General features: G+C 38.5%; 2 protein-coding genes across 3 annotated transcripts in view; both read right to left on the bottom strand.

Annotated features, from left to right (window-relative positions):
• The window catches only part of LOC111161616 (zinc finger protein 573), a 20,572-nt gene extending 4,807 nt beyond the window's left edge, over nucleotides 1-15,765 (bottom strand). The window contains exons 1-3 of one of the 2 annotated variants that reach the window (XM_022525373.1): nucleotides 15,709-15,765; nucleotides 14,287-14,419; nucleotides 13,121-13,219 (exon numbers count right to left, since the gene is read on the bottom strand). In XM_022525373.1, the coding sequence (XP_022381081.1) occupies nucleotides 13,121-13,219; nucleotides 14,287-14,419; nucleotides 15,709-15,765 (289 nt within the window). The remainder of the gene's footprint in view (nucleotides 1-13,120; nucleotides 13,220-14,286; nucleotides 14,420-15,708) is intronic. The other variant, XM_022525374.1, reaches the window with a different exon arrangement.
• A 24,198-nt stretch (nucleotides 15,766-39,963) lies between these two features.
• Nucleotides 39,964-59,679, bottom strand: LOC111161615 (zinc finger protein 585A-like). Its single transcript, XM_022525372.1, has 5 exons — nucleotides 59,607-59,679; nucleotides 56,946-57,162; nucleotides 44,667-44,793; nucleotides 44,326-44,415; nucleotides 39,964-42,595 (listed from the first exon to the last, which is right to left on the bottom strand). Exons 2-5 carry the CDS (start codon nucleotides 57,021-57,023, stop codon nucleotides 40,260-40,262), a joined length of 2,631 nt encoding a protein of 876 aa, XP_022381080.1. The 5' UTR covers nucleotides 57,024-57,162; nucleotides 59,607-59,679; the 3' UTR covers nucleotides 39,964-40,259.
• Between the last annotated feature and the right edge of the window lie 1,528 nt (nucleotides 59,680-61,207).

Genomic DNA, 61,207 nt, shown 5'->3' with positions numbered 1-61,207 from the left:
GATCTCCCTGATATGAGGAAGTGGAGATGCAACATGGGGGGTTAAGGGGGTAGGAGAAGAATAAATGAAACAAGATGGGATTGGGAGGGAGACAAACCATAAGTGACTCTTAATCTCACAAAACAAACTGAGGGTTGCTGGGGGGAGGGGGGTTGGGAGAGGGGGGTGGGGTTATGGACATTGGGGAGGTATGTGCTATGGTGAGGGCTGTGAAGTGTGTAAACCTGGCGATTCACAGACCTGTACACCTGGGGATAAAAATACATAATATGTTTATCAAGATAAATTTTTTAAAAAAGTAAAAAAAAAAGTGTTAGTATCATAAAGGGAATATGTTAAATTAAGAGGGATTTTAGTGTATAACAACCAAATGGAATGCACAGTCTTGCATTGGTATACGGATTTGAACAAATCAAATGGGCTAAATGGGGTAATAAGAATAGAACTTGGGGGGCGCCTGGGTGGCTTAGTGGGTTAAAGTCTCTGCCTTCGGCTCGGGTCCTGGTCCCAGGGTCCTGGGATCAAGCCCCGAATCAGACTCTCTGCTCAGCAGGGAGCCTGCTTCCCTTCCTCTCTCTCTGCCTGCCTCTCTACCTACTTGTGATCTCTGTCTGTCAAATAAATAAATAAAATCTTAAAAAAAAAAAGAACAGAACTTGGGTTTTAAAGATGAAGTAAAATAAAAATGTAATAGAAATATAAAACAAGAATCACTGATAAAGAAATCAGGTTATAAAAGAGTAAGAATATGTGTCCCTTTGGTAAAAAGAAAAACATGTATAGGCATGTGTGCATTTTATCCACTAACGTGTTACAGTGGTAGGAATCAGATATTTTAATATATATTTTAAAGATTTTATTTATTTATTTGACAGACAGAGATCACAAGTAGGCAGAGAGGTAGGCACAGAGAGAGGGGGGAGGCAGGCTCCTTGCTGAGCAGAGAGCCCGATGCGGGGCTCAATCCCAGGACCCTGGGATCGTGACCTGAGCCGAAGGCAGAGGCTTTAACCCACTGAGCCACCCAGGTGCCCCTCAGATATTTTAATATTTAAAAAAATGTTTTACCTGTCTCTATTTTCTAATTTTCTGCAATGCACATGGACGATTGCTTAATAAGGGTTATTAATTTTGTGTTCACCTATTAATACAGCATAAAATAAACCAAATATTGACAAAATCCAAAGTCTGAGTGGAACATTTAATAAATAAAGATCTAGAACTTTGTGGCCATAAGCCACATATTGCAGAATTCAGTTCCTTTTCAGTCACAGACAAATTACTTATAAAAACAGAACATAAACTGGGCTATAAAGCAAGTCTCAACACATATTTCAAAGGATCAAAATCATACAGATTTTGTTGCCTGATCACAAGTATGCTAGAAATCAGTATTACAAAACCAACTAGATTATCAACATATATTGGGAAATTAAAAAGTGCTTGTAGTTGATCAACACACTAGACAAACTGTGCCCTATGATATAACAATAATTACAAACTTTAAAAAACAATCTTTTGACTGAAAATTAAAGGCAAAAGGAACTGCACATAAGCACTACCAAGTTAGTAAATTTGTTTCTCATGGGGATGGAAGATGGATGGTGGGAGCCAGTTTTCTCACTGAGAAAAAAGTTACAAATAAACAAGACAAGAAGGCTAGAATGCACCTGGAAATACTGGATGGGAGTTGGAGATATCAGTATGAGCTCATGTTTAGCTTAATGTAGATATAGACAGATAATAAAACAATTACACCTATATGTCAGTATACATGTATACATACATTTATGGCCTGGCTAGGTCCTGTAGAGGGAACAGAGGCGGTGGCATTCCAACAGCAATAAGTACACCTAGCACCTTGATCTTGGTTTCTTATTTATTTATTTACAATTTTAAAAAATTTTTTATTTTTAAAGATTTTGTTTATTTGACAGAGATCACAAGTAGGCAGAGAGGCAGGCAGAGAGAGAGGGGGAAGCAGGCTCCCCGCTGTGCAAAGAGCCCGATGCAGGGCTCGATCCCAGGACTCTGGGATCATGACTCAAGTCGAAGGCAGAGGCTTTAACCCACTGAGCCACCCAGGTGCCCCCGATCTTGGTTTCTAAATATTATTTTTCAATAAAAGGAAACAGGGCTCTTAGGAGAAATGACTGATTCCAGTACCAGGGAAGAGGCAAAAAACCAAAATGAATCTGAAAATCCTATCAGGAAAGAAATCCTCAAAAAACAAAAAGAATGGGGATATTAATGGACACAGGAATCAAACTAAAAGAGCTATCAGTGCCCAAAGCAAAAGAAAGAATGCAACATATAATTAGAACTCCAAGTGTAAAATAAATATGAATGAGTCCACAGTAAAATAAAAGGGAAGAGACAAATCTTTTATACAGAATTCCAGATAAAAATATATATATTTTGGGGGTGCCTGTGTGGCTCAGTGGGTTAAGCCTCTGCTTTGGTTCAGGTCATGATCTCAGAGTCCTGGGATCGAGCCCTGCATCGGGTTCTCTGCTCAGCAGGGAGCCTGCTTCCTCCTCTCTCTGACTGTCTCTTTGCCTACTTGTGATCTCTCTCTGTCAAATAAATTATATATATATATATATATATATATATATATATATATATATATATATATATATTCTACCCTACATAAGCTTAATTTCCAATCCTGCATCCCTCTTCACATGGTGAGCTACACTTAGTGGGCTGCTCTAAAGAGTAAAGTATGGAAAAGGAAAAAGAGTGGAGAAAAGTCAACATCACCAGTGACGTCACACGGATGTCATGTATCCCTCATGATGTGATGAAAAGGACATTTCACTTCTGTTGCAGTCTTTCTAAAAAACCCCTATCTCCAGTCTAATCATGAGAAAAACAACAGACCCAGATTGGGGGGTATTCTGAAAGAAACCTGACAGTGTCTGTTAAGACAGTCAAATTCTGGAAAGACAAAGAAAACTTGAAAAACTGTCACAAACCAGGAGAGACTGGGAGACATGACAAATTAATACAATGTGTTACCTTGAATGGAAGCCTCCTGGAACAGAAAAACGACATTAACAGAAAAACTGGCGAAATATACAAATGGAGCCTAGAGTTTGTTTAATACCAATGTCATTTTCTTAGTTTTGACAAATGCATCTTAATGATATAAGATGTTAACAGTGGCAGAAATCAGGAGAAGTACACACAGGAAATCTCTCTACTATCTTAGTAATTTTCCATAAATCTAGAATCAACCTAAAATAAAGGTTACCAAAAAAATTACACACCACTTCTGGGCAAAATGTTTAACCTAATGCTAATGATAAGAGGAAAACTTCAAACCCAGAAAGCAGACAGACATTCTGTAAGAAAACTAAACTGGACACTACAAAGTAATCAAACTTAAAGTGAAAAAAAAAAAAAAGGTAGGATAACAGTAAGATAAGAAGCCCAACACCCAAATGTAGTATAGTGTATAAATTTGGAATGGATTATGGAAATAAATTTTACGAATGGTATTTTTGGGAAAAAGCTAAAAAATTTAAATATGGACTCTATATTAGATGGCAAGGCTGAATTGCTATGATAGTCATAGTGTGACTATATAGAATAAAGACTTTATTCTTAGGAGAGGCACAAAGAACTGTTTGAGAGGTGAAATGTAATGATTAACTGCTACTTACCATCAAATAAGCCAAGAAGAAAGGCGCATATATAGAGAGAAAAAGGCGAAATGTTAATAACCAAAGTTAAACCTATGTGAAGGGTAATTAGCTACATATATATTTTTAATATTTGCACTTGGCTTGATAATTTTTAAAAACAAAAAGCTGGGAGAAAAAGAAAATAGTTTATCTAAGGTAGTATTTTCTAAATTTCCATATAGAAATTATTTTGAACCAAATTAAAACATCTGCATCCATTTACATATAATGTAGTTAAAGTAGAAAAAATTATGTAACAGATTTAAATACATATGAGAAAGAAAACCTCAACATTGATGACCTAAACATTTATTGTAAGAAGCTAGGAAAAGAACGAAATGAAAATAAATTAGAAAGATAAAAGTACTTTTACAAAATAGTGCCCACAAATAACACAGAAGATCCATAATACCACATTTTATTTTAAAGCAATGTTACTAATGTGATTCTCTCAAAACTAATAAAGGAAAAGGAGATGGCAACAATATCCAATGCAGGAATGCCAGCTAACAGGGACACCGCTTATGGGCCATCCACACCTCACAAATGCAGTAAAATGACATCATGAAACAACCTTTTTATGTTAATTACCTGGATGAAACACATATATGTCTTTGTAGAGGAAACAGCCTCTACAAAATCAATAGAAAACTTCAATAATTCTAGCATTACATAATCTAAGTTTTACTTTTTGGAAAAAAAAAAAAAAAAAAAAAAAACTTTGTTTTTAAAGTAATCTCTACCCGAAATGTGGGGCTCAAATCCATGACCCTGAGATCAAGAGTCACATGCTCTACTCACTGAGCCAGCAAGGAACCCAATCCAAGTAAATTTTAAAAATCATCTTCAGGGGCACCTGTGTGGCTTACTCGGTTAAACGTCTGACTTCAGCTCAGCTCATGATCTTGGGGTCCTGGGATTGAGCCCCACATTGGGCTCCCCACTCAATGAGGAGTCTGCTTGTCCCTCTACCCTTGCCCCTGCTTGTGCTCTCTCTCTCTCTCAAATAAATCAATAAAATCTTTTTTTTTTTAGAAGTGTCTGACTCTTGATTTCGACTCAGGTCATGATCTCAGGGTTGTGAGATTGAGCTCTGTATAGGGCCCCTACCCTTCTCTGTCAAAAAACAAACAAACAAACAAACAAACAAAAACACCAACTACAATAGTAGCTGAAGGCCTACATGGTTTTTCTGGCATATTTCTTCAAACATTCCCAAAGGGGTTAGAAAGCACACATTCCCCTCAACACATTCATAAAGTGAATTTAATTGTTCTATCCAACCTTAAAAAGGATAATAAAAAAAGGAAGATTACAGGCTAATTTCATCATGAAACCTGAAGAAAAAAAATGTTTTAAAGATTTTTTTTTTAAGATTTTATTTATTTATTTGACAGTGAGAGAGGGCACAAGCAGGGGTAGTGGCAGGCAGAGGGAGAGGAAGAAGCAGACTCCCCGCTGAGCAGGGAGCCGGACATGGGGCTCGATCCCAGAGTCTTGGGCTGAGCTGACCTGAGCTGAAGGCAGATACTTAATCAGCTGAGCTACCCAGGCACTCCAAAACCTAAGTAAAATATTAAAAATTCCAACCTAACAATATTGAAAAGGGATAATGTATCAACACACCATAACCGGAACTAGACTCCAGAATTCAATCAATAAACAGAATTCAACCCAGTAACAGAACAATGGAGAAAAAAGTCATATGATTATGTCAATAAATGCAGAAAGAATAATTCCTGAGAAAAATTTTAGCAATTATGTAAAATAGAACTGCCTCTCTGTGAAAAATATTTATATAAACTTTTAAAAACACACTTTTTTTTTTAAGGCAGAGGCTTTAACCCACTGAGCCACCCAGGCGCCCCTAAAAACACATTTAAAAAAAAAAGATTTTATTTATTTGAGAAACAGCGAGAGCAAGCAGGAAGAGGGAGAGGGACCAGCAGACTCTGCACTGAGCGCTGAGCCCGACAGGGGGCTGGATCTCAGGACCTCAAGACCATGAGCTGAAATCCAGAGTCTGACACTCAACAGGCTGCACCACCCAGGTGCCCCCAAAACACCCTTGGGGAACACGGCTGGCTTAGTTGAAAGATCATGCAACTCTTTTTTTCTTTCCTTTTTTTTTTTAGATTTTATTTGTTATTTTGACAGAGAGAGAGATCACAAGTAGACAGAGGAGCAGGCAGAGAGAGAGGGAGAAGTAGGCTCCCCACTGAGCAGTGAGCCCGATGTGGGGCTGGATCCCAGGACCCTGAGACCACGACCTGAGCCGAAGGCAGAGGCTTAACCCACTGAGCCACCCAGGTGCCCCAGATCATGCAACTCTTAATTCTGGTTCATGAGTTCGAGCCCCACACTGGGCATAGAGATTATATACATACATACATACTACATACATAAACTTTTTTAAAAATTTAAAAACATACTTTTTTTTTTTTTAAGATTTTATTTATTTATTTGAGAGAGAGACAGTGAGAGAGAGCATGAAAGGGGAGAAGGTCAGAGGGATAAGCAGACACCCCGTGGAGCTGGGACTCGATCCTGGGACTCCGGGATCATGACCTGAACCGAAGGCAGTCGTCCAACCAACTGAGCCACCCAGGCGTCCCTAAGTGGAGATATCTTTATTCTTAGGAGACATATGCTCAATGATTCACTGGTACAGTCATGATACCTAAAACATGCATTCCAATACCTCCATAAACATAGTACAGAGAGAAATAAAGTAGATATGGCAAAATCTTATCAGTTGGTGATCTATGTAAATATCCTTTTCATTGTGAGGTTCTTTCAATAGTAATGAATTTTACTTTTTTTTTAAAAGTAGGCTCCATGCCCAACATGGGCTTGAACTCATGACCCTGAAATCAAGAGTTTCGTGCTCTACCAACAGAGTCAGCCAGGCGCTCCTAATTTTACTTTTTTTTTTTTTTTAAGATTTAATTTATTTATTTGACAGTGAGAGAGATCACAAATAGGCAGAGATGCAGGCAGAGAGGGAGGGGGAAGCAGGCTCCCTGCTGAGCAGAGAGCCCAATGCAGGGGCTGATCCCAGGACGCTGAGATCATGACCTGAGCTGAAGGCAGAGGCTTAACCCATTGAGCCACCCAGGCACAACCTAATTTTAGAGCAAAGAACCAACTGCCTTTACTGGGTGAGTGTCCTGGGGTTTTAATTTTAGTCTTTTTCTTACAGATATAAGGAACTTTTGGTATCTTGCCTTTAAGATAGGCTAGGATGTGGATTTTGCCTAGATTTACTACTTTTTCACTCCTTTGTCCTTTTTGGAGGAAATATTAGGAGACAAGTCACAGAAGGTCATAATTGCTTTTACCCGTAGAGCTAATAATGCTCCATAAGCTGTTCTAGGTCATTGAGAACAAAGGAAAACTTTCCAATTCTCTTGTAATTTTTATGAAAAAAAAATTAAAATCTAAACCTGATAAGAGACATTAAAAGAAAATATGGGCCAAAATAACTTACGAATATCAAGAGAAAACATATAAAATATCAGCAGAGAAGAATCCAAGCAAACAGGAACTCAGGGATACTTCCACAACACAAAACACACACACACACACACACACACACACACACACACACACACACACATCCTTAGTTCTAAAGCTGGTTTATCCACACATCTCTGCCGAGATCAAGAACAAATCAAGGAACCTGACTGTCCCTGCAACTATTCAAGAGTGTAGTAAAGATATCAGCCATTCAATTAGACAAGATAAATCAGAAGTAAAAAGGAGGTAAAGAAGAAATAAAATTATCCAAAAAAAGGAAATAAAATTATCACTATATCACAGATGACATAGTAGTATACCAGGATATAAAGTCAACTTACTAAAATCAAGGGTACTAATCTAAAACCAAAATTAAGAAAGAAATGCCATCTACAATTATGTTAAAAAGAATAAAATACATAGGAATAAACTGAACAAAAGAAGCCTGAGATCTATACACTGACAACTTCAAAATATCGTGGAAAGAAATTAAATACTTAAATAATAGGCGAGACCTCTCAGGTTCATGAAAGGCAATGCTGTTAAGATTATAATGTTTCACAGACTGATCAACAGATGCAATGAGATCCATATCAAAACGGCAACTGCTTTTGTTGCTGAAAATGACAAGCTGATCATTATGGAAATATAGGAGACTCCAAAAGGCCAAAATGATCTTGAGAAAAAAGAAAGAAAGAAAAGAACAAAGTAACAGTACCCACACTTGCTGATTTCAAAACTTACTACTATGCTACAATAAATCAAGACAGTGTGGTGCTGGCATAAAGACAAGATATATAGATCAATGGAATAGAATTCAGATAATAAAATCTCCATTTATGATCAATTCATTACTGAAAAGGGAGCCAACAAAATTCAGTGAAGTCTTTTTAGCAACAATGAAGGAATAAGTGGATATTCATGTACAAAAGAATGAAGTTGGAACTTGACACCCTACAGCACATATGAATTAACTTAAAATGGATCAAAGGCCTAAATGTCAGAGCTAAAACTGGGAACTTCTTAGAAAAACACATAGCAGTAAATTTTTGAGACCTTGGATTATACAATGATTTCTTAAGTTTGATACCAAAATCAAAGCAAAAATAATAATGGAATAGAATATTATTCAGCCAGAATAAAAGAATGACGTTGATATTACATTGATGAATCTCAAAAGCATTATGAAAGAAGCCATTCACACAAGTCTTCATGTGTATGATTCCATGTATATAAAATACTCCTGATAGTCAAATCTACAGACAGAAAGCAGACTATGAGAGTAGGGTGTACAGAGTGACTGCTAATGGGTATCAGATTTCTTTTTGGGGTGATGGAATTACATACTGGTGATGGTTGCACAAAATTGTGATTATATTAAAACCCTGACTTGTTCACTTTATTTTCTTAAAGATTTATGTATTTATTTATTTATTTATTTGAGAGGGAGAGAAAAAGAGAGAGTGCCCATGAGCAGGGGGAGGGGCAGAGGGAAAGAATCTCAAGCAGACTCCCTGCTGTGTGGAGCCCCATGCAGGGCTTGATTTCATTATGCTGAGATCATGACTTGAGCCAGTATCAAGAGTTGGACGGACGCTCAACCGGCTAAGCCACCCAGGTGCCCCAGACTTGTTCAATTTTATAGAATGATTTTATGTTATATAAGTTATATACCAATAAACCTGTTGAAAAAATTAAGAGTCTTCCTATTGTAAAACCATAACTAGGTAAAGGACAAAACAGTAGATAAAATGTGATTTATGACAGTAAAGAACAAGATTAAATATTTAGGAAAAAAAATTAGTAAGAATATGTAAAACCCATTTCAGAAAAATTTTAAACACTCCTGAAAGACATAAAAGTAGCCTCAAACACAGGGAGAAACAACCCCTCTTCTTGGATAGGAAGACTTAACGTTATAAATTAAGAGACTTAACAGCTATAAATTGGGAGACTTAATGTTATAAATTAAGAGACTTAACAGCTATAAATTAAGAACTTAAGAGTTCTTCTTAAATTAATTTGTAAATGTAATGCAATTCAAACAAGATACCAATAAGCTTTCCATGGAGTTAGAAAAATTAATAATCAATAATCAAGTTCACATGGAAAAACAAACATTGAAAAATTAGAAAAGAAAAATACTGAAAATCTAAAAGGGGGGACAGGACTAGCCATAACATACATTGAAAATGCGCTACAATGTAACCATAACAAAAGCAAAGTGTTAGTTATGGATGGATATAGAAATAAAACAGTAGAACAGAACAGAAAGCCCAGAAATAGACCCAAGAATATACGGAAATTTATTATATGATGAAGATAGCATTTCAAATGAAGGGAGCAGAGATGGATGTTTAAATTAATGGTGTTGGGACAACTGGGATAGCCATGTGGGAAAAGATTTCATTAGATCCATACCTTTATACACAAGAACAAACTCCAAATGGATTAAGGATTTAAATGTAAAAAATAAAATCTTTCACGTGATAGAAGAAAAGATGTATATTTATCTTTAATCTTGCGATAGCTTCTAACCAAGACACAAAATTCAGAGATAATAAGAATGATGAATTTGACTATATTAAAAAATAAATAAACTGCCATAATCAAAGTAACAACAACAACAAAAAGAACAATTGAGAAACTGGGAGAAAATATTTGCAACATACACTTCAGACAAATGGCTAATATTCCTAATATGTAAAAGCACCCTTAATAATTGAGGGACAGGGGCACCTGGGTGGCTCAGTGGGTTGAAGCCTCTGCCTTCGGCTCAGGTCGTGATCCCGGGATCGGGCCCCGCGTCGGGCTCTCTGCTCGGCGGGGAGCCTGCTTCCCTTCCTCTCTATCTCTGCCTGCCTCTCTGCCTACTTGTGATCTCTGTCAAATAAATAAATAAAATCTTAAAAATTAAAAAAAAATTGAGGGACAAATGATAAAAAGCCAAATAGAAAAATGGGGGAAAGACACAACCCCATAAACTCATGAAATAGAAAGGAATGGCTGTTAAACATATGAAAAAATTTTTCACTCACTCATAAAGAAAATGCAAATTGAAACTAGATACCACTTCTCACCTATTAGGTTTGTAAAAAATTGAAAGTATAATAATACATTTAGTTGTTGAGTTTTTATTGAAGAGTTATTTCTTTTTTTAAAATATTTTATTTATTTGACAGAAAGAGAGCGCATACAGAAGAGGGAGAGGGAAGCTGACTCCCCACTGAGCAAGGAGTCTAATGCAGACTTGACCACAGGACACTGGGGTCATGACCTGAGCTGAAGACAGAGGCTTAACTGACTCAGCCACCCAGGTGTCCCTATTTTTAAAGATTTTATTTATTTATTTGATAGAGAGAAAGAGAGAAACCACAAGCAGAGGGGAGTGGCAAAGGGAAAGGGAGAGCAGGGAGCCTGACACAGGGCTCGATCCCAGGACCCTGAACCAAAGACAGATGCTTAACAAATCGAGTCGCCCAGATGTCCCCCAAGCCTCAAAATTCTTACCTAATTTCCATGAATTTTCCACTGTTGTATCTTGATCTTCACCCAATCCTAATCACATTGAAAGACAGGCCTTAAACCAAACTTTCAATTGTCAATAACATCCATCCTGGCATTTCGCCCTTTGAGACACTACCAAAGCTAGCTAGCTAGCTATTTATTTATCTACTTATTTATTTACTTGACAGAGATCACAAGTAGGCAGAGAGGCAGGCGGGGGAGGGAGGGGAGCACGCTCCCCGCCAAGCAGAGAACCCAATGCAGGGCTTGATCCCAGGACCCCGAGACCATGATCTGAGCCGAAGACAGAGGCTTTAACCCACTGAGCCACCCAGGCACCCCTATTTATTTTTTTAAAAAGATTTTATTTATTTATTTGACAGAGAGATCACAAGTAGGCAGATAGGCAGGCAGAGAGAGAGAGGGGGAAGCAGGCTGCCCGCTGAGCAGAGAGCCCGACATGGGGCTCGATTCCAGGACCCTGAGATCATGACCTGAGCCGAAGGCAGAGGCTTAACCCACTGAGCCACCCAGCGCCCCTCTACCAAAGCTATTTAGAGGCACTGTTGTCCTTTACCACAGTAAGCAATAAGCTCGGTTCTGTTTGGTATGTGGAAAGCCAGCAATCAATACTGCCAACACATTAGGTATAGAAGACTGTTGAAGAAGTTGTCTTGCCAAAATACATATTTTAAATATATCTCATATATTTAAATTCTATATATTTAAATATATTTAATCATATATTTAAAATTTTTATATATTTAAATATTCTATAATATATATAATTATATATAGACAATCTAAATCTCATTACACTTTTAAGATTGTATTTGTTTATTTGATAGAGACACAGCAAGAGGGGGAACACAAACAGGGGGAGCAGGAGATGGAGAAGCAGGCTTCCCATTGAACAGGGAGCCTGATGCGGGACTGGATGCGGGGCTCGATGTCAGGCTCCATCCCAGGACCCTGGGATCGTGACCTCAGCCAAAGGTAAACGCTTATGACTGAGTCACCCAGGCGCCCCTGTCATTATGCTTCTTGATCCCACTACTTATTTAGAGGATACAGAGAGGTCAGAGAACATGTTTAAGTAAATCTCAAAATGGCATCAGCAAAACAGAATGGAAGATGCTCCTTCAGCAAGTAAATGGTTAGGAACAAAAGATATGGAGAGGAAACTTAGAGATTAAAGATTTTAAAAGCATATAGAGAAATTGGAGGGAGAAAAGAGGGAAGGAACTGATCACCATTAAAATCAGAAGAGTGGTTACACTCAGCAGGGGTTGAAGATTGTGACTGGGTGTGGACAGGAAGGGCTTCAGTGTGGACTAGGAGCTTTCCTCGTTTGGAAAGACTGGCTGAAAGGTATAAAAGAATCTTTTGTACTATTATTACAATCTTTCTGTGACTTGAAATTATTTCAAAATAAGTCAAGAGAAAAAAAAGTTTTATTTTCTGATTTGGGTGTTTACCATATTTAACTCATTGAGTTAGACATTTGTTTAATGTGGTTCTCCATATTTGACTAACATTTAAAAAATGGTTTAAAATTAAAAATTTAAAAACAGATTACATGTTGATTCTAATACTTATTATTCCTAACAATTCAAATCTAATAAAAACTTGTAGAAGCAGACTTCTCCTAACAGTGTGGTCTCGTTACTTAATCCTCTCCCTTTAGGCCTTCTAATTTGGTCTACAATGCTGCTCCTCAAACCCTCCAAGCTCTCTCTGGCCCTCTTTCCACTAGTCTCCTCATCCCTTTCCCCCTCTTCCCCAGCCATCTTCTGAGTCTTCCAAGCAATTCATTTAGGATGTAACATTCTTCCCAAACAAACACATGCCCTTATTTCAGGTCTCCTCTCAAATGTTACCTGCTCAGAAAAGTCATCTGCAACCACCTTATTTAAAATGGCCCAATTTCTGCTTATTTTCCATCATTCTTTTCCCAATATTATTTATCTATTTAGCTGTTTACTGTTATCCTCACCCTAATACAATGTAAATTCCACAAGAGCAGGGACCTTATAAGTCTTGTTCACTATCACTGCATTGATATGTGCGTGTGTGCGTGTGTGTATGTTGTGCAAAAGGGGAGATAGAGAGCAGTAGAATCCCATGTATAGATAAAATATTGCACAAAGGAAAAATGAGATTCCCTCTCAGTGAAAATGAGTTTAAAATATAAGAGAAGTAAGATGAATGGCAAATGGCATGAAGTTGAAGTTTCCTCAGTAGCTCATGTTGAGACCTTGATTTCCTCTCCAGGTCACAAGCCCATGGTCTACAAGTCTTGGAGGGCTTTACAATTACCACAGGGATGTACTCCTCCCTCTTAACCACACAGGCTGCTACCAGCCCAGATGGTTTTCCTTTGCCTTCCTTCCCCTCCTTACCTGTGTACTGTCTTTGTGTTTCTTCCCTCAAAATTATCCAGGGCTCTTTTCCTTGCTCCAATAAGTCAACCACATCAGGCTTAGAAACAGAATGTCCTGCTTACAAGAAAAAAAAAAAAGCCACATGGTACAGAAATGAAAGCAGAACTCACAAAATCTTTAGCTTTACTTAAATTTATAATGAAATCAAGGTTGTTAGTGCTACAGACTTCAGATAATAGAAGGATGAGATGATTTAAGAAACCAGGTTGGTATGATAAATTTTTATTTTAATTTAAACTCATATAGATTCTTCTTAAGAGAAAATTGAACAAAGTGATTGAAAAGGTTAACAATGTTTGAGGACACTCATTGGAGCTAAGGGCCTATACACCAATTCTTTCTCCTCTAATATCTACCAATCTTGTGACTTTGAGGAAGTCATTTCAACACACTCCTCCCCAATGTTGGCAAGTAAAATGGGTGTGATACTACTATTATTGCATGGTTGTCTGATGATTAAATTTGTATGCATGTATACATATTCCTCTCCTCCCGTTCCTCAGTATGAGTGTCATAATTGGGAAATAATGCCAATTATAATAACATTATTTCCTTAAGAGAAAAACAAGAAGCATCCTGATTCACTTACAAAATATTCATTCAATTACAGATGTCATGCTCGTGAATTGTAACTTTCAGCCATAAATCATACAAAATTGGTTGCAGGAAATGAAATGTGTACTCTTCAGGTTTAAATGAATACTGTTTTTCCAGTCCACCACTACAGAAGCTACAGAGCTCTTCTCATAGCTATAGTCAATCATAAGTCTATGTCTAATTATTGCCCTGTAAGTGCATCAGAGGATGACACAGCAAATCAGCCTGAACACAATGGTAAGCCAGGCTTCCTGGACAAAAGCTATATAAGGAATAAATATAAGGAATTTTTGTCCAGCCCCATAGGAAGTAAGGAAGGGCCAGAGGGAGATGTGAGCATCACTAAAAGAGGAAATGACCAGGGTTGGTGGCAGAGGTCCTGACAAACAGACAGACCTCAAACCTTCCTCTGGGAACAAGAAAAAGAAATTCAGCTTACATCTTCAAAGACAGCTTTGAAATTCCCTGTGTTGAAAGTCAACATACCACAGAGCACATTTTAAATTTCTCGTGGCAAACAAACTTACCCAATGAGACCAAGTTTCTATAGTTCTCCAACATCACATCCCTGTACAAGTCCCTCTGAATAGGGTCCAGGCACTCCCACTCCTGCCGAGAGAAGTCTATGGCCACATCCCTGAATGTCACTAATTCCTGAAACTGCAAACCCATGTAGTATGAAATTGAAAACACATTTTCGAGATGGTAAAGACAGGAGATTACAGGAGTGAATTAAAGAAAGGGAGTGATATAGTACAAGTGGGCTAGAAAATCAAAGCCCAATGTCCACATATTCCTGAAGAATCCTATTACTACAGACAAACCTTTATAGGTTGTGGACTATCACAAAAACTCAGACTTACTGGGGAATGGATGAAATTAAAGGTTTTTTTCCCATTCAATAAAGTATAATGCACAATCTTGTAGTCAGCCAGTTGCATGATATTATACATTTTCAAAAACTGTGAGGTTCTAAATTATTTTCCCTTCGGAGTTAAACAAAGATGGGATTTCCCTCCCATATTGAATATAAAAATTTCTGTATTAAGTAAAAGCTTTTGAAAAAAAGTCTGACAGTTCTACAAGCACTGAGTTCATCCTTTGTCAGGACTTATCATAAGCATTTTTCTTTGTTTTTGACAGATAAATTTTGGCTGTGTCACAATCCATTTTATTATAGATATCTCAGACTTAATCCATTCCTGACATGGATATACTTCGGTTGGACAAAACTTCAAAGGTTTTCATCTATTCTGGAAATCAACACATTTGCACTCCTTAGGATAATATTCTCATTCATAGTCATCTTTCATCAGTCACTCAACATTTTTCTAACTGTATACTGATGAAGATGAGCCATAATCAAAGAGATGTCACCCAAATTCAACAGATCACATTCAACCACAAAATAGATATATTTGTCTCTCAATAATTCCTTAGCAAGATGCATGACACAAATGTTTCCAGTCATTCTACAATGCTCAAGAACATGAGATACCATCACATACTAAGACTAAGACCAACTGATACCAATATCCATATCTCAACTGCCTAGAAAATTCAGGTCTGTGGAAAATTTGAAAGTCTACCTGTGGTAATTAAATGGGACCAACACCTCTAATTCATCAAACCAGAGACCTATAAAGGAAATTCAAATATTTCCTTCATGGGACTTCACTCCTTTACTGGTCCGTCACAGCCTTTGATTGAAGAATAAGCATAGAAGTGGATTGAATAAATTGGATAATAAATATAAAAACTGGACAACAAACATTCATTGGGAGGAAATTGAGCTATTTGCTATCTTTTTTTTTTTTTAATTTTAGGACAAACTGTAGAGCAGATAACTGAATGAGGCCCTTTTAAGTAGGAAGCTTTGGCTTAACTAATCAAAAACCCACATAGACTAAAATCATAATATTGCAAGAAGACAGAAATAACCAACTTACACAGATCATGGTTTTAGAAATGTCAGACCTGATCAGTGCTCCTTGGTGTTCCTCCATTGAAAAATATTCAAATTCCAGAAAATCCGAGAGAAAAAAGCTGAGAAGAAAAAAAAGTTTTAGTGTTCCCAATATGACTTAATTCAATAAAATATTTTTGTTCCCCCATTCTTCTAAAATTAGCCCCCACTACTGCACAAACAATTTAAGGAAAAATAGAAGATGATCTAAGGTCTCTCGCAGGTCCCAGGACACCAGACTAAACAAAGGTGGTTGTAAAGTCATTTCTGGCATTGAAGCCAGACCCAAATACAGGAGCAGGAGACCGAATGGACAAGATCCCACGTTGGGAAAGCTTATTTAGTCCTGAGGTTGAGCTGCTCAGTCTTTCCATGAGTGGATTCACCTGCCTTCACTCCCACCTTCCAAGGCTGATAGAGGCCTCATCATCCAAACCAGAGGTGCTTTTATGGCCTCAGGGTCCACTGAAGTTGGTCAATACATGGGAAATGAACACAAAGAAGGAACTGCTTAGGCCTACATTCTGTGTTTTGAGTCCAGTCAAGCTGACTACATAAATACTAAATATTCAGGCAACAGAATACAAAGCAGCCATTAAATGCTAAATAGGAAAACATATTTAAGGACATGGAAAATATTACAGATATACTACTGATAGAAAAATAAGATAAAAAATAGGAGTACAACATGATCAGATCATTAAAAAAAGAGAGACATTAAGGGACAGGGAATAGGATTTCCATTGGAAGGGTTGGTAATTTATCCATTTTATTACATTATACAATCCTCTGTTACTATCACTTTGTTTTATAGGTGTAATCTTGGTTTTCTTTTTGTTTTAAATATACTTCATAATTATTTTAACAGTGGCCATACATTAACTTAAAAAGCTATACATATATTTATGTATGTGTTAGAAGCTATTATCCAAGAAGTAGAGACTTCACTTAATTTAATTTTTAAAAAAGATTTTATTTATTTATTAGACAGAGAGAGAGAGAGCACAAGTAGAGTGGTAGACAGAGGAAGAGGGACAAGCAGGCTCTCCGCTGAGCAGAGAGCCCAATGTAGAGCTCAATCCCAGGACCCTGGGATCATAACCTGAGCCAAAAGCAGATGCTTAACCAACTGAGGCACCCAGGTGCCTCAAAACTTCATTTAATTTAATTTATTTATTTTTTAAAAAATTTTTATTTATTTATTTGACAGAGAGAGAGATCACAAGTAGACAGAGAGGCAGGCAGAGAGAAGGGAGAAGCAGGCCCCCTGCCGAGCAGAGAGCCCAATGCTGGGCTCGATCCCAGGACCCTGAGATCATGACCTGAGCTGAAGGCAGAGGCTTAACCCACTGAGCCACCCAGGTGCCCCAAAACTTCATTTAATTTTAAAACACTCTCTTCTTGAGCTTGGAGAAAAGCTCTGAGTACTCTAAAATCTTCTTGACCTCAGGGAGGTTTTTTTCTTGACATTTAGCCATGATGTCTTCCAGACAACTGCCCAATCAACTTACCATATTAGTCTCACTTTGCATCTAAACATCAGTTGAGAAAAAAGAATCAGAAGGCAAAAGCTTACATAATAAATCCCACTTATCTCCAGAGAGATTCCATGGGCTCAGTATAACTTGTTCATACTTTATAGTAATGGCCAGAATCCAACCAATGTCACTTTCCTGTGAATTCCCAAAGTAGGTCACCTGACTCTCTTTAGTGGTCTTCACTATACACTGATTTATACTTAACTCCTATTCGTAGTTTATATCCTGCTGGATTATTGGCATTTAAAAGTAACAGCTAAAGGGGCACCCAGGTGGCTAAGTAGGTTAAGTGTCTGACTCTAAATTTCAGGTCAGGTCATGATCTCCAGATCATGAGACTGAACTCTGTCACAGGCTGAGTGTGAAGCCTGCTTAAGATTCTCTCTCTTTCTATGTGTCCCCCCACTCTCGCCCCCACTCAGTACATTCACTCTCTTTAAAAAAAAAGGGCGGGGGAGCACCTGGGTAGCTCAGTCAGTTAAGCAGTTGCCTTCGGCTCGGGTCGTGATCCCGGGGTCCTGGGATCGAGTTCCATATCGGGCTCCCTGCTCAGCAGAGAGCCTGCTTCTCTCTCTCCCTCTGCCCTCTGCCTGCCGCTCTGCCTACTTGTGTTCTCTGTCTCTGTCAAATAAATAAATAAAATCTTAAAAAAAAAAAGAAAGGAAGGAAGGGCTAAATACATTTGGTCATTTAATCAATTCAAATGCTAATATCACAGGGTCAGAAGACAACATTGTAGGTCCTTAAAATGTCTGATTTCTTATATAAAAGTCCACTATTAAAAATTTACCTTAAGGAAATAAAAATAGAGGTACCCAAGTTATATGCAGAAGAATGTTTTTCAGAGAATTTTTTATAACTGAAAACATGTAACAGTAGGCAACATGTTAAAAAAAAAAATTATGTTGGGGGTACCTGGGTGTTTTAGTCTGTTAAAAAACAGACTCTTGATTTCCACTCAGGTTATGATCTCATATTTGCAAGTTCTAAATCACATGTCTATTCAATTTTAAAGGCCTCACAAAGCATTAATCTCAACCTACACTAAGAAAGAGACCATTTATTACCAGGCTTTGTCACCTGTACCTAGAAAACTCCCACCTATGAGAATGTCAGAATCTTTCCATGTTTGGCCAAATGGGATCCTCATCTCTAATTCATCAGCTACAATCCTGACATGGGAAGCTCAAATCATTTCTTTACAGGACTTTATTTTTTTCATTCTTCCATCCCTGCTCTTAAAATATGTTAGGCTCATAAGAAATAATGAATATTCTAGCCAGTATATACATAAACCAAATAAAGGTTGGAAAAGATTGGTCACAGAAGGAGAACACGAGGTTATCTGCAACAATTGTTCACTGGTATAGAAAACCAATAATTGATTGGGGTGTTTTCTGGTAGGAAGTTTCCAGATAATTAATGAAAACATTTATATCACAGGAATGAAATGAAATGTAATGAAAACATTTATTTCAATAAGAAGGGAACACCATCTTACATTATGTCATAGTTTGACAGCTGCAAAAACTGATGAAAAAACTGATGAAAAAAGTCCTCCTTGGCGTTTCTCTACTGGAGAAAAATAGAGAATCCAAAACTGGGAAGGAAAAAGAGACCTGTGAGAGCAAGCACGCTTTAGTATTACTACATAAGAAATTAAATGTTTTGCTTCTACATTCCATTTTACTTTATACCTCCGACCATACAAACCCACCTAACTGCAAAAGATTAGAAGGATTTTAGATAAATTGAAACTCTTCCCCTAATCCCCAGGAAATGCAGATACTTCAGCAGACAGTTTTCTGGCCAGTCCTCCCTTTCGGGGAAGCTGCTCACACCTGAGACTGGGCTGCTCCTCCTCCCTTCATCCACAGCTTTCAGGATTGATGTAAGTTAGAGAAAGGCAAGTAACAATTTATATGCAGAATTTAATCCTCCAACCCCTTAAAAAAAAAAAAAAAAAAAAAAAAAAAAGCTGGAGCACCTGGGTGGCTCAGTTGGTTAAGTGGCTGCCTTTGGCTCACTCAGGTCATGATCTCAGGGTCCTAGGATCGAGACCCGTATCAAGATCTCTGCTCAGCAGGGAATTTGCTTCTCCCTCTCCCTCTGTGCTCATGCTCTCTCTCTCTCTCTCTGTCACTCTCACTGTCTCTCAAATAAATAAATAAAATCTTAAAAAAAAAAAAAAGCCGAACTCCAATACGGAGAAAAGATTGGTAGTTGCCAGAGGTGGTTGGGGTAGGGGGTGGGGCGGGAGAAATGCATTTAGATGGGCAAAAAGTACAAACTTTCAGTTATAAATGAGTCATGGGTATGTAATGTCCAGCATAGTGCTATTATTAGTAATACTATTTTTTTTAAGATTTTATTTATTTGACACAGAGAAAGAGATCACAAGTAGGCAGAGAGGCAGGCGTAGAGAGAGGGGGAAGCAGGCTTGGTGCTGAGCAGAGAGCCTGATGTAGGGCTCAATCCCAGGACCCTGAGATCATGACCTGAGCCTAAGGCAAAGGCTTAACCCTCTAAGCTACCCAGGTGCCCCCAGTTCATTCTTTTAAACAGTATTTACTTGGCCTTGGAGAAGTACATTAAATTTGGATTGTTTTGCTAAACGGTTCTTATTTTCTTCAGCTACCAGTAACAGAACATTCTCTGATTTTTATGTATGCTCATTACTGGATTACTGCCTAAAAAGATGGGTAAACTCTCTGAGAATAGTCTTACAATACTGATGCTGATTTCACTGCTATATCCTTTTGTAAGTTTTCTTCAAAGAGCTATTTCCCACTCTGTTAGTCACATCCTCCAGGAAGCTGCTGAATTAGTCTATTAGTTTCGCTTACATTAACATCATAAGAATAAAACCGGTAATGTAGGAGTCACCATGTGATCCAGCAATTCTACCCTTACGTATGTATTTCAGGAGAGAAAATACACATTCACCCCCCCACCACAAAAACCCAAAACAACTTGTATGCAAATGTTTGTATTATAACAGCCCCAAAGTGGAAGAAACCCCAATGTCCATAAACAGATAAAGAAAATTAGGTATATGCATGCAAGGGAATATTATGCAGCCATAAAAATGAGGGTTATTTTGATTCAAGTTATAACGTGGATGAATCTTGAAGACATTATGCTAAGGGAAATCAGCTAGTCACAAAAGGACAAATAGTGTATGATTCCTCTTATCTGAGATTCTTAGAATAATCAAACTCAGAGAGACAGAAAGTGGGTGCCAGGGATGGGGAGGGGGGAGGAGGGGAATGGGAAGTGTTTAATGGGTATAGTTTCAGTTGGAGAAGATGAAGTTCTGAAGATGAATGGTGGTGACAGTGGCAGAACAATGTGAATATACTTAATGCTACTTAACTATGCACTTAAAAATGGTTAAAATGTTGGGGCACCTGGGTGACTCAGTTGGCTACGCTTCTGATTGTTGATTTCAGCTCAGGTCATGATTGATCTCAGGGTTGTGAGATGAAGCCCCACCGCAGGCTCCGAGGTGGGCGAGGAACCTGCTTAAGATCCTCTCTCCCTCCTCCCCCCTCTAAAAAAAAAGGTTAAAATGCCAAATTTTGTTATGCATACTTTACCACATAAAAAAAAAATGAAGTACTTATACATAATTAATGGTGGTGCTTTGATAGGGGTGCTGGTTATACAACCCTGTGACTACATTAAAAGCTACTAAATTATATACTTTAAAAAGATGTATTTTATTTTATTTTATTTTTAAAAGATTTTATTTATTTATTTGACAGAGAGATCACAAGTAGGCAGACAGGCAGGCAGAAAGAGAGGAGGAAGCAGGCTCCCTGCAGGGGCTCGATCCCAGGACCCTGAGATCATGACCTGAGCCAAAGGCAGAGGTTTAACCCGCTAAACCACCCAGGCGCCCCCCTAAAAAGATGTATTTTATAGTAAAGTATTATATTAACAAAGAAGGTAAAAATTTACACATAAATTCCCTGCCATCACAGTGCTTTTTTAGGTCAGCATAATTTGATAGTAAGGTGACAGCTACTGTCAGAATAACATCACTCCCTTCTAAAATCCCACGTCACATGATCTGAATCTCTCCAGTAGCCTCTGATCCATTTATTTCCATTCAGTGTTCACTTTACTTACTAAAAGAAACATAAAAGTAGTAACCATGTCATTTGAGTCTTCTTATCAACCCAAATACTAATATTGTATGGTTAGGCATATCATAAGCACTTAGTAAGAGTCTGAGTGTTTTATCCCAAATTCTACTCCTAGGAATTTATATTAATTAAATAGCCACACAAAAATCTTACAGTAGGTAACAGGTTAATTAATTCAGTTCTACTATATGATGGCATATTTACCATTATTAATTGTGATGATGCTGGTCCAGGCTAATAAATACACATAATGTAGGAATGGCATCCTGCTGAATTTAATCTGTGTTCAGATTTTCTAAATATGGAAATGTTCTTAGAGTCCATGAGATTTGATTACCCTGGTTTTTCATCAGTAAAATCCAGAGTATGAATATTTTGGAGAAAGATAATCTCTATAAAAGCCTAAAAGTATGCTGTAATACTATATTAATATGTTAGTTATTTTACTGATTTCATTTTCTCTAATTTCTCATTTTTCTCTAATTGATTATTGCAAAAGAAACAATTCTAAAATCTCCTTTTTAAAGTTGTGCTTCTCAGTTCCGCTCTTATAACACTCACACACAAAAAAATGAGGACGTTGGTTCAAGACTGTATTTCTTTTTTTCTTTTTTCTTTTTTTTTTTTTTTAAAGATTTTATTTGTTTACTTGTTTGAGAGAGAGAGAGAGAGAGTGAGCGAGCACAGAGTGGAGAGTCACCCAGGTGTCCCAAGACTGTATTTCTTATTAATAAGATACTAAGAGTATCTAGGAAAGAAGAGGAAATTTACCTTCTCCCAACTGCAGCAGCAAAAAAAAGGACATTTTTTCAAAGAATCTAATCTGATCAGGTATCTCATAAAGTGAGAACATTAATGAGAGGTTCAATACTTTTAATCCATGAAAGAAATGTGAATAAGTAAAATTATTAGTTCTTTTCTCTTATTACAGACCATACTTGGAAATGTTATTTGGAAAAGACCCAAAAAATCAGTTGTTATTAGAAAGTTTTGTAAAACCAATCTTAAATCTCTTTTTAAAACTCTAACTCTGGGATGCCTGGGTGGCTCAGTTGGTTAAGCGGCTACCTTTGGCTCAGGTCATGATCCTAGCGTCCTGGGATCGAGTCCCACATCGGGCTCCTTGCTCGGCAGGGAACCTGCTTCTCCCTCTGCCTCTGCCTGCCTCTCGGCCTACTTGTGATCTCTCTCTCTCTCTGACAAATAAATAAATAAAATCTTAAAAAAAAAAAAAACAAACTCTAACTCTGGGGGTGCCTGGCTGGCTCAGTTGGTAGAGCACAGGACTTTTTAACTTTTTTTTAAGAGAAAGAGAGAGAGGAGAGAGAAGAGAGAGCAGAAAATGGGGGTAGGGGCAGAGGGAGAGAACCCCAAGCAGATTCCACACTCAGCGAGAAGCCCTATGAAGAGCTCGATCCCACAACCCTGAGATCATAACCTGAGCTGAAATCAATAGTCTGATGCTTAACTGAGCCACCCAGGCACCCCAAGTATGAGACTCTTGATCTCAGGGTTGAGTTGGAGCCCTATATTGGGTGTAGAGATTTTAAAAAAAAAAAAAAAAAAAAAAAAAAAATCTTTAAAGAAAAATCTAACTCTGAAAGACTGTCTATTTGATACTTGCTGCCCTGGTAATTAACTTAATGGTTATTTCTATTATCTAAAAGATGTAAATATCTGAAATGTTTTTCAAACCAGAAATTGTCACTTCTCTCTTCCACTCACATGCACATATAATAAAACTCATGGACTCTTTTTTCAAACTCAGATTCTTATTTCTTTATGGTTTGACTCTTAGACTTAATTAATGTGATCATACTCTTCAAAGCAATACACATATGCTAAATGGAAAAAATATTAGTAGCTTATCTCTGGGTGGTGGTAAAACAATGGTGGTGGGTATTTTATATTTATCAGAAGTTCCTTAGGGTACTGCATTTTTACAACACGTCTTCATTAATGCCATCACCACAATATAAGGTATTTCAAAATATTTCAAAGACATTTCAATATATAACAAATGTTAAAATAGAGCCTGGCTCAGTCAGTTGAGCAACTGACTCTTGATTTCAGCTCTGGTCCTGATCCCAAGTCGTAAGATCAAGCCCTGGGTAGGGCGCTGCCTTCAATGTGGAATCTGCTTGAGATTCTCTCTCTCCCTCTCGTTCTCTCAATAAATAAATAAAACCTTAAAAAAAAGCATAAAGAAAAAATAAAGAACAGGTTGTTCATTCTTGTATTTATGAAACCTGAACTCTATGCATGATGTGAGAAAGTATTACAAGGGAAACAAATTACCCCTACAATCTTTAGATATCCTTTGGTTATAGCTACCCAACACTTTCATTACCAAGATCCTACTGAAAATGAACACAATACAAGTAAGTGGTACTTGCAGATTGCATCACAGAATGTAATAAAGGTACAAGAGTGTTTGGTACACAACAGATGCTTGATAAATGTAGCTACACCACTATTCTTCCTCAATAAACAATTAAAATATTACTTCATGATGCACTTCTTGAAAAATTTCTTATAGTAATAACTTCTTAAGTGAGATTCATATATAATTAAACTTTTTCCAGGGTATTACGGTTGATAGATATGAGTATTACTTAACATTATAGAGTGTACATTTTCCTGAAGTCTAACTCTTTATAAACATAATCCTTTTTTTTTTTATTAAAAGATTTATTTTAGAGAGAGAGCATGCACATGATGAGGGAGGGACAGAGGGAAAGAAAGAAGATCCCAAGCAGACTCCCTGCTGAGTGGGAAGCTATACTAGGGGTTCCATCTTACCACTCCCAGATCATGACCTGAGCCAAAACCAAGAGTGGGACACTTAACCAAAGGTGCCACCCAGGTGCCCCTGTATAAACATTATCTTATCAGCTGCATAATATTCAACCATATGGGTTAATCATTAAACATTTCCATAACACTGAACATTAATTTTTCACATTATCAAAAACAGGAAAATGTCCTTGATTCTAGACCCAAAAAATCTGAATCTTTTTGGGTTCTAACAGAATACACAGGAGGATGTGAATGACAACCCAATGAACATGAGAATGTTAACGAGGTTTACCATAATAGTACCCAACATCCACTGGGAAGAAAGCAGATTGGGATTACATTTCAAAGGAAAGCATACCCTAAAACCAATAATTTTATATAAGAAAAACTAGCCCAAACACTGATTTTGGGGGGATGTAACAATTTTCCTTATCAGGTTCCTTCTTTCGGGGAATGGCAGGACGAGGTAGGGAGTCATAGGACGCCGGGTTTTTCTTGGAGCACAGAATGACTTCGTTGTACAACATTCTCTAGGTCCACGCCCGCCCTGGTTACACAAACAGATAGATAGAAGTAGGGCAGCGTGTAACCTGTGTAAGGTTTACAGCAAGTTCCTGCGGTCAGATCTCTGGGAACGCCGTGGTTCTGAGACACGTGGCTGCCCCTCAGAGCTCCCAAGTAAAGAATTTCCAAGGCGTTCCCAACCTCCAACTTCGTTTTTTAACGCCGTTCCTCTGTGGCAGCCACAAGTAGCTGAGAGGAGAGAAGACGAAGGACGCAGCAGGGAACCTAGAGCCAGGGACAATGACACAACAGAGCCACAGCAATCGCCGCACAGGTAAAAGACATGCAACCAAATGCATATTACATGTGCACATGTCTCACGCGCACTTGTCTCACCCTCATTTCACAGTCGCACCGCACCCACTGTTACATCTCCGCGCGCGCGCGCGCTTCTCCCCCCGCTCCCCATCACAGACACCCACCACCCTCCTCTATGGTGCTTGAACCGCAGGCCTGAGATCACGGTAACACCTGGTCGCCCCTACTACCGGCTTCCACGCTTTGAAAGCTTCTTCCCCCACCCGCGATCAACTAGGTTGTCCAGAGCCCAGCCTGTCGGAACCCCGAGCCGCTTACATCCTGAGATGAGTTCAACTCACCGTGCGCAGCGCGAGAACAGCGCGAAAATAGAAGGGAAGCCAAAGATCCGCTGTGACCGCTGCCCTCTGGGAAATGTAGTTCGAGCCTGAAGGTCCGTGGCCGCTGTGGCTTGTGGGAAAAGTAGCCCGAATCCCAGAAGCCTCTCTAGAGCGCTAGTTGGCCACCAGGACGTCCCTCCGCGGACACCCGAGAGTTGTCGCTCTGAGGAGTACGCCACGCGAGGGGTGGTAACGGTGGAGGGGAAACAGAAGAGGGCGCGGTGCGCGCGTCCTGGTGGTCCAGATCAGGCTAGAAGGCAGGGAAGGGCCGTCCCGAACTGGCGGCTGTCCAAAGCCTCAGGCCTGTGGGTGTCAGCCGCAAGGTAGGGTCACCGGTGCGGCCCCAGGGCCATGGCGGGGGCTCTGGTGCTGTGTTTCCTAAGGTAGTTAGCTGCAGCCTGGTGATAACATACGGGGGAGTAACTTTTGGTACTGCCGGGAATGGGCCGGATTTCTCAATACACTGTGTTAGCTACATTTAGTAATGGTGAGTGGGAGTGAAGTAATATTAATACTTTACACTAGGATATATTCGACGCTGACAGAATAATTAAATGTAAAAGTGACCTGGTGATAATATTGTATAGGTTTCGTAATATTGGTTTAGGAATAGCGTTCCCAAGCATAACCAAAGAGGGAAATGTTATAAAGATTTGAATGGATGATTATTTTGTCAGACCCCCGACTTAGTAGTTCAGTAGTGTTGGGTATTCTTGTCTTTTGCCTCCCCATACAGGCTTTAGTATCAGTCGATATCCACAAAATAACTAACAAGGATTTTGTTTAATGTTTTTATGATGAAAGGGCTTTGAATTTTGCTACATAATTTTCTGATCTATTAAGATGTTCGTGGGTTTTTCTTTTTTCAGCTCTAACCCTGTTTTTATACAAGAATCCTGTTGATGTAGAGGAGATGTAGGAGTGGTGAAGAATTTTAGGTCTTAGTCTCTCAGTTTGCCTTCCACCCTGAGCTGTGACCTGCACAAGTTCTTCTCAGGTCCTTTCCTCCCTCAACTAGTTAGGTGACACAGGAGGGCTAGAGGGGGCTGGGAATTTCCCTTCCTCAACATTGGTTAGTCTCTGGTAAATTAGTTTCCCTTGAGGGCAGGTGGATAACAGACTAAAATATTTCAAAACAGTATTCCCCTCCCCCTCCTAAAAGCCTGAGGGGAATTTCTTCTGATCTTCATTCTGAGAAAGTGGTGATGTTCTTAGAGGCCAAACTCAAGAAAGTGGGGTCCTATAGGAGTTTTTAACTGTCAAGCTGGTCCGCACTCAGTTTCCAGCAGTTCATCAGTTCCTACCAGTCCCTGACTATAACAGCTTCTCCTTCAGGTTCTCTGTGATTTTCTTTGCCTAGCTCTCCAGTTCTCAGACCATTTTTTTTTTTTTTGCCCTGTGACCTCAATTCTCTGAGGGAAATAAGAATTATTAATTTTCAGTTATCTTATCTTTTTCCTTGCTGTGAGGACAGTAGTGATCACTTACAAGCTCTTTCCATTTTGGAGCAAAAAAGCAGAAGCCCTCCTATTTTTTAATAGTAACTTCTTTGATATATAACATACATACATACCTAAAAGCACATATAGCCTAAGTACTGCTGGATGGATTTTCAGAAACTGAACACATCCATTTATTTAACTGCTATCCAGATCAACGAACAGGACATTACCAGCATCCCAAAGTATGTCTTCATGTTCTCTTCTGTTTTCTTTCTCATTCACCAGAAATGATCACTGTCCAAATCTCTTAACAACAAAGACTGATTTGGCAATTTTTAAATTTTAGATCAGTGGAATTACACAGTATATACTCTTGCGTCTGAATTCTCTTGACCAACATTGTGTGATTCACTGATTGCATGTTTTTTTATGTAGTTCTGGGTTATTTATTGATGTAGGAAGTGTTGGAGTTTGGAGCTGATGGCCAAGAAAGAATTCTTGAGATATCTTCGGTGTAAAAAGATGGTTTTATTAAAGCATGGGGACCCATGGGCAGAAAAAGCTGCAATGGGGTTAGGAGTGACTGATTATATGCTTTCAAGTTGGGAGGGAGTTAGGGATAGCATAAGTCTCTAAGGAATTTTGGAAGCAAGGTTTCCAGAATTTTTCTTGAAGATTTTATTTATTTATATGGCACAGAGATCACAAGTAGGCAGAGAGGCAGACAGAGAGAGGGGGAAGCAGAGAGCCCGATGTAGGGCTTGATCCCAGGACCCTGAGATCATGACCTGAGCCGAAGGTAGAGGCTTAACCCACTGAGCCACCCAGGCGCCCCAAGGTTTCCAGAATCTTGAGGAGGCTGGCTATTGTTAGGAAAAGGTCATTTATTATTATCTAATAAAATCTTAGTCATAAGACCCTTCAGATGTATATCAGTGGGCCATATGCTTTGATGATGATTTCCAGCATATATCTTGGGGGGTGGGGTAAGAGATAAAAGAAGTTATCAAAGGAATTTTTATATGTTAAATAAGACTTAAAGGATTCTGGGGCATTGGACTAAGATTGCCTTTTGCCCTTAGCAAAGTGTCAACATCGAGGTAGCTGAGCTCCTAGAGGAAGATCACTTAACCTGTTTCAAGGTCTTGTCAATGGACTGTAGGCAGTAAGAAATTTAACTTTTTCTTTTGCCTTTGCTTCCCACGTCATTTATTACTCATTTTTGTGTGAAAATGCTACATTTATTTTTCCTTGTATAAATATGCCACACTTACTTTTCCATTTCCGTCAGATGAACAGAGAGACAGAGTGAGAGAGAAAACAAGTTAGGAATGAAAATTGGGTCGCTCTGAATCCTGTAGACATTAAAAAGATAATGAAAGGATTTCATACAGAGTTTATACCAATACATTTGAAAACTTATATGAAACAGACAAATTCCTAGTAATACACAGTAAATCAGCTTTGCTGGGGGATAACAGGCAATGTGAAGCGTCCTATACCTAGTAATGAAATTGAATCTATTACTATAAGCCTTTACCATAGACAGTTCAGTCTCATGTGACTTCATTCTACCAATGATTTAAGGAGAAAACCCCACTCATACAGTCTCAAGAGAACTGATAAATGTTGGAACACACTCCAATTTATTTTATGGAGTGAAGCAAATATGGATACTGAAACTTTATAAGGGCATGCAAGAGAAAGGAAATTTATAGGTATCTCTCTGATGAAAACAAATATACAAAACAATATAATAATAAATCTTGCAGTATATGAAAAGGATAATATATCATGACTTAATTTGAAATATTGTCAGAATGCAAGTAGGTTTAACATTTGAAAATCAGTGTAATTTACATTAATGTAATGAAGTAGAATCATCATATATTCTCACATGAATAGATGGAGAAAAGACATTTCATAGAATTTATCTTTCAGCAAAGACAAAAAATGGGAACTTCCCTCAGTCACATAAAGGTATGTATAAAGTTCCTAGAGAAAACAGCCTTCTTTTTTTTTTTTTTTTTTAAAGATTTTATTTATTTATTTGACAGAGAGATCACAAGCAGGCAGAGAGGCAGGCAGAGAGAGAGGAGGAAGCAGGCTCCCCGCTGAGCAGAGAGCCCGATGCGGGGCTCGATCCCAGGACTCTGAGATCATGACCCGAGCCGAAGGCAGCGGCCCAACCCACTGAGCCACCCAGGCGCCCCAGAAAACAGCCTTCTTAATGGTGAAACCTTTCCATTGGTATCTAAGAATGAGACAAAGATATTTTTCTTAATAGAATCTTTTTTTTTTTAAATTTGACAGACAGAGGTCACAAGTAGGCAGAGAGGCAGGCAGAGAGAGAGGAGGGGGAAGCAGGCTCCCTGCTGAGCAGAGAGCCTGATGTAGGCCTCCATCCCAGGACCCTGAGATCATCACCTGAGCTGAAGGCAGAGGCTTTAACCCACTGAGCCAGCCAGGAGTCCAAGACAAAGATACTTGTTATCAAAATTTGTTATTTTAATTGAGATTCTTACTAATTCACTAGGGCAAGAAAAAAAAAGGTGCAGTGATTTGAAAGAAGAAGGTGTCATTATTTACAGATACGATTGTGTTCATAGAAAATCCTAAAGAATATATATAACTTATCAATTCTTTTTTCCTCCATCTTTTTTCATTATTTCCCCCAGAACCCTTTTAAAGATATTTTGCCCCTGATCATTAGCCCTATCCCTATGAAATATAACAGATATGTATCTTTGTAGGTACTATGCTGCTTTGAAGGGCCACAAACCAGAAGCCATCTTAAGATTTTTTTTTAATCCTCCAAGAACCAATTTTTGCCCCGTTAGGAGTATTGTCACACTGTTGGGAATGCATGAAATAATTATCAGACAAGACTGACTGATAGCCTTCTACAATTAAATAATCAACTTTTCACCTGAGGGCAGGTTCTAGGCAGTGCCATATAAGTCAGCTAAAAATCAGCAGTTATAACCAGTTTCAAGAACTACAGGCTGTCCTTTAGCAGGACTGCAATAGCAGGAAAATAGGGGGGAGGAAAAGGGAAAGAACTCTTCAAAGGAGAAAGAGCAGGGCCAAATTCTTTGTAGAAACTGTCCAAATCTCTGAATGACTCCTGAACTATGTATGTGTGGGGCTGACTTTTTTTTTTTTTTATTTGACAGACAGAGATTACAAGTAGGCAGAGGAGATAGGCAGAGAGAGAGGAGGAAGCAGGCTCCCTGTTGAGCAGAGAGCCTGATGTGGGGCTCGATCCCAGGACCCTGGGACCATGACCTGAGCCGAAGGCAGAGGCTTTAACCCACTGAGCCACCCAGGTGCCCCGGGGCTGACTTTTTATAGCTCAGCTAATACTAAAAGAGGATTCAGATTCTTACACTAAGGAGAGAGTTTGAGTTCAAGTCCCACAAAGTTGTACAAGCAAATAAAAAAATTCAACATCCTTCAGATGATTATAGCAAAATCCAGAGTCTTTAAAACGTCATTTACAATGTCAAGGATATAATGCAAAATTGTGACATAAAATTTAAGTATGGGCAACATCATAAAATAAGATGTTGCCCATACTTAAAGGGAAAGGAAATTGTTGGAGACCAACCCCAAAAGGCCCAGTTGGTAGAATTAGCAGATTTATGCTAAATTACAGAGTGTTTAAAGGCTTTTTAAAACACCCATTGTATTTATGCTCAAGGATGTAAAATATGCTTATAATGAATGAACAGGTAGGGTAGAAAGAGAATGTATTAAAAAGAACCTAATAAATCTCTAGAGCAAAAAATTTGAAAATTTGATTTGAAAATACATCATTGAATGGGCTTGCCAGCAGATAGGCTTTGCCAGGAAAAGACAAAAGAAAGTCATTAAACTTATGGATCAATATAAGTTGTCTAAACTGAAGAACAGAGAAAAAAGATTTTTTTAAAAGAGAATACTCTCCTCAGTTACCTGTAGGATAATGTAAAAATTTTTTGAAGTAATAATAGGTGAAATTTTACAGATCTGTATGAAAATTATTAAGAGGTGAGAACACAAATTTTATAGATTCAAGAATCCCCAAGAAACCCAAGTGGGAAAAAAAAATGCCTAGGTTCATCGTAGTCAAACTACTGAAAACTAAGGACAAATACAGGTGAAAGGGTAATCATTGGGGGAAAAGTGTACTCCCCCTTTTGCGAATGTGAGAAAATATAAGCAAAGAAAAGCACACAAAGCGTAGATGGTTATAAGTTAGGATCCAACCTGAAAAGATACCACATTTTCCCTATAACTTAGATCTTTCCTTAGCTCTGAAGAGATTATGTCTGACTTAGAAAGGTCTGCTTATGAGTAAAAAAATAGTATATGGTATAGGTATTCTAGAAGTCAAGTCCAGTTCCTCAGCAGGGAAGCCCTTATAGGAAGGGCAAACAATGTGATGGTTTGAAGGACAGAGAAGACAAAATCTAACTGCTCCCCTATCAACGAGGAGTAGAAATTAAATAACTAGAACTGTATATGAGAGGAGGCAATGATTTCAGAGGACAAATTCTAAATTACTTGCAGGAAGATAATGTTACACAGAGAGATCAGTTGCTATATTTCTCTAACAGCACATCTCTAGAAATTCTTCTATGAGACCTGAAACCATAAAACGCCTAATATAAAACATAGGTGGTAATCTCTTAGACATCAACGTTAGCAACATGTTTAGGGATATGTCCTCAGGCAAGGGAAATGAAAGCAAAATAAACACTGAAATAAAAAGCTTTTGCACAGCAAAGGAACCATCAACAAAACAAAAAGGCAACCCAGTGAATGGGAGAAGATATTTGCAAGTGATATATCTGATAAAGGGTTAATACCTAGAATATATAAAGAAGTTATATAGTTCACAAAAAAACAATCTGATTAAAGAATAGGCAGAGGACCTGAATAGACATTTTTTTCCAAAGAAGACAAATAGATGGCTAATAGACACATGAAAAGATGTTCAACAGCAGTAATCATCAGGGAAATGTGACTGAAAATTACAATGAGGTATCACCTCAGACTAGTCAGAATGTCTTGTATCAAGAAGACAAGAAATAACAAGTGTTGGGGAGGATGTCAAGAAAAGGGAACCCTGGGGCACCTGGGTGGCTCAGTGGGTTAAGCCGCTGCCTTTGGCTCAGGTCATGATCTCAAGGGTCTTGGGATCGAGCCCCGCATTGGGCTCTCTGCTCAGCAGGGAGCCTGCTTCCTCCTCTCTCTCTGCCTGCCTCTCTGCCTGCTTGTGATCTCTGTGTCAAATAAATAAATAAAATCTTAAAAAAAAAAAAAAAGAAAAGAAAAGGGAACCCTTGTTGGCGGGAATGTAAATTGGTGCAATCACTGGAAAACAATATAGAATTTCCTAAAAAAATTAAAAATACAAATACCATGTTACCCAGTAATTCCATTACTGGGTATTTACACAAAGAATATGAAAACACTAATTCAAAAAGATGTATGTACCCCTATGTTTATTGCAGCATGCTTTACAGTAGCCAAGATATGGAAGCAACCCAAGTATTCACTGATGGGTGAATGGCTGAAGAAGAGGTGGTATGGATATGTATATAATGGAATATTACTCAGCCATACAAAAGAATGAGATCTTGTCATTTGCAACAACATGAATGGACCTAGAGGGTATAATATTAAGGGAAATAAGTCAGAGAAAGACAGATACCATGTGATTTCACTTACATGTAGAATCTAAAAAAAACAACCAACCAACCAACCAACCAGATTTTTAAATACAGAGAACAGACTGGTGGTTGCCAGAAGGGGGGATAGGAGGGGGGCGTGAAATAGAATGTAAAATGAATAAGACACACAGATAAGAAGTACAGCTTAGGGAATAGTAATATTGTAACAATGTGTGGTGACAGATGGTGACTACACTTGTGGTAAGCACAGAGTGATGTATAGAATTGTCGAATCAATATGTTATATATCTGAAACTAATATAATGTGTGGTAATTATACCTCAATAAAAAACATTCTTCTGATTAGATAAACTCCAGTTTATCACTGACTAAGTGATTCCTCATAGATTATGTCCCTTCTAGGGAGGATTTGGAAGTGCATGGGAACATGTTTTGATTTGTTACAGTGACAGAAAGGTGCTAATAGAATTTATTATCCAAGAACCATCTACATGAGGTAAAATAAGTTAAAATGACTCTTAGTTTGTGTGTAGGGCAGGTAGAGGAGGAGTCTTTGATCATTAAGATTAGCTGATGATGTTGGTAATCAGCAGTGCTAGAAGGAGACAGTCACTATGGATTGTAGTCATTCTATTGAAGGCCTGACATGTGGACTTTCAGGAAGAGGAGGTAAGCTTCCCAGGCCTCAACTAGCTGCTCTAATTTAAAGCTGACTGTCCTGTTGTGTTTTTGTTGTTGTTGTTTGTTTTTTAAGATGATGTTTTGGGTAGCTTGTTACATAGAAATAAACAGTCAGCAATGCATTATAAACATGCCATTTTCCAGAATGTAATGGAACATAGCATGGGTTCTCAGAATTGATATTAATTATAGTCACATCTTCTTAAGTAATTCTCCTCCCAACATGGACCTGGAACTCATGATCCTGAGATCAGGCGTTGCATGCTCTACTAACTGAGCCAGCCAGGTCCCCCGACTATAGTCATAACCTTAATATAGTTCAAATGATTGTATTTAAGTACTGCCTTCATTGTTGTGTTTCACAGATGGAAGCAGAACACCAGTTATTGTTTTAATAGCAATGCCCATTATAATAAATATTAAAATAGTACAGTCATCACTATAGGAGTAATCTAATTGAGCTCATTTCACAAGGGGGGAAAACTTCACCTCTAGAGGTGGCACTATCATTGTGTTAATATAGTGCAAACACCACTGACCTGAAGGTGCCTGAAAGAAGGGATACAGGCTTTTTTAGCATCAGTTTGTATGATTCATGATATATAATTCATGATATATATAATAATTAGGCATAGTATAATAATATAAATGTATATTTAAATATAAATAAATGACAGACATTTTTATATAAATTAATACTTCAATAATAGAATCAGTATATTTATGGAATTAAGTAAAATGGTTAATAACTGGTATGGTATTGTGTAAGGTATGGTATGATATATGGCATGGGAAGTGGGGTGGGGTGTGGTAGGGTATAATATAGATAATAGTCACACCAGCACCAGTACCCCAACTGATGGCTGAGGGTGGAGAGCTCAGCCTATCCTGCTATTAGGGCAAGTGCCCATGGCAATCCAGTTTTAACCTGACTTTGCCATAGGGTCAACAGCTGCCACATTGTGTTATTTGTCCAGCGAGGTACCTGGAGCTGGGAAGCCTCAGCCCTGCCACCTTCCTCTTGTCCCCAGGGTTTCATATCTGCTGGTGGTTCTTCTGGTGGAGGAGGCAGGGCAGACCATATGGCATGATGGGATACATAAGTGCTGGCGTGGATGCTGACAGCATGGCCCCTGCCTGTCGTTCCCTGCTGTTGTCTCTCCCCATTCTACATGGCCTGCCCATTGCAACCAGGAGGTTGAGCCTTGACCTTGAGGATGCTGGGGGAAGGATATAGGTCAGATATACTGGGGAGAGTAAGAATGGGGTAGTTGAGGTTGGGTAAGGAAGGGTTAGGGCTTAGATGTGCTGAGGTGTGGGAAGGGGCATTAAATCTTGAATTAGAGGACAGGTAACCAACCTACCCTTCCTCCCTTACTGCCCCCCCCACAAACCAGCCATGATTTTAGCTCATTTGGTGTGGGGCATTTGGTCAGACTTGGTGCTATTACTATCATTCATTCTTCTATTTAGCAAACTTAAACAGAGGGATGCTTGGGTGGCTCAGTTGATTGAGCATCTGACTCTTGGGTTCAGCTCATGATGTGGTGGATCATGGGATTGAGCCCCACCTCAGGCTCCATGCTCAGCAGGGAGTCTGCTTGAAGAGTTTCTCTCTTTGTTCCTCCCCCAACTCAAGCAAGCTCTCTTCCTCTCTCAAATGAATGAACAGATCTTTAAAAAAACCTTATACAGAGTATCTACTTTGTCCAATGCTGTACTGGGTGCCTTGGACACAGCAGGAACATAACAAAGTCTGGGCATCATGAGGTTTTTGAAAGTCCAGTGGGGAGGGGTGAACAAAAAACCCATTTGGTATCAGGTCAGATGGTGGTACTTGCAACACAAATACAGTACAAAACACAAAGTGATCACAAGAAATATTACTTCACATAAAATCGTTGAGGGATGGTGTCAGGGGGTTCTCACTGGGGAAGCAGAGTACTCTCAGAGAACTCAGCTGGGCAAAGTGGAACAAGCTTCCTTGATGTTAAGAAAAGCCAGTACTGAGCTGTTGACAAATAATAAAAATATAGACCAGCTACAACTGCAGGCTCTTCAGACCATATGCTCCCTTTTATTACAGTTACAATTCTGCACTATAAACATTAAATGTAAACATGTAAAAATGCAAATAACTTAAGTATTATGTGAAAGTTTGATATATTATAAAAATTACATAATTCAATAATCATACAATACATATATCATAAAATAAATTTTATTATAAGGAAGATACAATAAATATTATTGCTATATATCGTAAATATACAATATTACTATAGTATGTAATGATACGCACATATAAAATTATACAAACCTATTTATAATCTAATATCTAATAATCTTTTATCAAATATAATTTAAATTATCACATGGTAAAACATAATACTTTTGAGATTCATCCACATTGTAGCTTGTGTCAATAAATCATTCCCTTTTATGGGTAAGTAGTATCCCACTGTATAAATGTCATACAATTTGTTGAATTATTCACCCACTGATGATATTTGGGTTGTTTCCAATCTTTTGGCAACTGAATACAGTTGGGGTTTTTTTTTTAAAGATTTTATTTACTTGACAGAGATAGAGCACAAGTAGGCAGAGCGGCAGGCAGAGGGAGAAGGAGAAGCAGGCTCTCCACTGAGCAGGGAGCCCAATGCGGGGCTCGATCCCAGGACCCTGGAATCATGACTTAAGGCAGCCGCTTAACTGACTGAGCCACCCAGGTGCCCCTGAATATAGTTTCTGTGGACATTTCAGTCCACATGTAATTTTTCATCTCTATATGTTAAATACCGAGGAGTGGGTTTTCTGGGTCATAGGGTTAGTATATGGTTAATTTTATAAGAACTTAACCAAATTTTGATTCAGAGTAGATAAACCACTTTCCCTTTCCAGCAGCAATGCATGAAAGTTTCTATTGCTTTGCATCCTTGACAACTTTTGGTACTATTTAAAAAATTCTTTCAAGCCATTCTAGTGTGTAGTGGTATCTCATCATGGTCTTAATTTGCATCTTCTTAATGATGTTGAGCATCTTCTCATACCTTATTTTCCATCTGTATCTCATACAACCATGTGGATGAATCTCAAATACATCATAAAATGAGATGTCAGGCTCAAAAGGAGATACAAACATATGTATATATCTATATATAGATACACATATATTTCTATGTCATGGTAGAAAAAAGAAAAACTATTATAGAGACAAGAAAGAGATCAAATTAGTGACTGCAAGAGGCTGGAAATAGGGAGAGAAACTGCCCAAAAAGGGATAGGAAGGAATTTGGGGGAGTGAAGGAAATGTTCTCTGTCTTGGTTATGATGTTGATTATATAAATGCATGCATTTGTCAAAATTAAGAATTGTACACTAAAAAGGGTGAATATTATCTTATATAAATGCCTAAATTTGACTTTAAAAATACCTCAGTACTACAGTATCATAATACATATAAAAGAGAAATAACTGAAAGTAACTTACAATAAAATAACATTTCCCTCTGTGAGGTTTGGGCACAGCCATGCAGATGTTGATCCGATGCTTGTGTCAATATATAACTAGTAATGTTATTAACAATAACAGGATACCCTCATTGGTCTCCACTAGCCTGCTCCTTTAATAAGCCCTGACTTACATTAAGTTACTTCATTCTCCATCATTACATTTTATAGATGAGGCAATTGAGGCCCAGAGGGAAAGTTTGCTGGGTTGGCCCAGAATCCCTCAGCGGATAAGTGCTGGCAGCAGGATTTGGATCCACATCCATAGCCCTCTCTATTCTGGCTGCATCACGGGAAGATCAGCTTGTGGTCTCCTGACGCCCTTAGATCCTCTCTAGCCCACTCTGGGCCATTAATTCCCCAGAGGGATATATGAAGCTAGGAGCTCATCCTCAACCCTTCTGTCCATGCAAACAGTGGGGATGTGGAGAAGTAATGCTGGAGTACTTGCAGTAGCCACACAGGGCCCTCATGAAGCAATGGGGAATCAGCATTATGTTAGTGAGGACCAATAGGGGAAAAGCAAATACTACCAGGATTTAATGGAGGGGTCATAGATACAGTGTTACTGGGTAATGGACATCAGTCGATTTTTTGCTGGTTTTCAATGGAGGTCCTACAGAGAGGGGGGATAGCGGAGGCTCCAAAATGCAGATGAAAATGTGTTTATGGTGATTTATCAGTCACTGCCCTTACTTGTGGCAATCATTACAGACATTGCTAGGTGGGGAAGAGGGAAATAGTCACCATTGTTGTGATGGACAAGTAATGGAGGGAGACCACAAACCATCCTACTAGAAGTACAGAGAAAGTTTCAGAAGATACTGTTAATAGTTGGATGGTGGGGGGTGGTATATCACAGGTCCCTATTCTGAGGACCTGTAGAGTAAGTGGCCATCTGTAACCACTTACATGAAAGTAGGAATAAATGGGGAGTATGGAGGTTACTAGACTTTGTCACACATGAAGTAACAGACATTATGCTGGAGGTAATTTTGGAGGCGGTAAAAAGAAAATCTCCAGACGCTATTTCCTGGAATTAAGGAGGGCTGATAAACACAGTAGTGGAGTAAAAGAGGTATTGATAATGGGTGTCCAGATGCTGTGCTGGGGTAGAATAAGAGGGTCTCCAGATTTTATCTTGAGGGCTCAGTAAACACTGTCCTACGTTGAGGCAGAATTGTGGGTTGCAAGACTTAGAGAAGCCCCAAATAACAGTATAGGATGAGGTAAAGTGAGTTAACAGTGGGTTGTCCACCATACATTGTTCAAAGACAGAGAAAGGAATATCGTGGATCATCAGATATTGTGAAAGGGTAAGGTGAAGGGAAGCTAAAGATGATCAAACACTGATCTAAGGTGAAGTAACGCGATGTGTCACTAAGCACTATGAAATGTAGGTAAGGAGGTTAAAGGGCTTTCCCCCTTGACCAGGTTCTGTCCCGATCCTCAGTCACTATGCTGTTCACAAAGGCAAGAGCATCTCTACACAACCCCACTACTTCCCACTCCCAGTTGTTACCAGTGCGCTGACCTGGAGGAACCATTCTGCTGGTTCAGTTTGGCTGCCCAGCAGCTAACTGTTCACTCAGACCCTCTGCCTGCATTTGAGAGGCCACTGCTGCCAGTCTTGGGTTGGACACCTAAGGTCCAAGGACGGTCTGCCCTTTCGCTTTCAGCCCCTTCATACTATTAGCTTTGGGCCTGTCAGAGCATGAGGAGTAGGTATGCAGTAAGGGTCTGGGGTGGGGTAAGGTTGTGCATTCTAGGGCAAAGTGAGGCTCTTCTGCAATGATTTTGGAGCTCACTGTGAGCTTTCTGAAACATGGTAAGAAATCTCGGAACACCAAGCATCTATGTGGGAATTCCACCGTATAGGTTTTCCCTTCTTTAAAGTGGCTGGCATCAGGCCAAAAGGTTTAAGGTGATGTTTCAGCTCTAGGGCCAGGAAGGAGGCACAGCCCAGGTAAAAGCTAGAAATGAAAAAGCCTGGTATTTTAGACAAGTTGGTTCTCCCCACTGGAGTATCCTATGCTGCAATAGAAAAATTAAAATAGAAAAGATCAAAGGGAAGCTGTGATGAAGTAACTCCACAATGTGCATTTATGTAATGCTTGTTGTCGTCAGGCACAGGTCAAGGCTCACAGTGGAGAACAAACATTCTAGTTCGGGAGCCACAGACGAGTAAAATATACAGGGTATTATGACAGTAAGTGCTATGGAGAAGGAAGGAGGATAGAGGGGAAGGGGCCAAAATTTTAAACCAGTCAGGAAAGCATAGGGCCCTCTGTGAAAAGGTACCATTGGAAGATATGAGGGAGCTAACCAAATGGATATGATGAATCTTGTTCTTCAGAGTGCAAAGGCCCTGAGGTAGGACCCGAACTGATGTGTTTGAGGCACATGGGGAGAAGGTGCTTGTGGAGCCCATGGCATGAAGATGGACACAGAGAAGACATGAACAAATGTTGAGGTTTTTAAAATATGAGTTACTGACTTGTTATTATAAATGTCAGCTCATTAAGGAAGGCAAATTAGCTGGAAGAACTATGATAGCAAAAGGAAGACTGGATGAAAAGTTGACCAGAATGACCCAAAAATTCTACCTCAGAAACTTTCTGAGGATAGTGGAAGTTCACAAAACACTATGCTGGGAGCTAACTGAGATAATGGCAGTCAGAAGACACAGTGTTTAGCGCTAATGCACTTATGGGTGTCAGAAGATGATGTGCTAAGGATTCATAAGGGTCAAAGACACTTCACTGGTAGATGCTAAAGGGTGTTATGAGTCATGATGCTAGAGGATAATGGTCAACATATACTCTGAGGTTTGTGTCCTTATACATAAAGAACTTTTTTACTGAGTTATCTCTTTCTTGATGGAAATACTCAATGGGGGTTGGATACACACAACCATGTTAGATTCAACAGAAGAATGAAAACACACCTGAAACTGTTAGTGTGTTCTGCAGCAAACATCTCACAGAACTTAGGGTTTGTCACTATTTGTATATATTATGTTGTTCTACCATTCAACTTGTTGGCACTTTACCTATTCCACAGTAAACAGGATTATCATTAAGACAACATAACATAAACTTTCCTCTGCAGAATTTGGTAACAATGTTCCATCATATATATATATTTAAGTAGGCTCCATGCCCAGTGCAGAGCCCAATGCAGGGCTCAAACTCACAACCATGAGATCAAGACCTGAGCTGAGAGCAAGAACCGGATGCTCAAACAACTGAACCACCCAGGTGCCCTGTTCCATCATATTTTTCAGGAGAAGCCTTCTTCTAATCTGCCAAATTGACAAAATTACTTTTCTTCCTGTATGAATGCCTCAAGGCTTAATGAAGATGTGACAATGTGTGAAGGACCCCCCTTCATTCAGGGCCCTCTTCGATACAGTAATGTGTGACGTTTTGATGGGGTATTTCTACTTATGATAATATGCGTATTTTTCTGAACAAATTCAATGATGTACAGTCAGACCTGATCTCACTGAGGTTTTCTCATACGTTCCTCTCAAGTGTGAATACTCTGATGGACACTGAGCACAGATTTCTGGACGAAGCCTTTTCCACAGACTACACACTTATAGGGTTTGTCTCCAGTGTGCGTTGTCTGGTGTTTATTCAAATTTGACCTATCTGTGAAAGCCTTTCCACACTCAGCACACACATAAGGCTTTTCCCCTGTATGAATTCGCTGATGCACTTGGAGTTGTGATTTCTTAGTGAAAGATTTGCCACAGTCATTGCATTCATAAGGTTTCTCTCCAGTGTGAATTCTGTGATGTATAATCAATTCTGACTTCTGTCTAAAGGTCTTCCCACATTCAGAACAGATGTAGGGCTTTTCTCCAGTATGAGTTTTCTGGTGTTTACTGAGATTTGACCTGCCACTAAAGGCTTTCCCACACACAGCACACACATACGGTTTTTCTCCTGTGTGAATTGGTTGATGCACCAGGAGCTGAGACTTGGAGGTGAAGGATTTCCCACAATCATTGCATTCATAAGGTTTCTCTCCAGTATGAATTCTCTGATGAGTAATGAAGTTTGATTTCCGGATGAAAGCTCTTCCACACTCACTACATACATAAGGTTTCTCTCCTGTATGAATTTTCTGATGCACAATGAGTATTGACTTCTGGTTGAAAGCTTTCCCACATTCATGGCATTCATACTGTCTTTCTCCAGTATGAATTTTCTGGTGTATGTTGAGGTGTGACTTTTGAGTGAAGGCTTTTCCACAGGTACCACATTCATAAGGCTTCTCTCCAGTATGAATTCTCTGATGTGTAATCAAGTCTGACCTTTGTGTGAAGGCCTTTCCACATTTAGGACATATATAGGATTTCTCTCCTGTATGAGTTTTCTGATGTGTAATAAGATTTGACCTGTTGGTGAATGCCTTCCCACATTTAGTGCATGTATAAGGTTTTTCTCCTGTGTGAATTCGTTTATGTACATGGAGTTGTGACTTGGAAGTAAAGGATTTCCCGCAGTGGCCACATTTATAAGGTTTCTCTCCTGTGTGAATTATTTGATGTGCAATCAAGTGAGCCTTCTGGATGAAGGCTAGTCCACATTTCATGCACACATAAGATTTTTCTCCTGTATGGATTCTCTGATGCACCGTGAGTGCTGACTTCTGAGTAAAGGCTTTTCCACATTCACTGCATTCATAAGGTTTTTCCCCAGTGTGAATTCTCTGGTGTATAATCAGTTCTGACCTGTATGTAAAGGCCTTACCACATTCATTACATATGGAAGATTTCTCTCTAATTTGAACTTTCTTGTGTGTGACGAGGTTGGAACTATTGTTGAACATCTTTCCATATTCAGTATATATAAAGGGTTTCATTTTTGTGTGAATTCGTTGATGTACCTGGAGTTGTGACTTAGAAATGAAGGACTTCCCACAGTTACTGCATTCATATGGTTTTTCTCCAGTATGAATTCTTCGGTGTGCAATCAAGTGTGTCTTCTGGATGAAGGCCTGTCCACATTCAATACATATATAGGATCGCTCACCTGTATGAATCTTCTGATGCATCTTGAGTGTGGACTTTTGCGTAAATGCTTTGCCACAATCCGTGCATTCATGGTGTCTCTCTCCAGTATGAATTTTTTGATGTATACTGAGATCGGAGTTATAAGAGAATCCTTTTCCACACTCACTGCATTCATAAAGTTTTTCTCCAGTGTGAATTCTCTGGTGCCTTAAGAGAGAAGATACTTGGAAAAAAGCTTTTCCACATTCACTGCACTTATAGGGCTTCTCTCTAGTATGGGTTCTCTGATGTGTAATGAATTCTGGCTTCTTTACAAAAGCCTTGCCACAGTCAATGCACACATAGAGTTTTTCTCCTGTATGAACTTTCAGATGTACCCTGAGCTGTGACTTCTGGGTGAAGATCTTTCCAAATTCAGCATATTCATAAGATTTTTCCCCAGTATGAATTTTCTGACGTTGAGAGGGTGCTTGTTTATAGCTGAGGATTTTCCCACATTGATTATGGTCCCATAACTTCTCTCCTGTTGGAGAACACTCAGGGTCAGTATAGGAAGAAATTTTAATATTTTCGGTAATCTTATTTATGTTCTTTGATGCACTGTTTCTGTAATGACTGTGTAAATCTAAATTATACTTCAAAGCATTTCCAAATGAGTCACACTGGTGGGGTCTTTTTGGTGAAAGAATGTTTTGGCTCACATGAATTATTTTTCTAATGTCCTTATATTCATAATCCTTCTTTGTAGTCAAAATTTTCTTGATGAAAGCAACATCTCTTAAAGATTTGTTTTCTCTTTGCTGATAGCTCTCTATCTGGTCACCAATCTGCCACAATTCTTCTAGAATGAAATATAACAAAATTTCACTTGTAGCATCACCTTCCTTCTCAATGTAGAAAGCAGCTTTTTCAAAAATTCTCTGCTGTAACATCTGAAACCTAAACTCTTCTCAAAGGAGAATGATATTTTAGCTCAAAGACCAGTTAGCAGAGGCTAGAGGGGAAGGGTCAAACGGCTCATCCATGTTGAACATAGAGAAAAGGGTGACTCATTTGTTGAAGAGGCTAGTGACAGTGATGAAAGGAAATATTCTAGGATATAATTCACTGGTCAGAGTAAATAAACATTATGAACATAACCCACCATGGACAAAAGTGGAAAAAGTAAGGCAAAGAACAAGATATATAGCACAGCAACATTTACATAAATTAATAACACCCCAAGTCACTTTAAATTTTAAAATAGGCATGCATTAAAAAATATGTTTCTATCACATAAAACAACTGCCTATGGTGAGAAGTGAGATGGGTGTGGGGAAAAAGACATGGTAATAAGTCAAAAAATAAAATACAGGAGTTCCTCCCCTTATCTGAAGGGGACATGTGACAAGACCCTCATGGATACCTGCTGAATCCTCGGACAGTACTGAACCTGATTTTTTCTTTTTTTTTTTCTTATTCAGTCAAGGACTTTCAACTTTTCACTTAAAGGAAGCACTTTATGGCTTCCCTTTGGCATATTGGAATTGCTACCTTCATTACTCTTGTGCTCTAGGGCCACTGTTAAGTAAAATGTTACTTTAATAGAAGCACTAAAATATAATGAGAGTCAATCTGATAACCAAGATGGCTACTAACTGACTAATGGTCAGGTAGCATTTATAGCATAGATATGCTGGACAAAGGGATGATTCAACTCCTAGGCTGGATGGAGTGGGATGGCAAGAGATTTCATCATGCTATTCAGAAAGGCACATGCTTTAAAAATTATGAATTGTTTATTTTTGGAGTTTTCCATTTAGTATTTTTAGACTATGGGTGACTGAAACCGCAGAAAGTGAAATTGCAGATAAGGGCCAACTACTACAATAGAGAATCTTTACCCAGACTGATGATGACAGTGTGCCCTGAATGAGGACCAAGATTAAACTCAATCATGTGAAGTACAGAAATAAAACAATTACAAAAATCAGCCAACGAGCCAGAGAGACAACCGACTTTGGAAGGAAATAACAGAAAAGTACTCCTAAAGGTTAAGAGACAAAGTCATCAGTTGGGTGAAAGGCATGGGGAATGAGGAAATAAGAAATCTTATGTCAGTGCCTATGGAGAAAAAAGGGAGAGAGGCTGGTTGGAGTTAATGTTCTGAAGCATCCCATAGTGGAAAGAAAAATGACAGAGGACTACCAGGAGTGGAAGTGTGTAATCTACTTTGAAAGAAAGCAGATCCATGAATGCCTGAATGCATAAAGAATCTTGGACAATGGGGAAGGCAGAAAGAAAAAGAATGTTTGAGAAAAGGAGCATAACCAAGAAAAAAAAAAGAAAACCCTGAATGAGGCAGATTGGCATGTGATCCAGATTCCAAAAAGCCAAAGAAAATGATGATTAGACATGATGAAGGCATTTAGTCATCTGAGAGGCCAATGTCAAGGGTCTTCAGGCAAGGCAACAAAAAGTTAAAGCCTCCCAAAAGAGTCATCTTAATAGCATTTCAAAGATGCCAGTCTTTCTCAAGAAAGCTGAGATTTGCTCCCCTTTCTCCCCTCTGTCTGGGTCACACTCGCTCACCTGGACAGCTCTCATGTGGATCACGCTGCAATGCCCATGGCTCCTGTCCTTGCTCCAACATGAAAACTTCTGGTTGGGGAACTTCATACCCTGTTCGTAAGAAATGATAAAGGACTGGATCCAGCTAATTGTATTTCAAGGCACAATCAATAAAGTCTTGTTCAATGAAGTTTTTTTCTTCAGGAATGGAACCATATATTTCTAGGAACAGAGTAATATTCAGAATGCCCAAAGGGATAAAGAATCCTGGATAAATCAAGGACAGAACCATCACACTTCAGATATCTCACAGCATTCAGCAACTGAGAATGGAAACACTGTGTGGAAGTGACTATGCTTACCCACAGAAAGCAGGTGACTGTAGGTCTCCAGCATCACATCCCGGTATAGGTTTCTCTGAGCAAGGTCTAGATGCTGCCATTCCTCTCTGCTGAAATCTACAGCCACATCCCTGAAGGACACCGATCCCTGTAAGGGCATATTCCTGTTCAATGTGAATAGTTAGCTTTGGGGGATGGAGAGACTATATTTAGGAATATGGAATATTGGTTTTGTTGTTAATTTACTTCCTCCTTTTATCCCCCTAATTTTAAAAGACTTTATTTGAGAGAGAGAGCCAGAGTGGGAGGGGCAGAGGGAAAGAGAGAGAATCTCAAGCAAACTCCACACTGAGTGCAGAGCCCAACGTGGGGCTCGATCTCAAGACCTCATTCATGACCTGAGCCAACACCAAGCATCAGACGCCCGAATGACTGCACCATCCAAGCAGGTTCCTCTTTTTAAAAACTCAACTCTCATTTCCCTTTTATTTTATTATGGAAAATTTTATTTTCCATTTTATTATGGAAAATTTTGAACATACAGAAAATTTAAAAGAATCTACACAGTGAAAACCTGTATACCCACCACTCGGGATCTATCATTAGCATTTTAGTCTTTTTGTTTTATCACACATCTATCCTTTTATCCATCCATCAATCCATCTTCTATGCAGTTCAGAGTTAACTATAAATGCCAGTACACTTTGTACTAAATACTTGAAAATGCAAATCATTAACCAGAGTATATTTGTCTACCTTTCTTAAGGTAAAATACACTCACAATGAAATGTACAAATCCACGATGTCCATCTGAAGTTTTGATAAATACATACATTACACCTGTGTAACACAGGAACTTTAAAAAGTGATATTTCATATAGGGTGCCTATTCAATATCTAGTTTTTCACAATATTTTGTGGAAGAAAGAAATCCAATTAAGGGGGCGCCTGGGTGGCTCAGTGGGTTAAAGCCTCTGCCTTCGGCTCAGGTCATGGTTCCAGGATCCTGGGATCGAGCCCCGCATCGGGCTCTCTGCTCGGCGGGGAGCCTGCTTCCTCCTCTCTCTCTCTGCCTGCCTCTCTGCCTACTTGTGATCTCTGTCAAATAAATAAATAAAATCTTAAAAAAAAAAATTTTAAAAAAATTAAAAAAAAAAAAAAGAAATCCAATTAAGAATTTCTGCCATTTGTTCTATACTACAGTCAGTTAATTTTAGTCTTTTAGCAAGTAGATGAATGACCTGTGATACAGCTTCTGAGCAATTTAGGACCAGCCATTATAGAAGTCCTAGGAACAAAGAAACCAATTATTTATGTTTCTAATCTCTTAGCAACTTAAAAGACCTAAGATTTAAAAGAAGGAAAAAAGAAGACACATGTTCACTAAAGTGTCAAAAAGTAAATCTGTTATGTAGAACACACTGAGGACCCAAAAAAGTTAAAGGTGTATTTGACACAGGGCAGTAAGTTTTTATTAGATAAATTTAAGTTGAAAGATGAGTATGGGGGCCTGGGTGGCTCAGCTGGTTAAAAGTCTGGCTTTGGTTTGGGTCGTGATCCTGGGGACCTGGAAGCAAGTCCTATACTGTGCTCCCTGCTTAGCAGGGAGTCTGCTTCTCCCTCTGCCCCCCCCAACTTGTGTGCACTCTCTCACTCTCTCGCAAAAATAAATAAATCTTTTTTAAAAAGTAAAGAAAAAAGAAAGATGGTAAGTGTAATACAAAATGGAGGGTAGGGAAGGTCATTTCCCGGAGAAGGCAAGTAAAGGTGAGGAGATAGGAAAATACATGATGAGTTTGAGGAACACTAAATAGCTCTATATAATGGAGAGAAGTCTGCATGCTATGTCAGGAAGGCGCTAGGGAAAAGACAGTTTGATCAGAGAACAAGTAAAGATTTTTTACTTTTAGTAAAGGTAATTAATTAGATTTTTATTAATTTTTTTCATATAAGATCTCTATTGCAGGATAACCAAAAAAATGAGGAAAAGTTTCTTATAGAATGAGTCTAGCTAATAAATGAGGAAGTTAGAATTAGAATATCATAATTTTGTAATTCCTGTGAAATAATGAATTTATTCAGTAATCATTAATGAGTGCTTAACTGTTTCAGGTGAAAGGCTGAAGTTTACAAAAGATGGACCAGCTAATAAATCCACATCCAATGATCAGTTTTAACATTACGAAAAGAGAGATAACCAAAAATTATGTCTTCCTGACATGATATAATTAATTTCATTATACGATCCATTAAGTATTCTTATCGAAAAAAATCCAACCTGAATCTTTTAAGCCTCCAGATTTAAAAAAATCATTCATAGATAAAAGTGAAAGAAAGAGGAACATATTGAACAATATTAAGACTGAATCGTCAGCTAAATCCAGAAGGCAGCAAATGGCCCATTTCTTCAAAAAATAAGTTATAATGGAAAAAATAGTAGAAGGGAATCTTTTCTTTATTAAGAGAGACTTAAGGGGGTGCCTGGCTGGCTCAGCTGGTAAAGCAGGTGACACTGGGTGTAGAGATTACTTAAAAATAATATCTTTAAAAAAAGAGAGAGACTTAAGAGTCATACTAACCAAATGCAACTTGTAGACTTTGGCCCTTCACTAAAACAAACCAACATTAAAAAGACATTTATCACATGTTTAAAAAAACTCAAACAATAACCAGGTATTAGATGATATCTAGGAATTAATGTTATTTTTGGTGTGATAAGGACTTACTGGTTATGTTAAGCAAAAAGAAAGAAAAAAGAATTCTCATCTCTTAGAGATTCATGTCCAAGTATTTACAGATAAGATAGGTGTTTGGGATTTGCTTTAAAATAACCCAGCAGCTAAGGGGGCAGCAGGGTAGTTTTAGATGGAGTTAGAATGCCAGAATATTAACAACTACTAAAGCTAGGTGGTAAGCACAACAGATACAAGGGCTCCTTAAACTACTCTCTCTACTTCTGTATACATTTACTTTTTTCTGTAATAAAATATCTTTTAAAAACCTGATTCTCCTATTAAAATTTTTTTAAATCTGTAAATGCATAATTGAAGGAATGGGTATTTCTACCTGGTATAAACTTTTTTTTTTTTTTTAAAGGATTATAGGAGGGGCACCTGGGTGGACTGAGTGTCAGATTCTTGGTTTCAGCTCACATCTTCTGGGTGATGAGATAGGGCCCCATGTTGGCTCCATGCTCAGTGGGGAGTCTGCTTGGGGGTTCTGCCCCTCTGCATCTCCCCCCACTCACCCGCAGTCTCTCTGGCTCTAAAATAAATAAATCTTTAAAAAAAAAGGATTATAGGGACTTGAATTCCCATACTCAGCAATTTATAGAAACAATAGGAAATTAGAAGAACAAACAATAGGATCTATTAGATATTTATAGAGTACTCCAACTAACAACAGTGAAGTACACATTCTTTTCAAGCACCCACAGAACAATGACTAAGATAGATGATAATATAGCCTGTGAAACAAACTGCAACAAATTGAAAGAACTGAAGTAATACATAGCATTTCTCACCATAATGAAATCAAACTAAAAATCAGTAACAAAGACAAGAGAAAAATCTGCAAAGGAATTATATTACAAAATAATAACAAAAACTTTCTGGAAAGCCACAAAATATCTGGAAATTAAACAACACATTTCTAAGTAATCTGTATGTCAAAGAGGAATTTTCAGAGAAATTTTAAAAATAGAACTGAAAGAAAGTGCAAATACAATGTGTCAAAATCTGTGGGATGCAGATAAAGCAATACTGAAAGAGAAATTATACTAAATGCTTACATTAGAAAAGGGGAAACAATCCAATTAAAAAATGGGCAGAGGATCTGAACAGACATTTTTCCAAAAACATATGGAAGACCAACAGGTACATGAAAAGGTGCTCAATATCACTAATCATTAGGGAAATGCATATCAAAACCATAATGAGATACCTTACACTTGTCAGAATGACTATTATCAAAACAAAACAAGACAAAATTACTGATGAAGATGTAGAGAAAAGGGAAGCCTTGTGCACTGTAGGTAAAAGCGTAAATGGTGGGGGTGGGAAGCAGCGCCTGGGTGACTGGGTTGGTTAAGCAGCCAACTCTTGACCTCAGCTCAGGTCTTCATTGCATGGTCATTGAGTTCAAGCCCCATATTGGGCTCCATGCTAGGCATGGAGCCTACTTTAAAAAAAAAAAAGTAAATTGGTACAACAGGTATAGAAAACAGTGTAGAGGCTTCTCAAAAAACTAAAACTAGAATTACCATAATGATCTAGCAATTCCATGTCTGGGTATTTATCCAAAGGAAATGAAAACAAACTCAAAAAGATACATGCAGGGATGCCTGGATGGTAGTCAGTTAAGCATCTGACTCTTGGTTTTGGCTCACGTCGTGATCTCATGGGTTATGAGATCAAGCCCTGTATCAGGCTCTGCGCTCAGCATGGAATCTGCTTGGAATACTCTCTCTCCCTCTGTCCCTCCCTCCACTCATGCATGCACACATACACACAGTCTCTCAAATAAGTCTTTTTTTTTTTTTTTTTAAGATTTTATTTATTTAACAGAGAAGGAACACAAGCAAGGGCAGGTAGCAGGCAGAGGGAGAAGCAGGCTCCTTGCTGAGCAAGGAGCTTGATGTGGAACTCAATGCCAAGACTTTAGGATCATGACCTGAGCCAAAGGCAGACACTTAACCAACTGAGCCATCCAGGCATCCCTTAAATAAAAAAATCTTTAAAAAAAAATATATGCACTCCCCCTCATGTTTACTGCAGCACTATTTATAGCAGCCAAGACATGGAAGCAACCTGTGTCCATCAATGGATGAACAGATAAAATGTGATACACACACACACACACACACACACACACACACACACACGGAGTATTATTCAGCCATAAAAAGGAAAGTAGTCTTGCCATTTTTGACAGCATGGATGGACCTTGAGGATATTACGCCAAGAGAAGTAAGTCAGACAGAGATGTACAATTACCATATGATCTCATTTATATATGAATCTCAAAATGAAACAGAACAAAATAAAAAAACAAAAGTCACAGACAGAGAACAGATTAATGGTTACCAGAGGTGGGGGATGGGTAGTTGGCCAAATAGGTGAAGGCAGTCAAAAGGTAAACTTGCAGTTGTAAAATAAATATGTCATGGGGCTATAATGTTATAGCATGGTGACTATAGTTAGTAGTATCGTAATGTATAAAGCTGCTAAGAGTAAATCTTAAAAAGTTTTCATCACACAAAAAATTACAACCGTATGTGGTGATGAATATTAATTAGACTTAATGGTGATCATTTCACAACATATACAAATACCATATTTACATAATAACATATTATGTTATATATACCTGAAACTAACACAATGTTATATGACAAGCATAAATCAAAAAAAAAAAGAAAAAGGGAAAATTGATAAATCACTAATCTAAATTCCTACCTCAAGAAATAAAAAAAAAAGAGCAAAATAGACTCAAAGCAAGCAGAATAAAGAATATAATAAAGAGCAGGTGTCACTGAAATTGAAAACAAAATTTTTAAAAACACACAAAGGGTACATGGGTGGCTCAGTCAGTTAAGGGTCTGCCTTCAGCTCAAGTCATGATCCCAGAGTCCTGGGATCAAGCCCTGTGTCAGGTTCCCTGCTCAGCAGGGAGTCTGCTTTTCCCTCTCCCTGCCACTCTGCCTACTTGTTCTGTCTCTCTCTCTGCCAAATAAATAAAATCTTAAAACAAAAAACCACACAAGAAAAATCAATAAAACAATCCAGTTATTTGAAAAAATTCAATAAAATTGATAAGCTTTCTTGACTATCTAGTAGTCAACAGACTGGCAAAGATAAAAAGATACAAATCACCAATGTCAGTAATGAAATAGGAAATATCAGTACAGATCCAGGGATGCCCGGGTGGCTCAGTGGTTAAGCATCCGACTCTTGGCTTTGGCTCAGGTCATGATCTCAGGGTCCTGAGATCGAGCCCTGTGTGAGTCTGCTTGTCCCTCTCTCCCCCTCTGCTATTCTCCCAACTCATGCTCTCTCTTTCAAATAAATAAAATTAAAAAAAAAAAAAATACAGATCCAGCAGCCATTTAAAGGAAAATAAGACTATAAAAACTCTATGCAAATAGATGGAAAAACTTAGAAGAAATGTACCACTTTTTCAAAACTGCAAGCTCCCAGAAGTCAGCTACTATGGAATAGGAAAGATGATGATCCTATAACCATTAAATTAAGTTCTTAATTTAAAATTCCTGGAAGGGGCGCCTGGGTAGCTCAGTGGGTTAAAGCCTTTGCCTTCGGCTCAGGTCATGGTCCCAAGGGTCCTGGGATTAAGCCCTGCATTGGGCTCTCTGCTCAGCAGGGAGCCTGCTTCCCACCCCCCTGTCAAATAAATGAATAAAATCTTAAATTAAATAAAATAAAATAAAATAAAAGTTCCTGGAAAAAGAAATCTCCGGTCCCAGAGAGTTTTATTAGAGAATACTACAAAATATTTAAAGAAGAGTTAGTCTCCCCCTTCTCTCTCGGCCAGCCTCTCTGCCTACTTATAATCTCTGTCAAATGAATAAATAAAAATATTTAAAGAAGAGTTAGTCTCATCCAGAAAATAAGAGAGAACACTTCCCAACTATTTTTGAGAGGCCAGCATTACCCTGATACCAAATTAGACAAAGCACGAAATAAATACAACAGGACAATATATCTCATGAATTTATGTGCAGACATCCTCAAAAAAACATTAACAATCAGTAATGCACAAAAAGAGTCATGAACCACCACTGTACTATATTTTGCAATGCCCTATGAGGATCTAGAACTGTTTCAAAATAAATAAAAATACATTGGAGAAGGGGTATTCTCAAAACAGAACATTTTGGAATAGGCAAAACTGGAAAATCAGTCTTGAGGCCCCCGCACAATTCATGTAAGAGAATATGAATTTCTTACTTACCTAAAGTTAAGGCTGGAGTAGTAAAGCTACAGAAGAGATTGATATTGAGGAGATGAAATTGATATCAGGTGTGAAGGTAAGAAAAAGGGACTCAAATAATTATCGGTTATTAGTTCAGTGCAACTGCTGATTTATACATATTGAAATTTAGGTGATAAGACACATACAAGGATGTACGCTAAGTAGTTGAATAGAGAACTAGTATGGAGATGAAGATTCAGGAGTTGTATATACAGAGGAGGCCACTGAATTCAGGAGAAGGAAAGAGCATACAGGAAGGACAAGGACAGAAGAAAGTTCATCTGTATCTGTGGAATATATATCTTAGAAATTTGTGGTTTTTAATATCTAAATTATGATTTTTTTATTTCTTCATTTAATTGTGGTCAGAGACTATAATTTGCTTCTTTGTGATGTGTTGATTCTATTTATGGGGCTTAAAACATTGTCATTTCTTTAAAAATGTTCCCTGTAGGGGCGCCTGAATGGCTCAGGGGGTTGAGCCTCTGCCTTCGGCTCAGGTCATGATCTCAGGGTCCTCGGATCAAGCCCCACATAGGGCTCTCTACTTAGCGGGGAGCCTGCTTTGCTTCCCCCTCACTCTCTGCCTGCCTCTCTGCCTACTTGTGATCTCTCTCTCTGTCAAATAAATAAAATCTTTCAAAAAAAAAATGTTCCCTATATATTTGCAAAGAATACACGTGTTCCAGTTTTTCTTTTTCACATATTTGCATACTGATACCATACATACACCGAAACCTCAGCCCCCCAGACCCAGTGTCACCAGAATTTAATGGGGAATAAAGAATATGTCATATTAGCTTTGACTCCTTGCCAAATGAGCTTCTTATAAACAGTTTGTCCAGGAAAAAATCTTCTCATTCAAAGATAACAATAAATATCTCCTGATGTACAAAGATACTACAGCAAAAGGAATGAGAGAAAAAAAAGAAGAAATTAAAAGGAACATGCTAGAAATAAAATGCCACAATATAGAAGAAAACACATTCACTATGATTTCAAGGAATTCACTAAAATAGTTAACTGCCTAAAATAAATAGGAATCTAAGAGTCCAAGGAAGAAATAATGGACAAACTGGCTAAAGAAGATGGTTATATAAATTTTTAAAAAATAAACTGGCAGAACTCTGTAAAGAAAAAGCAACACAACAATGGGAGGTCTCTCTAAAAGCACCATGTGAAAATACAAAAAGTAGCAAGGAACAGATAAGTGAACAACATGAAATGGAAATAAGGATTTTTAAAGGAAAACAAAAAAAATAGAGTTCAATAAAAAACATCTGACAAACAAAAGAATCCTTGAAGTGGAAGCATAAAACTTTTACCATTAGTCACAGTATAAATTTAACAGATATTGTCTAAAACAAGAGATTAAAAGATTCAGTTTAAAAAAAAAAAGAGGGAGGCAAAATAAGAGACTCTTAACTAAAGAGAACAAACTGAGGGTTGCTGGAGGGGAGGTGGGCAGGGGATGGGCTAAATGGGTGATGGGAATTAAGGAGGCACTTGTAACGAGCATTGGGTGTTAGACGTAAGTGATGAATCACTAAATTCTGCTCCTGAAACTAATATTACACTATATGTTAACTAACTAGAATTTAAATAAAAACTTGAAATATTAAAAAAAAAAAAGATTGGGTTCAAGATGTTAATGTGACAAAAGATCATATTAAAAGAACCAACCACACAGAAAAGAATCCAAACCTTCCAAATTACCAGAACGGACTGAGAACCAAAGCAAGAATACAGAGTATAAGGTGAAAGATATAGAAAAGAAGTATCTTTATCAGAAATGTATGTAAAATAACATCTTTCCAAACTGTTGTACAGAAAAAGTGCCCAAGGACTCTGAAGGATGACAGTAAAATGATAAGCAAAAGACATATCTGGAAATGCCAACAGAAAGGAAACAAGAACCTCCATCTTAATATCAGATAGGGCTGAATTCTAGGAAAATAAATACTGAACATAACAAGACACAATCCAAAATTAATTTCATATGTCATTATTATCACTACACCAAACTTCATAGCATTGAAGTTTATGAACAGAAACTACAGACAAGTATAGACAGATATATTTGTGGTGGGACACTTAGTATCTCTCAGCTCCAACAGATAAAGTAAAAACAAAATAAAACAAAACACACTGTAAAAACCTCATAACTATATAAGATAGATTATTGATAAGACAGCAAATTCTGTATCCTGAAACATTCTTGTGCCTATATAACATTTAGAAATATTAAACATAAAGTTTGCATGCACACACACTTTACACAAAACATTCCAAGAAGTAGAATAAAATCACTGTAAATAAATCTCTCCAAAGCTTCAATCCTAATTTTATTAAAAGCAGAACGAGTTTAAATAAAAATCTTAATACCTAAAAGTGAAAATGTAAATAGTGGGGCGCCTGGGTGGCTCAAGTAGTTAAGGCCTCTGCCTCCGGCTCAGGTCATGATCCCAGGGTCCTGGGGTCAAGCCCCGCATCAGACTCCCTGCTCAGCAGGGAGACTGCTTCCCTTCCTCTCTCTCTGCCTGCCCCTCTGCCTACCTGTGGTCTCTGTCTGTCAAATAAATAAATAGAATCTTTTTAAAAATTTTCAGAAAATTAAGTAGTAATTAAAAATTTGGTGAGAAATTTAGTATGTTTCTAGAAATTCATCCACTCCATCTAGATTTTTGTACTAATTTGCATAAGACAAATTATTTTCCTAAATTATTTCTGAACATTGTTTGACTGTATATCTTATCTTTTGATATATAGCATTTTTATTATTTTAACTTTGGAGTGGACTACTAAGTGAGAAAATAATGTGTTTCACATGTGTCCCTGTGATAAACCCTACTGGACTACTGTTTTCATGTACTCTTGAATTCAGTTAGTTAATACTCTTATGACTACTGAATCTATGTTCATAATTTCCAGTTCTTTTACTATTCTTGTCTGGTTTGGTCATCAAGATTAACATAGTAAAAACAATAAAACAAACACCACAACCAAGGTTGGGAATAATTTTAGGTATCATCTTTACCCAAAACTTTTGCATAAAGATCAACTATTAATCCACATGATGTTTTCCACCATTTTTGACTGTGTAGGAAATGTTTGATAAACATTTTAATTTCTGCAGGGGCTTCTGAACCATCTGTATTTATCAATTTTGACATTTATTTTTTGTAAAACTGTATCCCTTCTGTTTAGGTTTTCATAGTTTTGTATGATTTTGTGTACTATTCATTTGAGATTGTTTTGTTTTTTTTTTTTAAAGATTTTATTTATTTATTTGACAGACAGAGATCACAGGTAGGCAGAGAGGCAGGCAGAGAGGGGGGAAGGGAAGCAGGTTCCCTGCTGAGCAGGGAACCCGATGCGGGGCTCGATCCCAGGACCCTGGAACCATGACCTGAGCCAAAGGCAGAGGCTTTAACCCACTGAGCCACGCAGGCGCCCCTTGAGGTTGTTTTAATCTTTGATAATGCAGTAACTCTCTCTCCTGTTTTGTTACATACCTTCAGTGTATCTTTACTCCCTGTTCTTGATCACCACCACATTCAGAAGCCACTTAGGCTTTTTTTTTTTTAAGATTTTATTTATTTATTTGACAGAGATCACAAGTAGGCAGAGAGGCAGGCAAAGAGGGGTGGGGGGAAGCAGGCTCCCCACTGAGCAGAGAGCCTGATGTGGGGCTTGATCCCAGGACCTTGGGATCATGACCTGAGCCGAAGGCAGAGACTTTAACCCACTGAGCCAGCCAGGCATCCCGCCACTTATGCTTCTGTCAGACATGTTCATTAATTATGTTTGTTCTCTACATGACTAATTTCTTCCCTTATTTTATTTTATTTTTTTGTTATTTTCTAGTCCTTATTGTTATTTTATATTTATTGAATTCTTTTTCTAACTTCTTCAGTTGTAAGTGCTACTTATTCCTTAGGTCTCCCCCACCACCAAAAACTTCCAGGATTCCTTAAAAAGGCGTTTAAATCTCTGTTTTTTCCCCTCTATCTATAGTTTAGCTTTGCCACACAAACTTTAAAATGTAGTTCTTTTTAAAAAAATTTTTTAAATAACATATAATGTATTATTTGTTTCAGGGTTAAAATGTCGTTCTTTATTTAACTGAAATTAAACACAAGGAATTTTCTTTTTTTTTTTTTTCAAAGATTCCATTTATTTATTTGACAGAGAGAGATCACAAGTAGACAGAGAGGCAGGCAGAGAGAGAGAGAGAGAGAGAGAGAGGGAGGGAAGCAGGCTCCCTGCCGAGCAGAGAGCCCAATGCGGGACTCATCCCAGGACCCTGAGATCATGACCTGAGCCGAAGGCAGCGGCTCAACCCACTGAGCCACCCAGGCGCCCCCACAAGGAATTTTCTAAGATCCTTTATGGTTTTTCCCTTTAAAGAATTTTCTTTTTTAATTTATTTATTAGATTGAGAGAGAGAGAGAGAGGGAGAGCATGCGAGCACCGGCAGATAGAGTGGCAGGCAGAGGCAGAGGGAGAAGCAGGCTCCCTGCTGAGCAAGGAGCCCGATGTGGGACTCAATCCCAGGACACTGGGATCATGACTTGAGCCGAAGGCAGCCGCTTAACCGACTGAGCCACCCAGGCGTCCCAAAGAATATTTATGTAGGAAAAAAAAGTTTTCAGATATGAGAGTTTCTTTTGTTAGCCTTTTACTTTTTTAAAAACTTTTTAAAAAGTTGTGGTAAAGTACACATAAAATTTACCATTTTAAAGGTACACTTCAGATATTAAGTCTTTTCTCAAAGCTGTGCAAAAGTCTTTTACTTCATATTTCTAATTTAATGCTCTTGGTTAGAGAGTAAAATCAACATTATAGCAAAGTTTCATATTTTTTGTCTGCTTGGATTAATGTTTCTGGGAGTAGTTAATAAAACAGATCAGTGGAGAACCAACATCTAAAAAGCAAATTTTTAAAAAGAACAAAGAAATATTTATGTGGGGAGAAACAGTTTAAGAAATAGAGAAATACTTTCAGAATTGCGCACAAAAATGATTTCTAATCAGGAATCTCATCCTCAGCCAAAGATCAACATAGCATAAGGCAAAATAAAAGGCCATTTTTGATACTCCACCTCTCCACTGTCATACATTTGGCCTCTAGATGTGGAGACAACCATGTGTTGCTCATTCTTGACAGAAAGATCAAGATTTGCTTCAGGGAAGTAAAAGTCTGGTTGCTTCCTGTGACCCAGCTGCCCCTGCCCAGAGGCTCTGGTGACATATCAGAGGTATCTACTCCCAGGATGAATCCCTACCCCCTGGGAGTCTTCCTTCTCACCTCATATGAATTATCACGTTCCTCTGGAACCAGGACCAGGGATTTCTGGGGAGAGGTCCGATTAGCTGACATGGTCATGGTAGGTCTCAAACTTTATTCTCTCGGGAGTCTAAAGCTTTGTAGACATCTGTAAACTCAAGCAGAGCTGCTGGAGAGAGGCAGGCTGGAGTCTGGAGAAAGATCTAACCCAAGGGCTCCCTAGAGACACCAAAAAAACCTAGAACGACAATGTCCACATGGTCAGATACTAGATATTTTTCTCACAAACCTTTCCTGTGAATACCAAGGTGAAGTTCCCTGAGCTAGACACACTGAGCAGAGGCTCTTAAACTTGAGTGTGGTTTCAAAACACTTGGGAGGACTTCTTAAAGTACGGTTAAAAATCCTCAACCTCACTCTCAGTTTCTGATTTAATAGGCCTAGGGTAGCAAATGTTTTAGTCTAGCCAGGCTGCTGTAATAAAATACCACAGACTGGGTAGCTTATAAACAACAGAAATTTATTGCTCACAGTTCTGGAGGCTGGAAAGTCCAAGATCAAGGAGACAGTATGGTCATATTTTAATCAGGGCCCTCTTCCTGGTTCATAGCCAATACCTTTTTGCTGTGTCTTCACATGGTAAAAGGGGTTCAGGAGCTACGTGGGATGTTTTATAACAGCACTAATAATTTATAAGTGCCCACCTCCATGACCTAATCAGTTCCCAAAGTCCTTACCAACTAATACAATATTTCTGGAGATTAGGATTTCAACCTAAAAATTCTGGGAGAACACAAATATTCAGACCATAACAGGGCCCAAGAACCTGTATTTCTAAGTAGTGCCCAGGTGCTGGTCCAGGGACCACACTTTGAGAACCAGTGCTGTGGAGAATATTAAGTTTAATGAAACCTGTGATGGGTATTAGTCATGAGAAATGGAGTAATATACTTAAAATTTGAACTGTAGCTCAGCTATCTTTCAGCTCTGAGAATATGAAGAAGTTCCTTCCATTTTAGTTTCAAAAATTAGGATAAAAGTACCTATTTCACATCTCCCTGGCAGACAAGAAGCACCTGATAAATCTCAGCAAGTACCATTCTCTATTAGATATTAAAACAATATAAAAACGATGTAATCAAACAGAGAAAACAACAGCTCAGACAATACTGACTTATATATGTAACAAAAATGGCATTCAACTGAGTGTGCACAGGACATTTATTGTGTAAGCAGCATTGACATAACTGACCATCCACCTGGAAAAAAACAAACTATATCCCCATCATACATTATACATTAGGTTGAATTCCAGCAGGACTAAACATTTAAGTATACGTATTTTATAAACCCCAAAAGATACTTTTAAAAATTTTAGTAGTATTTGTTTGTATGAACATTGTGGTGGGGTGGCAGAGAGCCTTATTACATATATGAGACAACCCAGATGTTATAAAAGAAAAAAAACAGATATTCCTGGTTAGATGACATTTCTCAGTTATATATCAGAATACACTTTAAAAGCAAAGATGAATAAATATATACACAAAATTTCAATATGTAACAATAAGTTATTTCTAAATTAGAAAAAAATCTAGCAATCAATATGGAAAAAAAAAATCCCAGAAAAAAAAATCTGAACACAGGATATGAAAATTCACAGGAAATTAAATTTAAATGGTAATTAACCAAAAAGATGCCAATTTTAATAACAGGAAAGTGCATTAGAGCAATTAGATATTAATTTTTCCTAAGAATAGTAAAAACTTATTTTATTTTTTAAGTAGGCTCCACGTCCAGCGTGGAGCCCAACAGGGGTGGGGGGGTTTGAGCTCACCATCCCAAGATCAAGACCTGAGCCAAGATCAAGAGTTGGCCGACCAACCGAATGAGCCCCCAACGTGCCCAGTAAAAACTTATTTTAAAAAATCCAATGCTGGAAAGCATTTGGGGAAATGACCCATTTTATAAATTATTGGTGGGAGCTTGAATGTTATGGTATCTTTTGAATTACTTAGTCATATCTATTATTAAAAATAAGCAACTCTTCCTAATAATTTCAAATATACAAAGCAAATACTGACAGAAGGAAGGACAAGAGGACAAATCACCACTCTAGTGAGTTTACCTTTCTCTCTAATTAAGCAGACAAAATAAACAGAATATATATGAAACAATACAATAGAGAACACACATTGTTTTGATGTAATAGATGTGTCATTTATGAAAACCGACCAAGAACTAGACGGTAAAGCAATTTTTAAACTCGAGCATTAGGCAGAGGCATTATATGAAATAGACAACGCACTTCTAAATAACTCATGGGTGAAAGAAAAAAAAATAACTAAAATTTTAAAAGCCAGTACTTAGATTTGAACAATAAAATGCTACACATCGTAACTTATGAAATTTAGAAAGCAAGCTCATCATAGACCCCACCAAACCCCATAACTGACTCCACCGCTCACTGACCACTGACTCCCATCACTGAGCCCACGAATCCCACCACATTCATCTCAAAAACCCCCATCACTGACCCAAGAGACTCCCAACACTGCTCTCAACGGCAAAGGATGCCACAAACTCTTCACCACTGAGCCCAGAAACCACCATCACTCACTCTACAAAGAACATCCCCATCATCGACCCCACAAAATCCCTAATCACGACAACGAAAATCACCTCAGAGACCTCTCGGAATTAAAATGCAGAGAAACTCCGGACACCAGCGGCCAAAAAGCTTTCGAGGACCACTTCCGCTTCCGGCCTAGTCTTTAGCATCCTCTCTCAGGAACTGTTGCTAGTGCTCATGCTCTGAGTTACCTTGGAAGCCGCACATGCCAACAGTTAACATGGCGCCGGTCTCGTAAGAGACGCTGTCGGACCGAGAACATGGTCTCGCCCATGGTGCTTCTGCGCGCGAGCCGCCATCTTTGAGGTGTGTCCGTTCCGTACAGCGGAGGAATAGGCCTCCCGCCGGTTTTCAGAGAGCGAGGCCAGGATTGCCACATAGAATGCAGGGGTGAGGCCCTGGCTGAGGTAGGCTTCTGGAAGGGGGAAGGTATTGGCGATGGGGTCTGGTACTCTGTGTTATATTTAGAAAAGCTAATTTCCCTCTAAGGATATGGAGCTCTGCCGAGAGCCATTATCTACTGGGAGAAACCACCAGGGATGAGGGGAGCCAGGAAGGAAAAATCACTAAGGGAGAAGGACAGACGTCTTATATGTTACTGTTGAATCTTGGGAGGAGTCATCGGCGGATGAGGGGAGAAGTCAAGACAGTATAGTCTACTCTTTGGAGAAACCGCTCAGGGAGAATGTGGAGACGTCAGAATGGGAGCCCCACCCTGGACGAAACCACCCGGCAAGACAGATGTCAGAATGGGCAGTCGGTTGCAGAAAGGGTAGTTTAGCCTTTATGGGAGGAACCACCTGGGGAAATAGGGTACAAGTTGAAGTGGTTCAGACCTCTCCTGAGGGATACCACCAGGGCAAGAAGGCACTTTCTGAAGGGCTGGTGGAGGGAAATGGAGCCTTGAATTCCCATCAATCTCCGTTGGTAGACAACAATTATAAAAATAATAATGGTTTTTAATATGGTCAACGTGTGACAAAAAGTACCTAAGGAAAAATGCTATTTTTGTTTTAATTTACAAATTCAGTTTGTAAATTAAAATCTAGGTAATAATAATGTCCTTGGGATATAAATGAAGCCTAAAGTCCAAGGGGCAAGGTGCTGGGGGGGGAGAAGGGGGTTGCACTGTGAAGACACAATTCCTTTCATCTGGTGAACTCCTAAACATTCTTCAAAACCCCACCAAATATTGCCTCTGCCAGAAAGTTCTGCCTGACAGTGGTAGGAGGTTCTATGACCTTCTGAAAGTCTATGTCATCCCAGAAGTCGGGAAAGTGTTTTAAGGGAACTAGACCTAGGCCCTGGTGTGGGCCCGCTGGGTACCTTCAGGCCAGTTATGTCCCTCTCTGGGATTCAGCTTAAAAATAGGGCCAGTTAGAGGGTTGGACTATGCTTACACCAGATTTTCCTTCTTCTCCCAAAGCCTGGTTGAAGGAATAAAATCTGTGGAAGTCTATTAGTGAACACACATTTTTACCAGAGGTCTAAGAATTACTGTTAATTTTGTTGGTAATGTGATTATGTTATAAGACTTACCTTTTAGAGATTTATATAGAAATACTAACGAGCAAAGCGATAGCTTAAAAAACATCACTGAGGGGGCGCCTGGGTGGCTCAGTGGGTTAAGCCGCTGCCTTCGGCTCAGGTC

This window comes from Enhydra lutris, unplaced genomic scaffold (assembly GCF_002288905.1).
Source record: "Enhydra lutris kenyoni isolate GAN:26980312 unplaced genomic scaffold, ASM228890v2 scaffoldscaffold85, whole genome shotgun sequence".
NCBI lineage: Eukaryota > Metazoa > Chordata > Mammalia > Carnivora > Mustelidae > Enhydra > Enhydra lutris.
The sequence above is the reverse complement of the archived record's forward strand: the minus strand, read 5'-3'. Positions and strand labels throughout refer to the sequence as shown.

Coding starts and splice junctions, on each gene's coding strand:
- LOC111161615 (XM_022525372.1), bottom strand. CDS start 57,023: ATGACCATGTCAGCTAATCGGACCTCTCCCCAGAAATCCCTGGTCCTG. Junction 44,794..56,945: donor AACGTGATAATTCATATGAG/GTGAGAAGGAAG, acceptor ATGCCCTTACAG/GGATCGGTGTCCTTCAGGGA. Junction 44,416..44,666: donor CAGTCACCTGCTTTCTGTGG/GTAAGCATAGTC, acceptor TCTTACGAACAG/GGTATGAAGTTCCCCAACCA.